Consider the following 72089-nt stretch of genomic DNA (forward strand, 5'->3'; position numbering starts at 1 on the left):
GAAGAAGAACGATATTCCAGCATATCACAATATAATTTTCTGGAATTTGTTATGTAATGTATAAAATACAGATAGGGCGATTGTTTATGTATAAAAACTTTAAAGAGCTAAATGTATAACTCATTTATCAGCGAATAGCTTTGAAGCTTTTGCATCTATTTACAATTAATTCTGGTAATAAAGTCTGCAAGGTAAGTAAGTAAACAAATAATAGTTTTGAGTTATAGCAATTCGAAATTTGAAAAAGCTTTTTTCACTGTCATATCATTACGTTATAGAACATGTCATTGGTATACCCTATACTTAACATAAATTCACAACTATGCATATTCGTGTGTCACATATTCGCTTTAACACTTGTAATCAATCACTATGTATGAGAGGAATATTCATCTCCTACCATCAACAATTTGATGTATATTTTTGTGGTTTCATGAAAGTTTTAGTAGGGAGCTTTTACTGTTTCATGCTATATTATTACTAAAATTTATTTTGCCTTAGGAAAGCGCGGCGAAACGGAATCCGAGTTAAAAATTGAAAAAGCATCGCCACTAAGAGCTTTGACGGCTGTCTGATAAAACGAAACGGCTGATGCTGAACCGACTCGTCTTACTTGAGGAAGGCTGTAGTTATTTTGGTAGCACTAAAGTCAGAACCCTCTGCACAAGAAATTATATCACTTAATTATAATGAAATAGTTTAATTTGGAATATGCTATATCTATAGAATAGAACTCTTCTATTAGAACGGCGGTAGTGACAGCATTAATATCGGAAGATTTTTCTTTTTTTTATAATACATTGAAAGTAATATTTTTAAAAACGTCGGCACTTGATGAATGAAAAAAATTGTTTCTTTTCATAGGAATTTTAAAAATACAATGTCTATTAAAAGTAATCTGAAAGAAATACAATTTCTTTAAGCCATCGTGCAGTGGTACGTAACTAAGCCATGATAGAAATACATTTTTAGATAGTGTTCATTTCTTTTTTATTTATTTTATTTATTTCGTAGGTACTTTATATTGTAATATTATTTTTTCTCTTGCATACTTCTAAAATTTATAAAGCAAATTATTAAGAACCAAAAAATGAATCGGCGATATGATATCACGTCAGCGATTTCTTCCAGACATCCATTAAACAGACTCGGTTAATAAGGAAAAATAAAGCGTAAATTCTTCAAATAATAAAAGAGATTGGAAATGAATGTATATGAAAATTGTCAATTTCTTAAAACATAAAGTATTTACGACTTTTAATACAGAAATCATAAAATCAATTCCACACTATTAAGCAGACACACATAATATGTATTTGTCATAGTAATTTACAATATACTTAAATTTTTCTTAATTGTTTCAGCGAATGTAGTAACTAATGTAATATAAAAACTTGCAAAATCAATCTATCAAGATTTCAAAGAGATTGAAAATGTCCAAACAAAATGAAGAAGATACTGTAATGCATTACCGTACTCGATCTGGACCATTAGGGACCTTCCCGATAATGATCCATTTGGCGACTGGACGTCAGGCTTATCTAAAATGAACTTCTCATTGATTTCTTTTTCTGACTTATTTTCTACAAAGCTTTATTACGCTGTAATTGATTTAATAACCTCTGAAAGAATCAAGGATAGGGTTTTTTTTTAATTTTTATTTTGTTACTCTTTTGCGAGTATTCTGTATTTGCTAAAACCCCTGTGTACAACTTAATTTATCAAATGAAATTCATTACTTGACATAATGTCACTGTAATGAACCGCGAACTCGGCATTTAACTTCTTTGTTTTTTATATAATCTTAACAAGTAACGCAGTATAATAAGGAAAATTTTTTATTATCCAATGGATCACGTTCTTCAGCAAAAAAGACAAGAAGGAGAAAAAGTATGTATGAATAATATAATAAATATAACACGAGCTCTTGTTGTCTATATTGTAAATATTATAACAAGCTAAAAAAAATAGCAATAAGGGAAAATCCTGTCTGTAAGTTTTCTGTAAATAAAGACAAAAGTTGGCACGCAGCCAATGTTATAAGCAATGGTCGCAAAATTACAAACGTTCTTGGTGTGTTTATTTTGAAATATCAGATACCGGCTTCCTCACTTAGGTGAAAATCACAAGACAAAATAATAGTTTCAAAATAATTTTACATCAACTTTTAATTCGCCTGGGTTAAATAAAAATTAGCCGAAAAATATTTTTAAGTATGTTTTACTTACAAAAAGAATTTCCTTGGTATTAAAACCATCTTTAATATCTTTTTTCAATCTAATACACCTTCTGTAAAATACAGATAGTATTTGAACAGGGTAAAATTCAAATGAAAAATTGAAAAAATAGTACTCCAAAAGCAGCACGTTACTAATATATAAAAAAAATTTAAAATCAAACGTAATTTCTGAAGGATTGCTTCAAGTGGTCGATGTGAACACGGCTTTCTAATATACTCGGATTTATCATTTATGACATTAACATGAGTGAAAATCAAATTTAATAGAATATGGAATCGTTTCGCCGCACAAATACCAGCTGAACCAATAAGATTCTAATTAAGTGACATAAACATATAACTTCACCATTAAAGTTTAATACGACGGAAATTGTTCCGTAAATTGCTTCAAGTTTGTCACGCCACTTAGACTTGATTTTACGTTGAAATTGTTAAAGTGCTTCGGTACTTTGAATTGCTAACAGGTTGAATCTGTATTTGGTTAACCAAAGAATACTTCGCATAGAATTTCTCGTTAATTAACTATCCGTGACACACGCAAATAAAAATTTGGTAAATAGTCATATGTGCACTTATTTGGTATAAAAACATTTAAATTAAAAGTAACAACATTTTGTAACGCGATGTAAATATTGTCACAAAATCACCAGAACCAACATCATTAGAAGCCGTTTCTCATACTAATAATACGAGATAATTTCATTATCATAATTATAACTTCAGCTGTAATAAGCCCGCTAGTAAATATAGGCCTTTCCATATATTTGGACTAGGTTCGGTTAGATACAGCATGCATCCAGGGTCTTCCGATGACCTCAACGTGATCGTCGATCAATCTTGTCGTGACGTCTACCCGTCCCCCGCTGCGCTTGCCAGTCTTCTGTTTTCACTTAAGGCCCCGGCGACCATCTGTACTGCACACTATATGGCTTGCGATGTCGTGAGAGATCATATTGTCTGCTTTTTGCCAACATTAATAAAGCAAGAAAGATACGACACACAGGTATTACATATTATCAAAGCAGCTATTAATTAAAAATAATTAAAAAAAAGTTATTATAATTTACAAAGAGTTTTTCTACATATTCAAACATGTTAAGACAAATACGCTTTCGTATAAAACAAGGTAGATTATACTAACATTCAATAGCAAAACATCGTAAATTTTATCGAATTTGTTTGCTGTTGACATTATGTGTTGTTTTGCAGGAATTTAATAGCCATCACTTTGCTGACTCGTGTGAATTAAATATAAGATATCACCATTCCCCACGAATGGTTAATATCAAGAGAAATTCAGTATATATTTGGCTTTTGTGATGAAATTAGAACATTGTAGCAAATTTGTTGTAGACAAATACGAAGTTTAAATAAAAAATAGATTATTGCCTTTGCTGGGTCATCTTTATATAATTAATAATAAAAGTTAGTCGCCAAGGGGGTTTCTATGCCAAGAATTACTTGATAAATTTGATTTTTTTCATAATTTCACAAGGTTCATAAAGAGAAAATAGAAAAATTTGGATTAAAGAGTATAAACGATAAATTGACTTTTGTTTTCCCACGCAAAACCAGCGTCGACTAGAACACCTGTCCCTACGTGCTAAACATTTAACGTCAATCAAAATCATCAAAAATGCATTATTTTCTAATAAAACAAAAGGTACCGAGTATCATAAAGAATTATAATAAAAATTTAATCAACTGTTATTTAATAATGTGATCACTATTGCGTAATAGTAAAAAAGAGTGTATTTCTCTTTCACCATTAAATTGCGAATGTCCCTTTTGACAGTACTAAGTCCATCGAGGAAGCTAGTTCCTAAATATATATATAAAAACCAAAACAATAGTATTACTGCGCTTATAGGAGAGATACAGACGACGAGTAGGGTAGAAGTATTGGCTGCTTCCTTCCGTAAGTTCATCATTAACGCTCGTGGGTTAGGTTAGCGTTCATCACCTTTTTTTTCACGGTGCAGCATGAGGAGCTCTCTGCACTTACTTTACTATGCTATAAAGGGGTTCGGTAGCATTACTAGAATAATCGTAAAAGAAATCCTAACGGTAAAATGTTCCACCGTATTTTAAATATACAAAATTCTGAATGTAATTACATCTCAGTAGTCCAATAATTCCACTAGCTCCATCCTTTGAACCAGAACGCACTAATGTTTGCATTCTACGCGCGGCGGCAGAAATAGGCGCTGATATTAGAATCGTTAAAGGGATTTCGTGCCTCGAAGCGATTTATTGATATTTCTTTTCTTTCTAACGATAGTTTGGAACGATAGTCGTACAACTCGTGAAATTGAAATACACTACTATAAATATCTAAACCTTTTTTTCTGCTATTATATGTAGCTTACGAACATCTATTGTTTTAATAAAAATTAACAAAATATAAGCGAGTTAATAAATGTGCAGCCTGACCTTTGTTTACTTCTCATGAACTTAAGCTATCAAAATGGTACGAAATTTTACAACAAAATGGGTTTCTCTTGTTATTCAAATTAGTAAAACTCTGAGTGTTGAATAAGATACTGGATTTCAAACAGTAAATATTTCTTCAACTTTTTAACTGTATTATTTACCACTTCGAGTTTAATTTTCCTATAAAATGTTAGAATTAAGTGATTACATAATATGTTGAAAAATATTTAGGATGTAATATTCTGACGTACTTCTTTGTGTTATTTGGTGTTCTTTCAAATCCTTAAGACCTTTATTGTTACCAATAAGGTAATGATGATATACAATAGTGAGAAAAAACCTTTTGAAAATGTGGATTACTTTTCGTTAAAATTAAATATCGTTTACCATCTGTCCTTGATAACTTTCTAATGATAAAAGTTATTGGCCTGTAGCATTCCAATTGAAAAAAAAAAATTATGAAACATATTTTAGAGTGATCAATTAATACAGGGTATAAATAGATATAAAAGTTTCAAAGCTTTTAGATGACAAGCGAGCAATACACTCATCCCTTTAAGGCTTTTCTACCCTTAACTATTCACCGTATATAATTCACATTGGCACACTCGTTTCATGTTTAAGTATTTTTAAAATTCTGAAAACTCGCAGCTTTTCATCCAGTAAAAAAAAACTTTCAAGCTTTTTAAAAGCGAAGTTAAGGTAAAGCGCATTCAATGATCATCCCCCTTAAATTTACAAAAATAATAAATGCCACTAAGGCGAATGGTGATCACTTCGCCTTTGTCGCATTTATGACTACGTCATTTATAGTTCATCAAAAATAGAGAAAGTCCATAAGAACTTCTAAATTAGCATTAACATGATAACAATATTTGTTTTTAAGTTTTATGCTATTTACTAATTATTATGTTAAAAACTAATATTTGCTAATTTCAGGAACATACTTCCAAAGCAACATTTAAAATTTGATTGTGTATAGTAAGGAGTCAGGTCGGTGAAGGTGAATACATTGCGAGAATGCCTTTATATTGCCTACCTACGCCAGTCGTTAGGCTTGGACATCGTACCTAGAAAGCAGTAGTATCCCAGCAGTAGAGGATTCCCAGGATACAATCTTAAACAATTCACATTTTGTGGATTAATTGTATAGGATTGCTACTGCTCGCAAGCAAGTTAGCAATCCTATATATATCCTAGAGGATGGGCAGCAGTATCAACTGCGTATAATAATACCACACTGCATTGGCCAACCCACCTACCAAGTGCGGAAATTAGGTTATATCCCCCCTCCACAGGTATTATTGAGGATGCCTTTGCAGTATGTGCCGGCCAAAAAGACGATGAACGGTGACCGTACCGTTTTTTTCAGAACGTTGGATATGGTGAGAATCCATGAAATGTTGAGAAGTTGCATATCTGCTTATTCATGTTATAAATAAAAAAATGATCACTTTTGAAACTTATATTTCGGCGTATATTAAATCTCGGCATGATTCCATGGTTGTCTCATTTAACGTTATTGCTCCCTCTGGAAGGTTTAATTAAGTAAATTTATTCGTATCTTTAAAATAAAGTGATGGCGGCTGTTTTAGTCTGGCCTCCTCCATTTGACAGCATATTAATTAACTTTAATGTTGCAACGTTTCACTTCATGGCTTAATTTATTGGGTACCTTGCTTAATAGAATGTTTCAAATTTGATAAAAATGAATTAAGACCACGAGCACTTTGCTCTAATCGTGGTTGACAGTTATTCGTAAAAAGAATATGAATCTAGAAATAAAAGAGGTTTTATTACTTGTAATCTTCAGTTCTAATAAATATAGTTTAGAATAATGATCTTTATTTACAAAAACTTTAAAAAAACTTCCTTAATATTACCTCAATTATGTGTCACTATGTCGATAGGAAAATCTAGGGAGAGGCCTATTTCTGGCAGTGGACGTCTTGGAGCTGAAATGATGCATGTTTTTCGCGTAACGCAGAAAAGATATATTCAATAATTAAGCAAGTAGAAAATTGCAAGAATTATTTTGTTACGGTGGCGTATAAATATTTATGTCTTTCGTAGCACAGGAGATTGAGGCTCTTTGATCTTGTTGACCGGGATTACCGGTGTTTGCTTAATATAATGAATATCCTCTTTTAGAAAAGACATAACCATTCGTTTTTTAACTGATTAAAAAAAGCGTCATATTTTAATACAGGTCAATAAAAATAAATTTAATACTTTTATCAAAAAGACGACGTGCCGAAAATTCACTTAATGGCAGTTAATATAACGTCACAGTTCACATATATTCATGATATTTCTTTTCATCAAATTATCTTTTACCGGAACTGATACATTTCTCTATGGCCCCCCGCTATTGGAGACCTCTCCTTCCACCCCTATTTGTGTGGGAACAGAATTTTTATTTTTCCTCTATTAATATTTTTTACATTCCATTTTTTATAACCATACTCTTCTTCCATGCATCTTATTATCTATCTTTCCGTTCTTTTACTCTACAATTCTATCTATCTTTTTCTCTTTTCTGCTATCCCACTCATCCATCCTCATCTCTGCAGTTTGGTCTTTTCTATAACAGTTTGTCACAGAATTTTGTTTATGCATTTTCTTTTAGGTATATTTATCACAGCGTTAATGCATTATACTTAAATTAATTAAATTTTAATTTATTCTTAATGTTATAATTTTTATTTTTATTTACATTATACATTACATACATTATTCGTTTGCCAGTTTACACTTTATTTCTATTAAATGCACTATTTAATTTAAACCTACAGAACCTGAGGAAGGACTCTGTTTCTTCTTTTTCAGCCAAAATGGAGGTGACAGTGGCCTCCTCAATCCTTTTTCCTATCCGGCATTCGGAGAAACTGGTACATTATACTGTACCGGAATATAAGTTACAAAATCCTAGGCAGCAAAGTATTTATTCTCGAGAACTTGTGACAATACTACTACATATCATTTTAAACAGGAAATAAAAAAGGAAACTTGCTAGTAGAAATAATCTCTGCGACAATACCCTTCGTGAGCTGTTTAAAAACATTAAAGTCTGGTCGCAATAAGTAAAAAACTAGAATTTTCTTTTCTTATATAACATGAATGTAATCTGCCATAATATAACAAAATAAGTATCATAAATAAATATTGGTCATCATTTATGTACAACTACAAAAAGGCTACATTTATCCCACAGATAACCGAAAGCCATAAATACTTTTTATGTATTGTCATTTCAAATGTAATCTATGAGATATAATGTAAATAAGATTTATTTCTTTCAATCAATCAACTAAGCTGGAGATTATAATCAATTCACCTGAGCTTATTTCGGCCCATAAAAGCGGCTGAATCATAAACAACGATTCGTACAGCGGTAGCGAAAAAGTAAAATTATTTTTGGACGCATGCAATAAATATCAACACTTTTGTTATGATAATCTTCAACTCGATTTTCGCGAAAAAAATATTTCGTATTTAACTTTAAATTTATTTCATTTTTAATTTCAGGTGTATAACATTCACTTCTTGATGAGGGCTTCTAAATAACATATGTACGAAGCGGCCTGCATCCAGCTTCTTCCTACGACCTTGAAGAGTTCGTCTGTCCACCTTGTCAATGGACATTCCACGCTGCACTTGGTGATCCGAGGTTTTCACTTCAGAAATATTAGCCCTCAGCGGCCAACCGTTCTTCTCTTTATCTCGCCTGTCCACAGCTACCTTAACTTAGATATGTTGGTTACTTTTCGTTTATTTACGGATCACCTCGTTTCTGATTTGTTCTTGTAGAGAAATCTCGATGATTCATGACTCATTGAGCGACAGTGAGCTTGCAAATAAGACCCGAAGTAAAAGATCACGTTTTACTACCGTAAGTTACAGACGAGATTTTCGTAGTTTTCTGGCCGCTGCTAAGTCTATTTAGATTCGACTAACTTAACTTAAAATATTTTTTCTGTTTGCTTTTTCATCGTGCATATTTACTATAATTTTAAAAAGTGTCTTGTAAATAAGCGAAGCATGGCAATGAAAATTTCAGATTACGAATAAACACATATATGGAACAGTATATCGATACTATTGACTCAGTCTTCAATATGATCCATTTAATCATAGGATTGATGGGCTATAATTTTGGATAACATAAATATTTTATTTTGGTAACAAATGCATGGGTTATGACCTCATGTTCTACTATCGAAGTAACGTAAGCATCTTAGTAACACCGTACTTACATTTCATGATATACAACGTTAGACAACCATAAACCTTCCACGCCTAATTCCACGATAACGCTCACGCCGACCCAATTTTTCTCAACAGCTCTGATAAGACGACAATGTACGGTCTTTTTTATTATTTATGGACAGGCAATTATGTTTCATATTGTGTTTCGGTTACTTTCGCTCCGACATTAATAATCTTAATAATCTAATTTTTAAAACTTTGTATGTTTTTATTCAGATTGCCTGGTTGTAAAAAGTTTTCATGTATTATTAAAGTACAGCAATTTGGTTCTCTCTATCATTCCACTTTATTTTAATATGACAATCATATTTAACACCACCTGGTGTGAAAATTAAAAGATAATATTCATATAGGAATCGGAAATTTTATGGAGTTTTTGTTCTTTTTAATTGACTGCACCTATGACCAGACTATGTATGACGTGTCACATTAAAAAAATACATTACAAATTAAAATTTCAAAAGTCTAGCTGAAATTAATTTTCCTTTTTGTCTACATATTAAGCAAACTTTATAATGGTTCAACTTTTAGTAGAGCGCCCATTATGAAGCATGCATATCGCACAGAGATGATATTACATAAGTAACGTAACCTCATTTGCTCTCCAAAAAGTCGAGTGTATTTTATTATCCTATGTATACTAACATTGGTAAAGTTCCCAGATGCAATTTTAAATGAAATATAACATAAAAAAGTTATCTTGGTCAACATTTTTATAACATTGGCGTACGATGCTCCAGATGGAAAAAAAAAACTTAAAATAAACTTACTAAAAAACAAAGGTTACCTAAGAAATATACTATTTACATAATACTAGTTAGATTTATAACTATAGTTCTTAATTATAGAATGTACGAATAAAATATATAACCATCAGAAAACTGGTAGCGTCGAATCACTTGATAGAGTATTAAAAAAAATTATAAGGGATTTTCTAATTAATTTTTTTACCGGTATAGTTCTTGGACATAGAATTTTAAACCATAGGTACTATATTTTTTACTTACACATTTTCACGGCATCCTTTATTGTATATATTAAATAACAAAAAAAGAAAAACTTGAAAGCAAAATAAATCTATTAATAACATTGAGATGTTTCTTTTCTTTCTTCTTTTCAGTCGATAGACGCCTATTATAAGGTATAGGCTTCCCTCAAAGATTGTCACGATGATCGGTCTTGTGCTGCCCACATTCAATTACTTCCCGCGACCACAACTATATCGTCGGTCCACCTAGTGGGCGGCTTACCCACGCCCCGTCTAACTGCTCGTGGTCGCCACGCGATAACTTTTATGACCTAACGATCATGTGTTGCACGAGTGATGTGCTCGATCTGAGTCTCTGTAGTCGTGCAATTTTTCGAGCTACGTTAGTGACTTTGGTTCTTTTGCGGATCTCCTCATTTCTGATTTGATCTCGCAGCTAATCTTCGTCCATAGGCCTCTCCATTGTTCTTTGGGTGACCTTGAGCCTTTTTATGAAACCCATCGTAAGCGACCACGTCTCAGATACGTGTGATAACTGGCAACACACATCGATCAAAGACATTCATCTTCAGATATTGCGATAAACGAATTTGAGAAGGACGAGGAATATTTTAAAATATATGAAATTAAAGTAACTTAACCTAAATTATTAAGGAAAAAAGGGAAAAATCATAGACAAAAAACACAAATAACAACTAAATGAAGAGAAATATATAAATTGAACAATATTAAACTTTGTCCAGTGAAGGATTAATATGAAGACATTTTTGAAGCACGTCGTTGCTAAGCTTTGGGTCGTTTAAGATAATCCAGCTAATGTAAACGCTACTCATATGCAACACGTCATGAATATAACATGAAGTGAGACACTTTCAAAATAATAACGGCTTCAAACATTCTCGGTACAAACTATATAACAATTGATGTTTATATTTTGGATTTAAATAAGACCTTCAAGTATGTTATTTACTTAGATAGTTTACACACAAATTAATTGATCCTAAAGCATCAGTGTGGATATATAACGGTATGACGCATAACACAGGTCTGTAATACAAAAAAGGTGAACGATATAACACCAGTGCTAGTCATCTTCTGTAAAGACGTTAGTACCTCCTTTCAGTCTAATATTTTCATAGTTCGTAGTGCTTTCAAATCAAAATGCTATTTTATTTATATATTAGTGAGTGGAGCAGTGGTAGCCCAAAAGTAGAGGACTGAGATTAATCATCGTAGGTCACTGGTTCGAATCCCGAGGTGCCACATACACATACATATTGTGTATTCATTATATAAAATTGCCATTGCTAACAAGTTTCCAGAGGATGGGCAGCTTCTCTGCCTACCAGATAGCAAACCAGCCTGCCAAGCTTTCCGATTATTTTTTTGAGAGATCTATGCGTTGCAGTGAACTACCTGCTGAAAACGAAAAAGAGAATAAAAAAGTTAAACATGGATGCTTTTAAATATATCGCAAATATTCACTATTGTTATAATAAATTCTACATTTTACACACAATGAGTTTTTGGACAAGTAAAAAGTTATAAAAAAATCACATTATATTTTGTCAACATAATTTCATTTCCATCATCATAAATTTAGCAATAGCACAGACGAATATAGCCCTCCGCCACAGACTTGCAATAGGTCCGGTAGGAATTGGATTACCGAGCTGATTGTGTAAATGACATGTTCCTGATTTCAAGTTCCACTCAGTAATAATAGTTGAATTTTAATAGAAGTTGATGTTGAGTATGAGTGAAGTAGAGGAGAAAAAGCGGCCAAGTTCCCTAACGTGTAAAACAGGTGACCTTAAAGTTCTGGAGTAGAGATTACAGACCTGCAAGCGCAGGGCAGTTTGTCAGTACTCAGGCTGAATACATGACCTTAGATGAACGATATCTAGATATATAGATAGATATAGTAGCGACATATGAAAACGCTTCACTTATGCCGATTGTACCACACACACAACCTTTACCCGTGCACCCTGATCTGCGACAGCAGCGACGCGTAGTGCGATGCGCCTGCGCAAACTATAGATACGCGGATACTGCTTGCTTGAAGCGCTTTTCTCATTTTTACTTTTCGTTTTTTCATAAATTTCCTTTTCCAAATTAAGTTGCAATTCTTATTACCTTTAGGTTCTCATAATTATTTAAATTCAGTTGTTTTGCTTCTATTAGTGCTAAAGTTGCAACAGTTTATTTGGGTGAAGATATACCAATCATCTTCTATAACGTTGTAAAGGTTGTTTGAAAACGCTGGATCCAGTTCCAACCGGTAATGTTATAAATCTATGGGGATGGCTTATGTCCAGCTGTGGACGTCCTGCGGCTGAAATGATGATAATGATATAAAACGGGGTGGTTGAACGGAAATTCGACGATGGGAAATTCGCGTAATTGTTGAATATTGAATATTGCAGTATAGATGTATTGGACATATTTAGTGAACATACGATTATTAAAGTTGAAGTTTTACGGCTGAAATGATAGTGATAAAAATGAATACAATTTATTGGCTTTCTATTGTTTAATAATTACGATTTGTTTTTTTTATCGAAAACAATATTAAATAGTTATACACGTTTCATTTCACGTTTAATATTGCCCAATGTTATAAAATCCAGTTCCGTTGTATGCAATGGTAGCTCCGAGGCGTTCGTTCTAGATAATAGTTTGTAGTTAAGAGTAACAGTATTACCGCAGTAAAATAAAAGACGTTTATGCGTATGGTTATGGTACAATAAACGTAAATATAGCGACCAAAGTGTTCTCCATGAACGGTTTGTATTTAGTTTTAGTTAAGCGTTTTTCAATATATTGATTGAAATTCTATTTCTAAACACAAAGTTATTCACTGTGAATCGTTTTTACGAAGAACAGAACATATATCGACTAACTTATATCGCATCATGCAATTCCATTATCGTCTTAGTCAATTCGATTAAATAAAATTATTGATATAAAAATAAATAATCACAGTACAAGCGCTTACTACTGCGATATGAAGAATCAGCATTAATTAATGATGTATCAAATGTTTTCATATTCCAAATTCAAAATAAAAACAATATGAAAGAATTACATATTTATACTTTAGAACGATATCTCGGTGCATAACACGGACAACAGAACGCTTCTTTCAAATTTCTATCACGCACCAAATTTCTTTAATTATACGGGTTTTTGATCTGCAACATTATTTCTCCAGGGATATCAAAAAATCGCTACTTTAAGACCAAAACATGCTCTAGAGCTTAAAGAAATAGCAACGATAATAAGATAAACGAAATATAAAGTTATTCGCAGCCTGTCAAAATGAAACTGTCATCGCCGGCGAAGAGGGTTAAAAACGTATAGGGTGAGATAACTTCCGACAATTCTAGATAGAAACGTTGCTAGTATTATTTCTTACGTCTTTTCAAAGTGATGACGCTTAACGAAGTAAAGTGTCAGCCACGGAATCACAACCAATCAAGTCAAGGATCGGCTCCTCCGAGCGCCCTTGGGTCAAAATACCTAACCCCCTCTTGCGGCACTTGTCGCATGGTGCGTTTGATACTGTAATTAGAGTAGCATGTTGCATAGTCAAAATCAATATTGTTATGACATATTGTCATGATATTCTGTATAGAACTATCTTAAATCAAACCAACGAACAGTAAAAGTTATAATTAATATTAACGAATTAGGATATCAAATATCGTCTGAAACATCGTTATATATTGCTATTTTATTTATTTTTATTCATGTCAATAATTATGCGAACGACTAATAAAAAAAATGCAACAAATTTCAAACAAAAATTCACGTAATCATCTGCAGTAGCCTCGTGGGTCAGTAGAACCTCACGACAGTCGATTTGGCTTATCTCCAACATACATTAATGTCCTTATAATATTTCTTTAAATTTGAAATTTTAGCGAGTAAGCCTGAATATTGCTAATGCGCCTTCTCAGCCGTAATAGTGCCAAGTTTTCTGTCTGCGCTTGTACGGGTAATATTTTAAAGCGCATAATTCACACTAGATATTTTGCTGGTGGCGGGCAACATTTCAGAGAGCTTGTTTCTAACGCTGTACTATCATGTACATCCATTCGTAAGTTCTTTATTGATTCTGATAAAAGCAATATTTCTCATCTTAGTTTTTCTAATCGGAGACCTTTAATTTGAAATTCCGAAAACCTTGTTCCAGATCACGCTGAGGACCCTTTAAGGATATCTTGCACCCTCTTCCTTAGAGCGTCCATCTAAACTATCTAAAGTTGACCGTTTCATTTGAATTTTTCCACCTCTTAGTCCAATTTCCATTTGGAATAAATAATAATACGACCTGAACCAAAGTCAGAAGCGCAAGACAGTGTAATAATTATAAAGAGGTTAGTCACTATGTAAGAGATCTAAGCTATTTCATTCAGCGCTGTCAAAGCTAGTGAAGCTAGTGATATACACAATATCAACGTCAGAATAGAGTTATTCTGTTACCAAAATTATGCTACGTAGAATTAAATTAAAAAGATTTATCTAGAATAATATGACGTGAAATAATCCCTAAATGATTAAACAACGACACTAGCTTTTAGCGAATTGAACTTATGTGTGTATGTATTTGGGATCAAAATGGCATCTATGTTAAATTATTAGGTCATGCACCACGTGAGATCTTTTAATTAAACCGGAGAAAACCGAACCGAAAATAATCCATAAATTTTGCAGGTTTTAGTACCCAAAAATCATATGCTTCATATATTGTAATATATAATCTGATCATTTAAACAGTAGGATATCCACTGTTTAAATGATCATATCAGACACTTCGAAATTGGACATAGACTACCCCTATAGATTCCCAACAGAGACCTGTTATTGGAAGCAGCTTACATCTAGTTTTTTTGACTATACATAGATAGATACAATTTTATTTTTTGTAACTTATTTCGAAAGAAAATGAAATAAATATGAAATTCTTATAACTATACAAGTTGAACCATTATAGGTGTCAGTCAGTGCCTATTCAAAAATCAATGGTCTCAGAAATATTAAATAACGTAATAATAACATATTAAAAAATCATTTTCGAAATACGAATTACTACATATTAAAATTATATTATTGTTTATTATACTGGTGGGGCAGTAGACTTTGTATTGTCAGAAGAAATCGGTTTCTCGCATTCTAATAGAAAAAAAAAAACATCACGTTATACGACTTGATTGAAAATAAGTGTAAAAGCCTTTTGTCCTTTAAAACTTTTACACTTAAAACCAATCATTATGTATTTGGTAGTATGAAAATAGGCGGTTTAATCGTAAGTAGCGATATTTTCTAGACTACCGTGACATCATACTTTTACACAAAGAAAAAGAAATGGAGAGGAAAAAAGTATACGTAAAAAATTAAACCTTATTTCCCTTAGTATATAACTTGAAAATTACTCTACCGATTTCCTGTTTAAAGTTTCCTAGACTTTGTGGAAAGTTTTTATGGAAAAAATACAATTTCCACTGCGACTTACATTTGCAATGTCGATAAGTAATCGCAAGGACCGTCGTTTAGTGTTTAAATCATTAATATTGAAAATTTGAAATTTGTCTCATTGCCAATGTCGCGTACTATCGTTTTAAAAAAGCATCAATATTATTGATATACGTACGATAAAATATATTTTTAGTCCCAAACTTTTTATAGTGGTACAGGTTCTATTAGACAATGTTTTACCTTGATCATTATCTATAATGTAATTACTGATTTATATGAATCTGAAGGCATATGTGACCAAGTTATTTTGTTCAGAATCTGTACAAAAAATCTTTCTCTGCATTTAAACACAGCGTCTTCCGCCCTACAGAGAAAAGCCGATCTGTTAGCGTGTTTTGGACCTGGTTTCACACCCAATAAAGTTTCTAATTGCATATTCATAAATATTCATATAATTTACAGAGCGGGCAACGTCTGTCGGGTCAGTAAGTTTAAAACAGTTTCTATTAACAAAAATATATTCTTAAATTTTTACGTGTTATTTGCAGGGACTGTACAACGATATATATTTGGGTTTCTACCAAGATATGACATAGAAATTACTAGATTATGGCAGACTATTATGGTATAAAGGCTATTTCGTTGGTTATTCGTACAATTCTATTGAAATAGTAAGTGATCTGTAAACGTCGTCCTATAGTGTTAACTCAACATCGGCGGTAAACAAATAGGGCACTTAATCTCTGGTTTAATGTATCGTTACGATCAGTAAAATAGGTTGGCTTGAACAAATGGCACGGAAAAGGGTTTTGGTAACCTCCTCGATGGTAACAAATAACAGGCAAATGGAGGCGCGTAATCGATCTATTATGTGCCTTTAATCTGATTTACGATTTGACGGCCCACTAAACGAGCTCAATTTCGCTGTAAAATATAAAACAAATTCCTCGCTATTCTTAAACATCTTAAAATAAAACTATGAAAATAAATTGTAATCGAAAAGATTATACAGCAACAAAATATGAGGAATTAGCATCAAAGACAGGTGGACTGAACAGACGGTTGTCTGATGATGTCTGATATCCGACAGGGAAAGACAGGCTGACCGAAGACAGCTACAGAGAGAACTAGAAGAAGATGGAGTTTTTCACTTAAAGAGGACTCCATATTCAAAGTAAGCATACTAACCAACCACTAATTGCAAATTGACTAATATGTGTAAAATATTATTATTTTACTTATTAAGATCGAAGAGAAGTTACTATTGCATTAGTTCCATTTTACATTTACATATACATTCACGTAATATGTACAATAAAGTGTTAATAAGTAAAGAAAACGCACATACAAACCACAACTTCAATGGTAGAATACAACCTATTCATTGAAATGAATTATTTTAAAGTTGTATGTATCATTTACTTTACGATAAAAACATGTGATTTTGTGTCGCACATACAATATTTAATGCAATATTATTATTAACCCTTAATTATTGTGGCTATGTGAAGAAATTAATTTTAAGCATGTCTGTAAAACTGTACCCTAAGAATAAAAGACGAAAAAGTGGAAGATAGTGCAGTGACATCATGTAACTCAAAACGGGAATTCCGCGAAATATTTCCGAAAAAACTTTTAAAAATTATTTTCAAAATTGATAATGGTGTTTAACAAACAATGTCTTCAACAATGTATTCATTATTTATACCTAGTAACAAGTAAAATCCTTGTATTCGTCTACCTCATAATAATATATTGTTTGCAATTTTATGTCGCGAAAATTAATGTTTTTTTTACGTAAAAAAAAAGATTCAAATTGAAAGACGCACACTGCAAGGCACAGGCCTATCCCTAAGATAGCTACAATGACTGTTCTTGAGCTGCCTTTATTCAGCGCCTTCCCTTGCCTACCCACACCGCGTGTACCAGCTTGCGGCCGCCACTCGTAAGCCTTATACATGTAAAGTAACTATTTTAGCTACATAACTCTAGCTAAATATGTACAAAACATTTCTTGCCTACTACGGCCTATCATAAAACATATTAAATCAAAATTTAAAAAAAGGTTTTCTTCATTTGTTTATCATTTAAACGCATTTCAATAAATAACTCTTGAAGCAATATAGAAGAATAATGTATATAAACAGTAATAAAGCCAATATTCGCAAGTTTTGCCAATACCAACCAACAAACAACTAACATAAACGCAACAATAGCCCACATTGTTCCGAATCTATATTCCAATCGCGGGCATTGAATCCATTCGTAACAAAACCAGATCGACCCTCATCTTTGTGCGAATTTAATTGCTAATCATGCGAAAACGATGGTATCCTGAGATTAAATTGCCGCATTGTTTGTTACTAACTGTACGGGTTGGAAATCGGGGATCATTCATAAATAGAATCAAAATAAAAACGTTAGCATTTTGTAAATAATTGTACTGAACCAAGATATTAAAATAAGTGAAATCATCTCATCTTTAAATATTATATTTTCTTCACTCTTTTGTTATAAGTGCAAACAACGGACTAATTAATCTAACTTTGCAGTTTTTATAGCAATTAAAAAATACTAAACGTTACATTAAAAAAACTTCCATAGCTTATTTTCTTGGTTTATGTTTATGCTGTCGATTTTTCAAAGCAAAGTATAAATGTAATTACTTTTATTAACGTACTGGGACAATAGAATCAGTTGCAGGTTGCCAGATTAATGCTGTTGTCGATTCGTACATGTGCATGTAGCAAACAGTTAAACAAGTTAAGTTCAAGTAAGAAAAGAAATCAATCTTCGATTCCAACTCAGCTGAGCAACATTTGAGAAATTACGAAAAATAACGACATCAGGCGTTGTCTCTTATTTGGACAACATTGCCAAGCTCACTCATGGGCTATGCTCGCATTTTCTCTACAAGATTAAATCAAAAATAAAAGATCCTGAGACGGACGAAGTGACAAGTTGAAGTGGAAAAGGGCAGATTTAGAAACTAAATTCTTTTTAGGCATAATTTTAACTATAAATACAATGTTTTTTTGGCCTTGGACATTATCTTTAACAGACTGATTTATAGCTAAGAACTTACGTCACCAACTTATTTTGTTTAGAATCTAAAGCTAAAATAAAATACAGTGCCTTTTATTATATCCTGTACGGCACCGAACGCAGGAAGTCTTTGCACATATTTTAGGGTAGGCAAGTAAAAGCATCGATTACTTTATGTACAGTTTATTATAAAAGAAAATAAAATTATAATTTTATCAATATTTTTATTCAATTATTCAATATTTTTCTGAAGCACGCGTGGGGTTTTGCGAACACAACACTGACTGCGTGAAGCTAGCACAGGGCGCGGTACAAGCCCCGTGTGGCTGCTAAGTGAACTTCATCTGGTACCGAACCGAATAATATGGTATTAAGCTGACCACCCTTAGCGTAACAATGAGGAGCACCCACAGGACAAATATCCGTCGGATCCTCAAGATACTGGAGTAGAAACCACGGGGTGGTATGCGCTATGTAAAACTTGGTGAACTGCAGTTTATTTTAGGTTAGGTTAGAAGATGCCGGACGCAGGCTGCTTTCAACCGGTCCTTTTATAAATTTTTTGGGATGGCCCTTGTACATCAGCGAACGATCTACAGCTGTAATGATAAAGGTTCACAGGAATTATTTAGGACATATTTTTCATTTTATTTTTATATAAAAAATTTCGAGTCGGTCCCTTTTCATGCATATGAGTAAGTAAATAAAAAATATACTAATTAATTCAATTGAAGGGTCTAAATTACAATTTTGACCCTACAAATAGCTCTTATCCCTTTCGCTTATGTCTTATCAATTAACCACTATCTCTGAAGGCTCGTTGCATATTAATTACTTCAAATTAGGATCACTCACATGAACTGTTAGATCATAAATTTGATGATATGGAGCTTATAATAATAACAGATCTTGTTTCATAATCAAATCATAGCATCTTCATTTCCTATATCAAATAATATAATTTAAGCTACAAGTTTGATAATAATTGAGAAATAACAAACATAATTGTCAAAAAAAAATTACTGGCAGTATTTTATAAAACAGAGTGAGTGATGTCAGTTTTTTCAAAAATCACTATCAAAATGTGTGTTTAAAACAAACTTCCAAAGTAATACAATGAAATTTTTTTTAATTGAATAAAAACATAACAAAGTCTTGAGAGTTCCAAACTTTTTGGTAGATCAAGCTGTGCCATCCTCGGCGGGTTAACCTTTATATCTATTGTTATTAAACAAATGTTAAAAAAATGTGAAAACCCTGAAATAACACAATTGTAACAATTGCCCAATTTTACAACTCAGTCGCCACGACTTATATATACTTTGGAACTACTAAGGATTAATAAAAACAGTTTTTGCTGTCTCTTTCTTGCTTTCTCATGAGTTCATATTAATTAGTCGTAGTTTCGTTTTAGTAATTTACGCCATTATGGATTACATAGTTCTGGAGTGGAGACCACCAAGCTCAGAAAAGGAGATCCATCCATGAACTGGCCAGAGAACTTTGCTAATGTTGTTAGGTGACTTTGGATACAGGCCATTTTTAAATGGTCATGTTGAAAATCTTCGGAAGACGCTTTTATCCAGATATGGATATCCTACAGCTAATGTAATGATGATGAATGTTTCAGTTATACGCTGTTCATTAGATTAGCAAATTTTATTGGGTCAATATACTGATTTTTAAAAATAGGTAATGCCCTGATTTTATTATATCTACACTTCGAAAATCGAACCAAACAAAATTTTATGTGCGATGCATCACAAAATGTCGCTATGATAAAAGGAGAAAAGAATGACTTAAATAAATCCAAATGTGAAAGAAGTCAGCAAATCGACTCTGCAAAAACAAATGAAATATGAAAACAAATGAAATATGGATGATAAAAAGCGGAGCGTATTTGTAACGCAAATTCGTTTAGAGTTTAAAAAACTAAAACGACTCAGTAAACAATTGGAAAAATGTCGATTTGATGGCAGCGACGGTTCTATTAAATCTTTTCCAATTGTTGTTTGGAATGAAACGTTATATATCTTGATGATGAATACAACACGGCAATCAATGGTCAACTTATACTATATAAACAAAAAAATATAGTGCGATTTTTGAATTATGGTTTCATCTGATGTGGACCCTTCTTTAAAAATTTTATTTTACTGTCAAATACTAATTATTTGTTCTATTTCTAGGTCGACACGAAGAGAAATTCGGATCCTAGTACGACTGGTGGTGGATAAAGTCTGCACTCTTTTTCATAATGTCTGACGAAGGCCTATACTGCAGGAATATTACAAGGCTGGCTGACATATTCATGTTCTTTATGAAAATATATAAACTTTTGTTCTTAAATTAGCCCTTAATGAAAATGATTAAAATTATATCAGACTTCTAGTCCGTGGATCGTTAGAAATCAATCTTATGTAGAAAGAATACTTATATACCTAAAGTTATTTCCTACTAGAAATAAAAAAAGATAGTCGTATCAATAAAGAAATATACATTAATATTATTAATTAATATTGGAGACCTATTTGACTTTTTTCATATAAATAAGCAAGTGTAATTCTGATGTTTTTTTTTCGCATCACCATTTTTTATACCAAAAGTGCTTTCCACAATAAGCCAAAATTTAAGGTTTATTAAATATTCACCCGAATCGGTCAGGAAAATTTTTTATCATTTCATGATACTAAATAACAATAAAACAGTATAACATTAAGTAATATTATACAGTTTTTAAAAAAATTGCTGAAAATTTGATTTCGCTTAAAAACAATAGTGGTATGTACCGAAGTCCGAAGTCGTGTACGTGACTCGCTTAATGCTGAGTTTGGCATAGTTTCGTTAGCACTCTGTCAGCTATTGGATCGTGTTATTTATTCTGAATTAAAAATCAGTCGCTTGAAAAGCTACGGAAAGGGTTATGCTCGGGATTTAGTTATGAGATCAAATGAGAATTGCGTAGATCCGTAGACTAATGAAAGTAACACAGTGCAGCGGTTAAGCAACTTAAAGTGACAGTGGGCTATTAATGATCATTCGCGAGGATCTTACTATTCTGGTTCGTTGAAAGACGCTGGATGTAGACCGCTTCTTACCGGTCATACTTGAAATCAATGCGGAGGTCTATATGCAATGGTGAACGTACTACATCTGAAATAATAAAGCTGATAATGCTGATAGTATATGTCTAATTAAATTAAAACACTTGACGAGCGTAAATAAAATAAACAGAAATTTTATATGTCAACACTTTAGTGTTGTTACTTTATATATAGATCAAATGCACATCCGTATTGTCAACAAGCTAAGTTTGCAACTTCTATAATAAGGCACTTTTTGCCTAGGCTATAAACTTTAAGGGTACTGTGCTTGCTGTAAACTTCCTTTTTATAAATTTAAAACGGCATGCATCAGAAGTGGCATTGAATAGCACATGGCGCGCAGAACTCATGGCTACTGGAGACTCAAGGATCTGTAAAAGCTACGGTCCACTAACAAGGCGAACAGACAGCTCATTAAAGTCGTTAGAAGACGTAGGATGTAGGTTGTATCCCTCCGATTCTATTGAAAATTTATGGAGAAGGCTTATGTCCAGTTGTGGAAGTTTTATGGCTAGAAATGATGATGATAATGATACTTTACGACAGTATAGTAATCATTTATTTGGGAATTATTTTCTAATTTTAATGATTATATATGCTATTATTTTGTTTTCTTTTTTTATGAACTATATATTAATTGTCACTATTTCAATTTGTCTATGCTTTTTGATATTAAAAGAACGGCGGGTATGTGAAAAGAGCTAAATGTTTCCTATTTAAAAAAAAAATTAAAACAGTTTGAGAATCTTTTGTCGTTTACCGAATTTTAAATTCAAATTTTAGGGTTCACTTAAAGTAGGTGATATTTAAGCTAACTACGCCTTGAAACCTATTTCAGCCCATACACACAACACGTCATGAATATAACATGAGAGAAGATTGTTTCTAAATATGAGGCATTGTCTTGGGACTACAATGCTCTACCCTGGTTTATACCGAAATTCATTTTTCCTACAAATAACGGTTTGACTCGGAGAAATCTATTCGTTTTTCTTTCGATTGTTATATTTTTGTGCTTACCTATTGTTCAAGGTATTTTGCGATCTATTCAAAGAAACTTTCATACGTTTTTTAACTTCTATAAGCTTTTATTCTCCTATATAAAATATACTTTATAAGGGTACGATTATTATGAAAAGAGAAAGTTACATAACAATCTTGGGTTTACATAATAACAGATAAAGTCGGAGTGCTATACACATAGATACATAATTTAATTGGTAAACAAATACGATGACATAATACAAATTTTATGCTATCAGTTGTAATGAAATCCGTAGAAAAACGAAAGTAACCAAGATAAGATAAAAAGACCTCCTCGTCATGTAGTAAGAAAATGGAGGATGCATGCCGCTTCCATCGGTCTTTTTTGATAATCTATAGTAGATGAAACGTATAGGATCTACAGCAGGTGAGGTACAAATTCTGAAATGACGATAATGGCATCGTTCGAAAATTAAAAATTAGTCTAATTTTTAGATGACTTCACACGAAAAATAACGTTTTTAACCTTCTCGGGAAATGCATTATAATGCATGCAAGGTTGCTACGCATATATTGAGTATTGAATAAAATTTATTCTAGCATGACACGATTAGATTAGAGACAGGGGACAACTGCTTCGATAGCACATATGCTAATTGTTAAGATATGACCAAAGGCGGACCTATCGGTCCTATGCAAACCAATATCACAGCTCAATGGAGCTTCATTTTCGGTACACATACAGGGGTATGTTATTTATCGTAAGAAAATAAGATACTCAAGTCTTCCACGATACCCTCAATTTATAACGCAACGAATATTATATTGTGATATGAAGTAACTATTTATTACTCGTGTAATGACAGTATTATTATTTTTACTGCATTTAATACGAAATAGTAGGCGGTGTTTTTTATTTAAAAGGTTTATGTTCTATAAACAGGACACGGTCCCTTCATTTATTTAAAAATGCATTTATTATCTCCTTTGGCATCTTCAAAAGACGAGTGTCACAGTGTTTTCATTTAACATACTTAACAACTCTAGAATTATTTAATACCCTTCTTAAATTACTACTAATTGCAATTATTTGGCTATAAAAAGGGAAGATTAAGAAGAGGTATAAGGTCGGGAAAAATCAAAAACAACTGGTGGTGAATGAAAAAGTGAAACGTCAGAGTAGTCCCTTTCATTGGGCGTACCAAATCCGCTTGTCGCTTGACATTAAATCTTTTTGCGACGCCCCACAATGTCAGAAAACAGGTAACGTAGCATAATGAAGATTACAATGATGCGAGGAGGAAAATAATGCACATAAATACAAATTATTGTCAAATATTTTTTATTTAAAACTGATATATTTATTTAAATCTATTTAAATAATCCTCGTGTAATAAACTCAATGTGATAAAAAAGCAATTAAGATTCAATAGAATGGGTTAGAACACGATGTAAATATTAGAGAATACGGACTAGGGAGTTTTATTATTAACGCGGCAAAAATTGAGCAAATAGTCCGTTTCTAGCTCGGTGGGTCAACGCTATATATGAGGCATATCGACCCACCAATAGCCTACGTAACGGCGCAAGGCTTTTTACCCCGTGTGACAAATAGACCTTTTAAGGCACTGAACAAGCCCCTATCTACGCGTTTGATGTAAAAGAGGTTGTATTATATTGATGTCGGGCTTTCAGATTTTTTCTTCGTTAAATTGATCCCTTTGTTAGAAAACACGCCTAATACTTAAATCTCATAACTTGTGAGTTATGGTGAGTATTTTTTTATTTATAACAATATATTGATGTTTAATCCAGTAACTTTGACCACATTTACAGGATGATTGATAAAGCGCTTTAATAGGGTGAAAACAACTCTTTTGTCAGCAAATAGCTTTAAAACTTTACACCTTTTTCCAATCATCCTGTATGTAAGTGATGTCTCTGTATGTAATTTTTCATTTTTAACATTTTTTTCTATTGGAACAATAACTTCTGGCAGTACAATATCTGAAAAAACTGATAGTGTACAAAAAATTATTTTAATATGTAGTAATCCGTATAATGTTAACCTTTTTTCTAACTAATTTATCATTACGTTATTTATTATTTCCATTACTATATATAATTTTTTACTAAGAAGTACCATATATTAATTAATAGAAAACGAGCTATTCATTCGTCGCTTTCAGGCTTTGATAACTAGACCGGATAACCCTTTATAAAAAACAACTATTGAGTGAGCTTTTGTCCATAGAACAGAATGGCTCAAGATTCAGAGGGTTCCCGGTTTTATGATGAACGGATCTGGTGGGAGTCTTTATAGGATCAGAAAGGTGGCAGGAAACTGAGAAAAGGACAGTGCAGTGCAGTGATCTTCTAGCTCTACCAAGGACTGTCCGTGTGTCCTTGATGGAGCTGGAAGAAGAGAAGAAGAAAATGGAAGTAATGTTTAAAATTACTTCCCTATTTCAATTTTAAATGCTTCTATGCATGGCTAACTAGCTTCTATAAGTAATCATGCCTTAGCAAGTTCTAGAAAGAACGTATTCACTTTTATTTCTAAGGCAACCGTCACATCTGATCGGACATACCATCTAACTTATCATCTAGTATTTGCATACCCAAGATACCTAATAATAATTGGTAGATATCAATGGAGTGAAAATTTGGCATCTCACATGTCATTATAATTAATCTCAATCGCACAAAATCTTTCTTTACTAGCTCAGAGAGTTTTAATATTTATCGTCACCATTGCTTCCTGGGACGTCTGTTGCTAAGTATACACTTTTTTCCATAGATTCCCAATAAGATCGTTTTAAATAAGCCTACACCCAGTCGACAACCTTGTCAAAGCCTCTAAAGGCCCCAGCCGCCATCTGTACTGCACGCTATGTGCACATTGCCACTTCCACTTACTTCGTCTATGGCGGTTATTTACCTTCGTCAATGGAAGTTCTCTTTCTTGACTAACAAGGCGAAGTCATACTTCAATCGCAGCATAGTTGGTCCCGTTTACAAATAATGTTTAACTGTTCACTCAAAACTCTAAAATGGAGTCTTTTGGTGATTTGGCTTTGTTTGTTGGTTGTTACTGGCTATTCGCCAGCGACTGAAGCCTTCTGACCTCTAACTAATTAATCTTTATTACTGCGTCTTACGCTAATAGGTCAACTTAATGATATTTAGAATAATTACACCAAAATTAAAAAGAAATAAATAAAAAGCTTGTGTTTTGAAAATAAGAAGTAATGTAATACAGAAATAGTGAAATTAATACCAAAAACCCGAATTTACTCGAATAACTTACAAATTTATTAATATTTTTGTATCAGCAATATAACCTTTCACCCTTTATTTTAAAATATAACTTATGAAATATATGCAAATACAAAATGAATTAGGTAATAAATTTACTAATCAAATGTTAAGGTCTTCGGAAGACGTTGGATGCAGGCGGCTTCCAACAGGTCCTATCTGATTTCTAAGGGAGACAATGACCAGTTGTGGACATCCCATCCATGACCCATGTCCCATCCTGAAAATGCGACGATCTGATTGATTAATCTGACATCCAAGACGCCCGTGAACTGCTATCCCTAGGAAGCTGTGGATTTTTCAGCATTCAGAAGAAATAATTTCTTATGAGATGATTTATAATTTTGGGTATTGCGTAAACAATAAATAGATTTTATAAAGCAAAATTAAGAAACACGTGAGGTATTTATATGATAATTGAAACACTCCATCTACAACATACATTTGTTTTGCCACATAAAATAAGAATAGTAACCTTTTTCATTGACTTTTTTTTAAATCAAAATGAAACAAAGAATTCATTGGAAAATTATTCCAATTTTCATCGTATTGGAAAAGAGTAAGGTTTGACAATTATAAATGATAAATGATATTGGACAGATGTCCATCGCTACCAATATGTCGTTTTTTTTAACAAAAATTTCAAAAACAATTTTTCTGATTTCATTCTTTGATCACGTTCCATATTTAGAGTTTTTGAGGCTGCAGTGGACATTTATACGTTGACTGTATTTGTTACATAGCTCAACAACGAACAAATGTATTGTTAAATCGTCCTTTAAAATGTAAACGAAATTTCGTTCGAAATAAGTTTATTCGATGGTTGTGTGTTACGGAAACTACTGTACCACGCCTTTGGTGGCGTTAAATCTTGCGGCGCTGATGCTCGTGCTAATTTTTCTTCCACCCCACCTCACCTCGTTTTCCTGAGGCGTGATACAACGGTGTCGGTAGTAATAAAATACTACTATTTGTCTGCAGCAGATGCAAATAGAAAGCTGAATGAATTAAAAGACCTGCTGCAAGAGATACAAAAATAAATTATCTATGTGCGCTTATAAGTTGTATACATAGAAAAGTATCCAATGATGCTTACATATGAAAACATTACGTAACTTCAAGTAAATTCACCAAGAAGTCTATTCTTCGACTTAATTATGCGATTCTGCACTCTTATGTGTAATTAATGCAAATTCCAAAGGGTCCGACGTTATAAAGGACTAAGCAGGTAAAATATTTATTCCGCAGGCTTTGCGCGACTCGAGTAAACTTTGAGTCGTTATATATTCTGTGTTAAGTTCATGGGATGTTAAGAGTGTTACCGCAAAAGTTTTCATAGTTAATTTTAACAGAGGCATATTTAGGTATGTAAATGTTGGTTTACAATAATTTTGTATCAAAGGCGTACGTACTTCAATGTGCGTACTTGCATCTAGCAAATGTTTACAACACCATCTAAATTAAATGCTACTTAAGAATTAAAGATCGACTACTTTTTTAAAAATATTGATTATTTATATGTTTTATAGAGTTGTATAGTTAATTTGTTAGCAAAACGCTTGCTATTTCTAATCACACTGAATAAAGCGAATATGTTGGTATATGCTGTATTATTTTTTAGATTTCTATGCGAATGACCGCATGCAGTAATTGATAGTAAACAATAATAAAGTTTAAAATGTTAGATAGTGAGTATATTTCATTGACAATGTAAATAGTTTATATAAGTCTAAAATACTACTAATTTTTACTTTTACTATTTATCTTTCGTTTATTTTACTTTTACTGTTTTTGTTGGAATTTTTAAAAAAAATATGCAGTAAGCTTTGTTTATTTAAACGTTATTTAATATTTAAGATATTGACTCGATAATTGTTAACAGTTTTTTTTTCTTAAATATGTTTGTAAAAACTCTTAAACGGCCTTGTTACATTTTTATTTCTTTATTGTTATTTAATCTTGCTGCGATTTTTTAAAAGACTATAAAATAAAACAAATGTAAATTCGAAAACATTTATCTTGCTATATAATCATTACATTAATTTTATTATTTCTGGAACTATCTAATTTTGGATGTGTAACATATTGAATGACAGCAAATTACATATCACTCCTTTTAAGTATTTACACCTACAATAAATCAGCTTGTATATGATCAAGCAAAAGTAGACATTATGGTTCCAGTTTCAGTCGATTGAGAAGTGAAGGTATTGCGGTTAAAATAATGATAACGAAACAGAAATGGTGATTTTTAACGAAAGATATTTATTTCGGTATTCAGTTGGAAACTTGAGTTGTTTAAACCTATAATATGGTAATAAAATTTATCAATAATATGGTAATAAAATTTATCAAGTGACAAATTTAAATATAAACAGAGTTTTAAGCAGATTTGTATAACTTTCTGCAGGCATCTTAGATGATAAAGTTGGGAGTAAAACACGATAACAGTAAGCGATTCCTCGCTTATTAAAACTTGAGCCGTTGTCGCCGATGGGCCATCGCTATGTATTAATTTACCTTTGTCACTGCGTCTTTGGAAATTTTATACCTCTCTCAAGAAAAATATTACATCCGCTGCAAGTTTTTAAATGTATAGTTACTGTTATTTATTAATAAAATGAAAAATGTAGTCAGGAATTGTATTAAATAAACATCAATCTTTTACAAGCAGTTTAAGAATATAGTAGAAACCAAAATCATTGTACAGAGCCCTAAATATGCGCATAACTGAAAGAGGGAGAGTATTGGCCTTTACATTTCGATAGTCTGTCATTAACGCCATTGGAGGTGATCGTATTTTTTTTCCTTGGCCCCTTACTGAATTTAAACACTGTTTTTCTTTTTCCATTAACATTGTAGTATGCCATATAATGTCAGAAACTTTTGAGGCATCTAAGACCTAGGTTAGATATTAAATATAACCCTATTAAATATTATATATTGATAGTATTTTTGTGAATGCACGGTGACAACTATTGAAGTTTCTAACATATTGTTACGAAATAATATAAACCACAAAGTCAAACTCAACGCAACTTTTGTTTCTACAGACACCGTGTGTTATTCAATAACAATTTCGTTTATTTTAGTCAAAAATGCGGCAATATCTTTATATAAAATAATAATGAAATCGTAGCGCTGGTCTCGAGTTTTAACCTAAGCAAACATTACATTCACTATTCAATTCTATTATTTTTTACATTTCAGTAACAGTGCAAAGGTACAATTGGTGGTCTTAGTATATCCGGGATTACTTGCTCTTACTACTTACTTGATTACTTGATTACCAGCTCAAAACTGGTCATCGTAGCGATCTTTCGAAGTGGTCTATTCTTTACACCGATTGTCTATTGTCTGTAAAAAAGATGTATAGACATGGAAATTAAAAAATATTATGTTACATAGTTTTTTTTTTCTCTTTATAAGAGTTTGAGTTAGAGAATTGACTCATAAAAGGCACTCTTTGAATTTTTAAAATGCATATATAATAATAAATTTGAAACAAAATGTGTAAAGTTTATAAAATAAATCAAAAAGCGGTACAAAAGTGTAGCCTTTATAATTTTTTCGCATGAAGAAATGGGACGGTAAATTCATAATCATGGCCCGACAAACATCTTAATACCACCCCGTTTTAATCAAGTCAGTGGTAGCAAGGGCGGGCGGAATTGTATCCCTCGTTAACCCCAATCTTACAGCACTATTCCAGTCAGGATCCACCCGACATTGTAGGTGGGCACAATGTGTGTACAGAGGGGCGATAAGGAGTATTTGCGTTTACTGTGTTCTTGTTTTTGGTGACGTGAAACTCGGATGTAATTGCTTATTATAACATTACTGTTAACCTTACATATGTTGTCTAGTTGTGTCAAAGATATTTGTTCCTCACACACACATGGGTGGTCCAGTAACAATATTCCCTCGGTATGTTTAGATCTATCGGGAATCTGCTTGTTTTTTATTACCTATTTTATATTTACATTTTAACACTATTTGCTTAGAAATGTAAGAATATATTACCATAAATAAACGTTACTTGTACAGCGGAAAATAAAAAGAGTACACTAATCCTACAGTTATGCGTTCTTAAAATTATAAAAACAATTATGTATTTTTGTACTGGTCTTTGTATTGACATATTAGAGTGCAGATCCGCCGATATAAAGTAAGTCTGTGTGTGTGTCTGTGCTTTTGCCTACTTTAAATATAATTTTATATTACACTTATGCTACATTTAAAGAAGCTTTTCTATAGATAACCTTATTTTAAGTCTCATAATAACAGCGTTTTAGTGAGTTGTGGTCAGTGTTCATTATCCATAATATATTAAAGCCGAGGCTTTAGTTCGTCGTTGGCGTCGATACGCAGCCCATTTTCTAACTAAAATATTCAAAATATACCAAGATTAATTTAATAATTAATAAAATAATAATTATTAAGCAAATAATAATATATTACATTTTTTTAATAATACGCTCATTATTTTTTTTCTTTTCGGGTCATTAGTTGAAACTAAAAGAAATGAGTACTTCTTCTGTTTCTTATATTTCACCAATATTTTACTTATTTGTAGTCACATGCTCTTGGTTTGCTCATGATGATGGAGAATGATACACAGACCTTTTTGCAGTCCCTTACTATCGTTCCATCTAAGGTACACTTCACATCCATTTCCATTCAAGGGCGCTTTCGTGAAAGTTTCCTTTGATCCGTTCAACAAATTCAAAAACTCTTTGAAAAAAAAATGTTTTTAATAATAGGATAGATTAAATCTTTTATTAAAGTCAATACGAATCCACCACATAAATTCAGCGGGACAAAATATTTTTAAAAGAATTTGAAATTAACTATTTAATTAACTTTAAAATTGCCAAAAAGTTTAAAAATAGCAAATTTTTTAAAATAATTTACAGTGTACTAACACACATATAAACATAAACGTTCTATTTTAATTTTCTTTAAACCTAGCAATAGAAGCTTTCTGAAGATTGTTTGGAATGCTGTTGTAAAAGTTTATATATTTCCCATAGAAAAATCTAGTAATTTAATACAATTCTGAGTCTTAGGTGCATTAAATTTATCCTGATAATTGTAAGGTTGGGTCGTTCATTTTATCTCTCCATAGTCGTCTATTTTACGCATTTTGAAAATATAAATTTTTAACTTTGGATGTTTATATCTTGGAAAATTATATTAACGTGGAGCTGAGTACAAGGAATATTTCCCTAAACATCAAATTCCAAAGGCAACATTGTAATTGTGTCTTTCTTTGACCGAAAAATTTACCGTAAAGAACACTAGAAACTATTACAATCTCACTGGTCAATCCTTTTGCTACTTTAATGGTACATCATATCTATCTTAATTGATACATATAGAATAATTTAGTAAGACATATTTGTCTGTGACACTATCGAACTAGCTACCTATTACGTCTTAATTGAATACAATTAGCGCAGTGTATTCTACAGGGGCCGTGGTGTTGTGTGCAGAGTGGGACGACGCATATGCTATCGGCAACGATAATTGATTTAACCACAAACTACTTGCACTCGCAGACTGCTACTTTATTAAGTGCTGTCGCGTGCATTGTGCATCGGTTTAATTAAACTTTTTTGAAATTCATATTCCTAGATCATTCTAACAATATAGCAAGTTTTTCATAACTACGTGAAGCAAAACATATTAATTTATTGTAACAAATCAGAAATTTGTAAAACCGAGGTAATTACAATAAATTGGGTTTAAATATAAATATCAATGGTTTATTTATAATTTATTTACTAAATATAGGTTTTATTCCGCAATTAAATTATTTCATTAGTCATTTTATTTATTAAATTATCTCAATAATAACAGCTACTTAACTTTGTTATTTATAATATCACTGTAGTTTATTATGAATGTGTTCTGAAAATTATAAATACGAGTATAGCTGATATGCGGTTTCCAAAAGAAAGAACCACATCTCACGCAGTTACTGAAATAATGATTATAATGCAAACCAAGTTTCGTATGTAGTTTGACAATTTTCTACTATTAATTAATTTCCCGATCATACGTTTAGCTGTTATATAATTTATATAATTTATTTCATAAGTTGAGATTAAAGGTAGAGTCTAGACAAAGATCATAATCTATGAAGACATTTAATTCTTTTTCGTTTATATGTTATTCAAAAATTCTTTTAAAAAGTTCCTATTGAAAGCTCTTTTCTCATTTGTGTATATTCTGCAATAATATGCAAGCTTAACATATTGTATTTTAGCTTTATAATTATCGTTTTCATTTCAGTAGAAGAAGGACAATTGATACATTTTACATTACACTCCAAAGTTTACTAAAAAGATCGATAGAACTCGGGCTGCATTCCGCATCCTTACACAATACTAACTTTTTCTGTCTCATGAAAATGCTCAATATTTTAATTTTTTATTATCTTTTCTGGTATCATATTATATTAGCTAGGTTTTTCACCTTGAAAATATAAAGTTGTTCATTTCTCTGTTTAATTAAAAAACAAGATTTTAATATTGCATAATGACATGATATATAATAATAAATAGGCAGTAGAGATTTTAAATATAAGGCTAGTTGGCCACTGATTTGAATGTAACTAACTATATACAAGCTGTTGTTCTGTGTAGCGCCATACAAAGGAAAAGCTTTTATACGTGTGTTATATACTATATGTAATATAATATAATACATATGTTATACGATATGTAAGACTTAATATCTGAATATATAAGCAAAAGTAGGCGGTGTGCGTAATGTAGATGATAAGAACAGTGGCTTACGGTCTATGACCACAGGATCAATCTCGAACAGTATTAAAATGATCAAATTAGACTGGGGGAGTATTGTGATTAAAACATAGAAGAATCAAATATTCATGTTCTTCCAATTCTCATTGAGCTAGAATCAAAATCTAAGAAGAATGTGGTTCCTAATTTTAAGTATTTACATATCTTTTTACCAGACAACTTTTAACAAGATGATATAATGATTCGTATATTACACACTCTTGTAATAGTATAATTATAAATAACTATGGAATACTTAAAATCACGTTTATTATTCATTTATATTAGACTTTTGTGTGTACCTTGACTTGATTTCTTATTAAGAATACTAGTACTTTAGTACGCTTTACGTAATTCAAGGTTAAGTAAATTGAACACAAACATGAAATTGTTAAGTTTTTGGTTACTGTAGTTTGTAAGGAGTAATTAAGTATACCATTTAACAACAATGACGTTCAGTTTATTGCGGTTTTGTTGATAAAGCTTATCCTTCTATTTGTTCTGTTAAGAGGAAGAGTTTCGGAATCCTGCGGTGTCACAAGTCCAAACTAAGTTATGCTACCCGCAGCGAACGTGACTCGAATTACTTAACGTACTTAATTAAGTTAAATTCTAGTTTCCGTTGAAACCAATTAATCTAATCAATGATATACGCTTGGCAAATGCTTTGCAGAATGTATGTAACGGGTGGGAACAACGACGGAAATACATTAAATTTGACATATGATCGTTTTCATATAGAAGTGAATAGCAAAGCAAGGGTCTCAAATCTTGCTATTTAAGAAATATACCATATTAATAGTTGTCTATATATTTTAATGATTTCCATATAAGAATTGACTTGGTGCGATATCTCTGGAACCACAGGGCTCCGAAACTTGAAACTGCGTAGGAATATATCTTTCGTCGAGTATAGATCAGCTAAGATAAAAAAAATTCCAGCCGTAAAGGCGCTGGACGGGTGTTGATTAAAACGCATACTTTTAAACTATAGTACTTTTAACCAAGCAAGACGGAGTACGTAGTGCTTTAAAAAAACACGATGCTATTTGACAAACAACATAAATTTTTGGTGATTACAACAAGACTTACAAATTCGTATTTCTTCAATGTTTTTATTTAAGTGGTCATCTTATGTGATTAATTTTATAATTTTGACAATGAAATGCTTTTACAATTCCATGCCGACTTATAAGTAAAATATGCTATATACTTCACCGACGAACATCACAAATATGCCATTTTATAATAAGTATATTGCGTAAGAGTTTACAAAGCGATAGTTTTGGATTAAGGCAAAAGTGATTCATTATTGTCAATAGCTTAGCGACGCTCCTTAAATAATGAACTTAGAAAGCCGTATTCACATTGACTCACACAAACACAAAGGTCGCCACTATGACCGATCCAGCGCTACGCATTTAGCGATGTCCCGACAACTTAATTCAGTTGTTGATTTTTAATTCAAATACTAGAAAACGTTAGTTTTACTCAAGTCATGACGTGACTAAAGTAAATAGGGATTCATTTTAATGCACATATACATTTTTATTCATATATATTTATGTAAATATTAATGACCTGCAAATTTTATTATGTAATGTAAAGAAAGTTGTAAAATAATGTTAATTGTTCTTCATAATTTCTGCATATCAATATAGTAAAAGCATTACAGTTTAAAGGTATCGAAACTTTGGATAGTATCGTACGACCGACCATTCGTCTAGTCATTACATCGTATAAAAATGTGGAATACGCTGACCTCAGACTGATATCGCGGTCCTTCGCATCCTATTTCACGGTCCACTCAGTTTAATTTCAAGATTGCTGCTTTTATTTATAGGAATGTAATATAATATCACAATATTATATTATTAATTTCATTGTATTGAAGTCCTATTCTGTTTATATTTTTAATAGAAGTAAAACTACGGTAAAAAGGTAACAAATAATAGTGTGTGTGTGTTTTTTTTTTAAATTAAACTGACTTTATCGAAATCCTTTTTATCTACGTTCCAATGTAAATGGAAAATAAATGAGTACACGATTCGGCGATGTTCGTTATTGAAATATAGGCAAAACAATTGCGAATATTCAAAATGGACACAAATTGTCCTAAACATGTATACGAATTTTTGACAAGAAATTTTCGTTTTAAAAAAGGAAAATGTTAATAAAATAATAACATACATGAGATACAAGGCTTAATTCTCCCTATTCCCTTTTACTCCATCCTGTTGCAGATATTATAAAATAGGACAAAAATATAGAACCCCTCAGTTATTAAAAAAAACTTACATAAAAAAAGATTTCATTAAAATAAACTACAGGACGGTATCACAAAGAATGTTGCAGGATACCATATTTCTGAAACTAAGTTATACAACTATTGTTCTTATTCAAGTTTTGTACAAGCCACGAATGCTTCAAAGAGATCACAAATCATATTTTTCAAAGTTCTTCTATGTTACGTCTAATCGTTTTGTAAGACCGTTTTTAAAAGCTACCACCGAGAATATGATTTTATTTATTTTATTCAAACGCTAATTAAAATCACATTATGATATCTAATTTTAATAATAAATCGACCGACCGTTCTTTTTGTGTGAACATCATTAACTAAATTAGAAGGTTTTGTTGGACGTCGTGTGGTAGTAGTTACGTGATCAGACTTCCAAAATATACGCAAGTCACTTCCACAATTGCCGACCCTTTCCTCAATTTGCATCTGATCTCAACAGGCCTCTTGTCTAAAAAGTTAGAAGGTAACAAAAAGTTTTGGCTTAATTACAAGTAATAAACTTAATAATTATACCCGTGATCTTCTTCCAAAACATTTATTAACATAATAAACGTTTATGTTCTCAAAATAAAAGTTGAAAAGGGATCTATTATAAACACAATAAAAGTCTGGTAATTCTTGCAAGCATTAAATGCTTATTTACTGTTTGTAAATAAGCATTCCTTATTAGGAGATGAAAAACAAGTTCATGACAACAATAATTTGTATATTTGTCTGCATACATAAATATTACACAACTTATAAAATATCTAAAACCAGAATAAAGCATAAAAATATCTTATCAACTTGAATGTATATCATACCACTATTATTTTTGAACAAAATATTTAAACAATGAGTTTTATTTGTATTGATCTGCTAGCAACATTAAATTTTAGTGTACCCACTAAGCGTCTCAGACATACACCATTACTTGCTGTTTCTTGTTTCAAAATAACTCCTTATTTCAGTAGTATTAGTAAGTAAAATAATTTTTATGTACCGGCCTTCAGTTATATATGATACATACTGCAAAATCTGAATTGCTAACTTCATACTATACGTACTATGAATCATTGTTCAAACATACATACTCAACACACACACTGTTAAACACACTATCCACTGCTTAGTTTTCTTTGATGTCTACTGTCGTATTTTTTAATTGATAAAAATGTCACCAGTTAGAAGGACCTAGGAATTAATATATATCAAGTTGATATGAAAGTGATGAGTCAAGAAGAAAAGTCGAAAATGAGTAATTGTTAATAAAACCGTCCTTAACTATTATTTCCAGATTTTGCGCTTTTATTTGTTTGGCACTGAAGTAAGAAATGGTCATGTCTTACAAAATTTTTAAGCATTGTTTATATTATGATGGCTCTAATGTACTAACAGATATATAGAAGGAAAATGTGAAAAAAATGAAAGATATGAGAAGGACGAAAGATAAGTATGGAAATAAAAACAAAAAAGTGAAAATTATTGTGATAATAAAGACCTTGTCCTGCCTTGATGGGGGTTGAACGAGAGGCCTCAAAAACGGGACCAAAAAATTTAATAACAAAGAAATAAATGTACGTGAAATTTTAGCATAAATTAAAATTGCTATTTCCATATTCTGTTTTGCACTGTTATCGGCGTAAGTCACTATAAATTGTGTTAGGTAAATATTTTATTTACTTCGTAATAGTATGTATAATGTCTTACGAGAATAAACTCTCTAAAATAAACTTCAAATACAAGTCTCATTTTCTATTATATAATACGTTTTTTAAATTCAAACATTACGGTTTATCTAGGCAATATCATTAATTTTATTTACGATACTTGTACCGTATTGCAGTTGAAACATTTTTTGTCGCTGTGCCAATTGTGGTATCGTTTAAACTAATAATTACTTTACTCCGAGATGATACATAAAATTATATGAAAAAAGAGGACAATCGGAAAAAATGTATTAATATAGTTATAATAACAATTTTTAATTTATTATAGTGTTATTTTGTTACCTATGTAAGTTGGCGTTCTACGAAAGAAATCATGACGAACAGTTTATCATGTTTAATTTCTCTTTTTACTCTCTTTAGCCGTTAGAGTGCCAATGCAAGGCAAAGGCTTCCGCAAAGATCGCCATGACGACCGGACTTCCCGCAACCTGAATTATGACGTCGCACTACCAATTGTAAAATCTACTCACGCGACGTCTACAACCTCGTGGTCGTAACTCAAGACCATTTCGGCTCCAACGGCCACCGATTTCACGAGCGTTTTGCATCGCATCCTTTAACTTCAGACGAGCTACTGTATCTTTTCGAGTTACGTCAGTTATCTTAGTTTTTCTTTGGACTTCTCGTGTCTGATTCGATTTCGCATTTGCCCTCATGATGCCCTCTGGATGACCTTGAACTTACTTATCCATCGCAAGCGTCAATGTCTTCGTTCCGTATGTCTTCATAGGCAGCACACGTTAGTCAAAAGCCACTGTCTTCAGAAATTGTGGTATTTTTTTGGATGAGAAGATGTTTCTGAGCTTCTCGAACGCTGATCATACGAGTTTCGCCGAACGGTGAGTGATCTCTTTCTCGAAGTTGGATTTACTAAGCTGTACAGTTTGTCTTAGGTATATCTAATCTTTTACAACTAGGAGAGTAGCATCTCCGACAAGTACTTAAGTACGCCATTGACATAAGCTATCAACTTCATCATCATCATCATGTCCATATTTAATTAAAGGCCACCTCGTCCGGGGGCTCTACTGAAATCTTCGAGCTTTGCACCTGATCCTCCATGGTCTCAGCCATTATAATTATATAATCAGCAAACTGATGATAATGATGACTTCATATTATTACGTATAGAACATGTAGTAATTATTTACCGAAATATTCAATGTAAACTAAGTGTTTATTCCTAGTTTGAACTTGATAGTAACATGAATGCACAATGATTCACATGAGACTGTACTACAAGTATTATAGTGAACTTCGCTAAGAGCTAGAGATGTTCGATTAAAGATTTTATCGATGATGAATATCGAGTTTTACAGTGAAACGACTAGTTTTTATTGTTAATGGCGTTTTATTTTCAAGAATATTGAGAAGATTTTTTTATTAATTGCTTAGTTTTGTTTTGTTTTTATTATTTAAGAAGAAGAAACTTTGTATAATTACCAATTTTTTTAAACTATATTACGATAAATGAATAAAGTGAGCTATAGTAGCACAACAATACACGGAGACTTGCCTGGTCGTGGGTTCAATTTTGGAATACAAACTTATATGATTCACACTTTTTGCATTAACAATATAGGACTGCCACGTTTCAATAACAAGTTTCCAGAGGATGGGCAGTAGCGTCTTCTGCGTACCACATTACCACATGGCGCCTGTCAAGCGAGGCGATAATGGATAAATCCCTTCATAGATGTCTTTTGGAGAGGCCCGTGCTATGCAAAGGGTTTCTATGGGCTAAAACGACAAAATAATAAAAGAAATAGATTTTTCTTCCATTCTAATGGTGGTTACAAAATGAAATATTAATAGATTTAACAATTTTAAATTTCTGTATGCTCTATACAGAAATTTTAATTAAGTTAGAAAAATGTTTTACTTAAAAGACAGCTGGCAGTATTAAATAAAATTGTTATTATAACCATCATCTACGTAAAAGAGTTTATTTGAAGCCTATTTGACCATTTCTACATCTATAGTTAGGTTATTTTTGAGGCCTCCTGTTTTGGAAACCTTTCGTTCACTTTTGCCAAGTGTGAGACAAGTCGGGTAAACTATTTATTCATTTTATACTTTTATTTCGCTTTCTCATTTCATTTTTCACAGTGTCTCTTATCATAATTTTCTTCTATCCTTCACTGTATAGTTAGGTTAGCACAAGCATGTATATAAACACACACATACATACAACAAGAAAAACACACATCCAGACAGTCAAGCACACACAAGCACACACAATATGTCGGAGTTCCAATTAATTATTTCTTGTGAGACAATACTCGCTCTTGGTAGGCTCACGTTGTAAACTTTTCACATTACACATTAAGAAGATGAAAACTTACACTACTCGGAACTACCGTCCCTTCCAACATAAGCCACGCCACCTCCTTTCGTCTCTATTATATTTAAATTCAAATTGTCTATTCAACATAGTAGAATTTATAACATGTTCAAATAATAAATACTTCAAATCTGAGAACAACAAGTATAAGAATCTTAGCATGATTATTATTATTATTTTTTAACTTAAAAGAAAATGTTTGATCAACAGCGAGATATCCCGATGTCAAATATATTATTTCCAAGGTATGATATTTCGTATTATAAGAATTTCTATTATTATGAATGTAATTTAGCAAGAAAAAGATTTTATTTGTATTTTATTTATAACAAAATTAAATTGTATAAATGAATATCGATATTTATATAAATAATGCGACTGCACCACCCTATTAAAAGCAGTCGGCTACATAATTTAACACGACAAACCGACAGTTTGCAGTGGGTTAAAATTTTTAAATAGTTTCGCTATTTTGTTTGCGTAACTTACCAGCAGCTTTTGCTGTTTTAAAAGCTATTTGCTTAGCCAATATATGTTACAAATATTTTCTTTTCTTTTAAAAAATTGTTATTTACACAACATTAAATATATTATTTTCGTTCTTCCATAAGCTCTCTAGAAGGGATAAGTGAATTATGAGGCAAAGTAAACATTTCTAAGTTTTATTTTAAATATTTTGGTTTGCATTCTTTAATACTTAAAATTTGCTTAAAATGCGATCGTCAGAGCTATCCACGGTATTTCTCTACGAGATTGAATCAGGAGTGATAAGATACGATGAGCCAAAATAAACGAAATATTTAGTAGAATTGCAAGTCGAAGTGGCGGAGGGCAGACCACATAGCACGCAGAACAGGCGGCAGTGGCAGGTGAAGCCTTAAGCTTCTGGAGTGGAAATAAAAAATTGTTCAGAAGTCATCAACGAAAGTGCTAGATGCGGTTTCAACCAGTCCTATTGGAAGTCTGTGGAAGGACGGGGAGAGGAGGATTACCAGTTGTTGGCTTACGACTAAAATTATTGTGATGATAAAAGATTAATTTAGTCTTTCAGTTATATTCAATAAAAATATTTATTAAATTTTAAAACTTAACCGAAAATCCGTTTTCAAACAAGCAGACACTAAGAAGCTCTTGTACGAAAATTAAATAAACAAACCCTTACCTTGAAAACACAGATTTTAATATTTTATAAATATATTAAATAACGTTATGTTTTAACCTTCATATTGTCTTTCGTGTGTTGAGAATATTAAATGTATTGAGTGTTACGTAATTCTCATTTATTTATGAATAGGAAATGTTGGTGAGAACTCACTATATCTTGTTAGAATGGAATATCACAAAGGAGCACTCAGCGGGTTAAGATTCAAAGCACTTCAAACGTAACAGAATGATTTTAGTTTCAATTAGAACGATTAATATTGCAATATGATTTACCACACTACAATATAACACCGCTCTTTCTACTTTATTTTTTGCTTATTTCATATAAATTCTTTTATTTTGCGTTGTTCTATAATAAACATTAAATAAATTTAAAAACAGGTGAAGGAAATATGTTTTTGTATTTACAAAAAAGAATTACAAAAACATTTGTTTGTTAGTTGAATCGTTTTTTTTTTCAGACGCAGAACGCCCGCTGGATATAGGACTCCGCCATATTTTCCAATGGCTCCGGTTAGAAGCGAACTTTATTCAGCAACTTCCGATATTGTACTGTTAATGCAAGTAGTAATAACAATAAACTTTATTTAATTCCATGCCATATTACAATATTATGATATTTAAACGATATTTATTAATTATAATTAAAATTTAATTTATTTTATTCTTATTCATTTACTATTCAATTAAATAATTAATATTTGATTCATCTATTAATTATTCAACGTTTCTCAGTTTTTAGCTCTATCCATCCAACTTATGATGCAAGTACATGATAATATTGATTTAGCAAACAATCAGGATTAATCTAGCAACCCTAAATTTTAATAGTTATGTTAACACCAAACGTATTAAAACTATTTATTGCACTGTATTCGCTCTGAGGCTCCAAAATTCATAGAAATTTTTATTATATCACAACCCATAACATAGAAATAAAAAGACACCCGTACTTAATGATGAATATGAACAAATTCTAGCAAAATATTTCATGAATTTGTAAATAAAATATCTTCACATAATTGTTTCCGTTCTTAATGGACATTTTAAACTTTCCATTACGTAACATTTGAGAGATTCTTCCCCACCTGTGACGTGTTTATGTAAACATGATTAACCAGCTTTTGACAAACATTTGACAACATACTTTGGAAATGGAAATAAACCCCTTGATTTATATTATTCCGTGGCGGTTTTATACAGGAGTTATTTTGCAATTAATTACATCGTAAAACGCCCGGTGCCTGTCTGTCTGAATTGAAGTAATTGTATTTTGTGCGAATTAAATTTAAAGGGTTTTAAATTCTATGAAGCCATAAAAGGCGTGGTTTATATCTTTCGCTAATTACGTAACAACAACATTAGCGTTATTTATTACAACCCGTTGAAAATATTAGTAGAGATATTTTCAAGTCGATGATTAATATGTTTCTTTCTTCCTATAGATGAATTTCAACAAACTATATTATTTAAAAGATGGTAAAAATGTTTAGCACTTTCTTACTTCCCAGCAATGAAATGGCACATTTAAAGAAATCAAGACAATACTTTCCAACAATATATGATATATACATATGACCTTTAGCGTGAGTAATTCAATATTTTCGGAGATCCAACCTTCGCTGAAAGCTAATACAGAAAACATAGAGTACATTTAGCTTTAATGAAACGTGGAAATCAATTACAAATGAAATCAACACGGGCCTGATGGATTGTTGTAATAATACGTTGTGTGTCAGTGAAAAGCTTTATAAAGGTTTTATGCCTACTTCAAATCACTCTATTATTATAAAGTGATCACTCTGAAACTATTGGAATATTACAAGGCGAATAACTTATGGCAGTACAAGGTGCAAGGACAGATCGCATTTTATTTTATTAATCTTTATATATAGTAATTCGAACTTCTGGAACGACTTTTCGTACTTTATTATCCAATACGTTATGTAATATTTTTTAATATCATTTCTTCTGGAACATTTCTGGATGAGATGTCACCTACATTGATTAACAGTGAATGACTTATACATTTACCTATGTAATTATTTTAAACCTATAACCAATTACCCAAAACGGTTATTGAAAAAATTAAATTGAAAAGTATAACCTAAAAGTGATTTAAAAATATAAAAATTCTATACGAATTTTACAAATAAAACTCTAAGGCGCAAATACACAGAAACCTAATATTGATCGCGACTGATATTGGCTTTTGATTTGCAAACAAACGCCGCCTCCTGTTTATAAACGAGGATCAAATGGGCTTCCTGTGTAGACGAGATTACAATAAAAAAAGAAATGGCTGGGTTTTTATTTTACATGTGGAAGGAAAATGGCAACTTTGTATTTACCTACGTTATCACAATCTGCATAACGTATTTGTTAAGACTGCAAAAAATAACAACATATTTAGCCTGATTTTGTCTTCGTGTAACAAAAAGAAGTACAAATATTCCGAATTTTAACGATGTCGGTAAATTTGGAAATTTCATTGGTTTAATTTAGAGTGAAACGAAAGTGTTAAAAATTCATAAGCCTTTAAACCAAGTTTCGTTACTTTATCCCCGGGTTTATGATCCGGTATAAAATTAATTTCGTTTTTTTATTTTACTATTTTATGTATTCCATCTCAGTCCCGGCGTAAACACGATTTTTATAAATAGTAGCAGCTTTTGATATTACAAAGTTAAATTAAATACTTTATTAGAAGCCGCTTGGAATTAAAACATAAAACAAATAAGATACTGCTAATGTTTATATTTTTTCCGATACGAATAAGAATTAATAAAAAAAATCGTGTACTAAGAGAAATTATTTCAAAGTAATTCTTCTCCAAAATAAACTTAATGACTTATTCAGAACTCACTTGAGTAAACAAGGAAAAAACGAGCTTCGTTTAATTATGTTTATCGATGAAAGTTCTTTTACTTTTGTGGTTTCTCGTAGAAAACATTTCGATATTACTTTATGAAAAACTTTTGAAACTAATATAAGAGCGCCATTCATAGCTAAATGTCAAGAAGCTCTATTGTATTTTAATTTCTAGATTTTCATTTTATAAGTTCTCATAAAGAAAGATGATCATTTTTATATTAATATATTTTATTCAAATGAAATACAAAAAGAATTTTTTTTGGAGTTTTTGTTTTGTTCCGACATAATAAAGTCATGATAAATATTGCACTTTCTTATTCTGATTTTCATCCGACAGACTCCATTTTAAAGCATAATGATATAAAAAATAAAAAAAAATGTTGCTTATGAGGGAGCTTGGTTCTTTTGCGGAACTCCTTTTTTTATTCTATCTCGCAGAAAAATTTGAACATACGAGTAGGTCTGTTCATTTCTCTTTGGGTAAACATGAGCCTTTTTATACGGTCTACCGTAAGCAACCACGTTCCAGATCTGTAAGCCATCGCCGGCAACATACCCTTGTTTTCAAAGATTGCAGTATTTTGGAAAAGAAGTTGTTTCGGAGCTTCCCCAATGCTGCACATCCGAGTTGGATTCGGCGAGTAGTTTATTTATCGAAGATGAAGTTACCGAACTGTATGGTTTATTCCATGTATATGTAATGAACTACTTCTAGCGTAGCACCTCCGACAACTATTTTAGTAGGCACTATATGGGCGTTAGTTATCAACTTTGCCTTGACCAAATTTATTTTAAGGCCTACTTGACCGGAACCTCCACTGAGGTCTATATCACTGGAGTATTTCATATAAATGATACATTGAGATACTGTATGATCAAAAGACAAGGTACTGTATGATCAAAAGTAAATCATGAAATAGGTGATACGAATTTGAGAGTAATATTAATGAAGTTAAGGCTGAAAATCGCAAAACAAACAGTATGACATAAAGCTTCATATCCTGCGACATTTAATTTTCTTCAAAATATTTATTTGGCTTCCTAAAACTGTTGTTCATTATTTAGAATGATGGAGGTACGCTTATAAAGAGAGCATAAAATTTCATACACCTTTTACCTTCACTTTTTTATGTTGTACTTTTATTACTGTCTAATAAAATAAAACCGCGTTCGCTGTAATAATAATCATATTTAATTGCGAATATTTAACAATAAAAATATATTGTTATATTTACAAGAAAAAGTTATGTTTTTGGAGCTCTCTCAGTATAATAAGAAAATAATATTTATTCAAATTGAAAGGGAAGAATTCGTGCCCGAAGAACATCAGAAATGGACGGCTTTCTGCTAGATGTTTATAGGTGATGTATTTGTAAAGAATACGACTGGGTTAATAGTTATGTAATAACTCACTCTTTGTTTTAAGCATTCACATAGAATTAAAAAAAAACTGCGCGAGAAAACTTTATTAATTTCTAATTGTCAATATTCAAATCAAGAAGAATCATATTTTCACTAAAAAAAAATTGTAAGTACGACGAGATAAGAGCTAAGAAAAAAGAGCATGAGCCCCACGACCTATAACGTTGATGGTGGACTGGCGGAACAGCTCGACCGATACTTCTTCCCGTCTTGCCAGGCGTATAAGTAAGGCGCGGTATGTTACGGTTTTTAAGTAGCAAGATTCAGACGATTCAATACAGGTACAGCTCTTTCGGATACAATCGAATAGGAATATTCGAAGCAATTCAAGAAACAGTCCAAGCCAAGGTAGACAGGTACCTAAATACTCCATCGGGCATCTGTCTAAATGAGCATCAGCATCCTAATTAGATGTAGTGAATTATATATCCCAAGCCCAGATTACTGAGTGAGCCTTCGAGCTAAGTTACAGTAAATAGGATTTGGCTTAACGTTTTAAGCGCTACACTACCTCGGTAATAGTATAAGTGATAACGGTCTATTAGTAACTTAGCCTGACTGGTAACTTTGCATCCTTTAAACCACAGCACCTAAATGTTTATGGCTTCGTTGTCTTTAACCATTGGAAAAATATGATATATTTTTATCATTTTGTTTCAGGTTTATTCATAAAATATTTTCTGTTTCATAAAATTAATCGATCACTCTTTTAATGCGTCTTACCATGATAAACAACCTACACCTGTTCTTTGTTTTTAATTATTCTATGCACTTCGGGTTTATTTAAATTGATAATAATCGACTTATTAAACTAAAGTCATTTCGATTTAGGAATGAAGTAGTCGTCTAAAACTGTATACTATGAAATTAAAATTTAATGAATGAAATCTTTTCAATAAATATGATTATGTCTATCTCTCTGTTCTCAGCAAAATTTTTACTGAACAAAATTTACTGCGCAAGGTGCTCGTGTGTGGAATGAGTTACGTGTTAATTAGGAGGGTCATAACTCTTTGGATGTTTCAAAGGCTTGTAAATTTACATTATTTGTCACTGTCTTACAATAGCTTTTTCTTTTATGTTATAATTTTAATCTGGGATAGTTTCAACTTCCTTATGTTATTATGTCTTATTGTAACTCTGTATATATGATTAAGTATATTTTCAACTTCTTTATTTCATTATGTCTTATTATTGTAACTCTGTATATGTGATTAAGTATATTTTTTAAACATATTTGTCGTCGTCTTTTCAGTCCAAAGACGCCCTTTGCAAGGCATATACCTCCTCCAAAGACATCTAAGGGGGGATATACCGCAATCGCCACGCTTGGCAAGCAGGTTCACAATCGTGGTGTGATATTATCGTACGCAAAACTTGTTAGCAGTGGTAATGCTATATAATTAATGTACAAAGAAATCATATCCTGAGAATCGAACTCACGACCTACGACTGAATGCCTCAGTCCTCTGTGTATTGTGTATGTCTTTTATAATTAATTTACAACATAATTAATTAATATTTATCAGAAGATATATTTTAATTTTTTATATTACATGTGTCTTTTTTTTTTAGTAGTCGTCAACATACTTTTAAATTATAAATCTTATTTAATATTTCCGAAAGTTTTCTGTTAGCAATCGCAGAAGGTTATTCATCACCATTTTCATTATTTCAACCGAAGGATAACAAAGTTGTCTGCCTACCAGTCTTATGTTTGTCAATTCGTGGTGTCTATTCAGGATCTTATGACACCAACGACCTTTATTATCTATCTCATATATGCAGTGAACGTGTACGATCTATAAGTGCAATGTCCTTTAATTCGATATCGGATCCACGTCGGCCTCGTGTAAAAGAAAATTAAAGTGATCTCTATTATCTAACGCATATCGAACAACTTAAAAATACTGAGGCTCGCGATAAATTTTTCGTTATGTCCAAGTTCTTACGTATTTTGTTTTTTTATTTGTACTCATTGAGGAAACTTAAAAACTAATAACACAACAAGAAGTCATCACAATTTTCTGCGTTTAGCACGATTTAGATTGTGTGGACTTACAAAAGTATCTAATCATATTATATCTATTACATCGAAGAAAGCCTAACAGGCGTTATATCATATATAGGATGTGTAACATTGTTTACAAAATATATAATTAATATATCTAAATATAACCGTAAAAAATATATAAATGTAACCAAAATTTCTTGAAGTAAGAGCGATAAAAGGTTGTGATATCACACTCAAATAAAAACTAAAGACTGTATAAACGAACTTAGCTTTAGAGGCTAATAAATAGCTTACAATAAGTTTCTACATGCCAATAGTTTCCATGTTTGATAAATTAATTTTATATTATACCATTATCTATGAAAATATAATTCAACAAAAGTGATTTTTTTAAATAAACATAATTGAATTTTATTGTATACTAATAATTTTTAAAAATTGTATAAACCGATTAACAATCTTTATAAAGTTTAATTTTTTTATTTTTCTTCATAGACTTCGACTTATTGTATCATAGCCATTATCATTTTAGCCATTGAATGTTCACTGGTGGACATAGGCCACTGTAATAAATTTCCAAAAGAAACGGCAGGAAGCGACCTGCATTCAATGTCTTCCGACATGCTTAATAACTTTGTATACCAAATTTTATATCTGCCGATTTAGATAATTAAAATACGCTCATTCTAAATTTACATGCGTACACGCATTGTGAATTTTTGTTACTTATAAATTATAACTAAGAAAACTTATTTAAATGATATCCAATAACAATATAAAATATTCTTCTAATGTTTTGTATTTAGTATAGAAATAATTATTACTTTTTGTTATTGCAGTTATATATTTTATTATTGGAAACAACTAACGATCATGATTTTTTTTTATGTAAATAAGGTATTCTGTAATTTTAAATTTTGTATTTTAGCTTTTAGGCAACATTATAATAGTGTTATTATCTGAAATAATCAATAAACTATTACAAAAAAAAATATTTTACTAGCGGTTAATTATACAAAATGCACATTATTTTATTTACTTCTTTCTTATTACATATTTTTGTTTTAATAGAAGAAGTTCATAAAAAAGGTTAATGTAAAATGTGAACGAAATTTTATGCTTTTCATAAGCCCTGATGTATTAACCCTTGAAGAGCAACGTAAAACAGTTTTACCGTGCTACCTTCGTAATGCAAATATATAATATTATATAAAAAATATAAAAAATATATAATATAAAAATGCTTTCTGAAACTTAATTTTTTAACTTTACTGTTTTTTATTAACGCTTTGTAGGAAGTAAGGCTTTTATTTTATTTAGGTTTTCATTTGTTGAAATTAATGACTTGGTTATGATTCAAGCAAAAACGTCTTTTGAATAATCGTTTATTTTTTTCGTAAATATTCAGATTATGAAAATCATTTAATACCAAAAAACCTAATTAAAAATATATAATCATTGCAAATTTACCGGTTCAAAAATGTACGATGCATATAAAAAAATAAAGACGGTGTACATTCTTCCAATATTTAAAAAGTAACAAATATTCAGAAGATTTAAAACAGAAACAATTTTCTTTAAAAATTTTGTTCTCTCATAGTCCGAAGTACATAGAACATCGAGAAAACGTAGTAAAGTAAAGGCTTAAGATAATATATTACAATAAATATAAATTGCGTGGCAGTTAAAATTAGATAATGTTCATGGCACGCGGGCTGAGCTAATCAAGTTGCAATGGGAAGACGGGTATCAATTCATTACCTTAACGCTGTCACCCAACATGCCAATTCATTGAATGTAGGGGCGGTCACCTACAATACGATCACACCCGGTACATTCAAATGCCGCACCGTTCTAAGAGCGGGATACGTAGTCGAGTTTCCTGATCATATGACGACTATAGGACTATAGGGTGGCTTGCCACGTACACTGCATACCATCATCATCGCCATTGGATAACCAACCGGTCTCGTCGAAATATTATATCACAGGGGACGTCAACCCCCGATCATCGGTGCTGGTTTTCTTCCGCCACTTCTTCCATCACTTATACTTTTCAAAGTGGTAGTTGTGAATTATCTAGGCTATTGCAACTGGCCAAGCCGTGGTTCGACCCTATCGGCCGCACTTGTGACGGAATGCTAAGCGGATAATATATAAGTAATAAGTGATAAGTGGCGGACGAAGCCGAGGTCCCGTCGTAGGGACCCCTGAGCTTACTCCACGAAGCGTTCAATGATGCGATCGATGCGAGGCTCCCCAGGGAGCCCTCGACCTTCGCTACTTTAAAAGATGTCTCAGAAGAGAACCTACCAGTGAGATTTCGGTAAAAAAAAAACGTGGCAAGCCGGACTAACGGCAATTTACGGTAGAACAATCGTTACCCGACATCGGTGAGCTTTATGACAAAAACCTTTCTGATTATTAATTTTCATTAAAAAAACTTATGATTTACCCATCTACTGATTTTTTTTTTCAGATTTTTTATTTATCTATTTGAAACAATACAATATCTTTACAGACAACGTAAACTTAATACAACATTGTCGCTATTTACTAAGGTAACTATTCTAGAAAACAATTATATTAAAATTATAGAATAAAACAAAAGTTTTCAGAGGCTTTTAAATTAGGTACAGGTTTTGTTATGAGGAACCATTACATATAAATTTAATTTGGCGTGAATACTTGAGCGTCAACTATCAAGATTTGTGTTACGGTATGTATGTGTGTGTGTCTTTCAATGTTTGTGGATGTTTGTAAGCGAAATTAGAAATGTATCCCAAAGCGTATTTGTGAATGAAATGATTAAATTACTGCATGCATGTCGATTTAAATTCAATAAAGAGAGAGAGACAGTAAAATTTATGTTCTCCTGGTAGTTTAAACTGTGAAGCATATTACTGATTTTTTAAGTTACAGTTTAGTTTCAGAAATGTTAACGATACTATTTTTATTATAAGCGTTAAAAGGAAATGTTGTTTGAACCGATGCATTAAATTTATAATATTATAGTATACGGTAAAAATCCTTTTGAAGATAGTTTTTAGTGAAAGCGTTAATCTGCCGCCGGAAAAGCATTTTATCCAAAACAATTCATAGCAATTTAACCAAAAATCGCCTCCCAGACTCTCCGACATTAATCATCCGCGGAAGGGATTCCAAGATAAATTCTCCCCGATATTGGAAAAATTTATAAAAAGGGTCAGACAACAGCTTGTGTTGTAATCTAAACGGCCGGAGATTCAAGTGAATTGTTGTTAAGTCAAAAATTACTTCGTGAAAGAAAATTAAATTTTATTACTGATATAAATATTTTCACAAACAAACTTTGACTCAAATTATTTTATTCATAAACAAACAGCGTTTACATTGGTGAACTTTGCGAAAGGAGCTGGTACACATAACGAGAGCGTGTGTCGAGTGTAGCGTAAAGGCGTGTGAAATGCTATCCCTATCACCGGCCTCCCGCAGTCTAAATTACCATTTATGATATCATAGACAAAAAACGTGACTACGTATGACATATTTGTAGTAAACAATTATAATAGCAGTAGTCAATAGTTTAAAACACCTAATAACAAATCCTACATTTTCGAGATATTCTTAATTCTTAAATAAAATTTTGCAATCAAAATACATTCAGAGATCGCAAACATTTATAATCTGCAAATAAAATGAATTCAAATTAAGAAGCGAACATTGACAGATACGTCATCATTCATATTTATCTAGCCAATAATATAATTTGCGGTAGACACAGAATATAATTATTTTGCATGAAATAGATATTAATCGTACTGTGGTCATAGTCGATTGCTCTATTTATCATGCGACCGTAGTTATCACAGATCACGAATTTAGAGCGACGAAATTTATTGACAAGTAATATTTAAACTCGTATAATTAATAATGTTTATGCAAATTGAAGCTAAAATTTCCTTAAAAATTATGATAGTATTAAAAAAAGTATAATATATACAGTATCAAAGAAAGTTACGATCACCTAGTATTTGTATATTTATTTCAATAACTTCGCTACAACGTATTCAAATGAAAACATTATAACACTTAAATGCTTCTGTTTTAGGTCGAAAATTTGGCGCTTAATTAGCCATGAACGAGTGAGGCTTATCTGACAGTTATATGAGAATCGATACTGGTAATAGAATAGTAAGTTTGTAATGGTTAATGTGTTACAATTTTTCTGTTTGAAAGAGACAAAGATTGGAAAGAGAGGAGTAATAAATAAATAAAATAAACATCCGTATATTAGAAGGATACAACGTCTATTTTTTTTATTTGCGAATACATCTGATAAACGTGGTCTGCGAATTGGCATGAATACAATTTATTGTTAGTGTATATAATATTTTGCATAATAATCTTATATATTTTTTTATGGTTACATAGGATGTTTATTTGCTTATTATTTTAACGTTATCTGTACTAAGCAACCACTGGTTCGGAAGGCTGATCTGATAAAAAGAACTGGCCAGAAACTCAACAATTGCTCTATTAAAAGAAATCTTACAACATTTCACATGAAATTATAATATTAACCATGTAAATGTGTCAACATACAAAGCTCCACGCATTTCAATCAACTAAAAACTCTTGAACGCTGTATTAAGATTTATTTCGTTACTCTTTTAATTTAAGATTTAAAACTACTAGAAAAGTAGGATCTTAGATATCTTGTCGAATTTTATTATATAGGCGTACACTCTGACTCTTTATTTCTAATTTTATTAATTATCACGTGTCTCACTATTTTTATATTAGATTATAAATAAATGCGCATAAATAATATGTCATTAAAAATATTAACTGAAGATAACTACAGAAGAAACTGCTTAAACGCATTAAGTAATAAATTTAATAACAAAATTCCTGATATAAATAATTTTCTTTCTAATATAGGATTCTCGTTACCTAGTAACGGGCACAGTTGGCGGCCATTTTAGCCGTCTATATTACACTGAGGTTATTTATTTGACCGTCTTACGTTACTTCCACGTGGGTTAATGTTCATGAATTATGGAATAAAGGTATTCCAGGCTTAACCTTTGAGGAAAGAAAACTAGCTTTTCCCATTTCTGCTGGCGGATTTTAAATGTCCTATACTCTGACAGGATTATATTGGTAGAGTCAGGTATTCACTGGAGCTGTTACAACAATTGTTTTAATTTCAGTAAAAAAACTCTACAGATATTTAAAATAAGGTAAACTAAAAAACAGCGTCGTCTGCCTATCATAATATCAATCCGTATTCCAACCTTGGGAATTATGGTTTATCTTCCATAGATATCTTTCGAGAAGGCCTATGTCTTGTAAGGTTCCCAAATTCATCTAGTTAATTAATTGATATGCGAGGCTAAACATAAAAAAATAATTTATGACAAAAATATTTCATTGTAATGTGCGGGAAATTAATTTCATTAATTATATTTAAGAGAAGAAATTTAAATTAAAGAAATAGGATCCCAACTTAAAAAAATGCTTTTTTTTGAAGTTCATTATTATTTAACAGTATCTAACAAATGCAGGTTTTATATCAGGCCACATAGAGTGAAGAATAGGTCGTCGGAGTAGGTTTGGTGTGGACGTCCACCCATAAAAGTAGATCGGAAGATGCAGCTCCAATCCAATTGGTCTTTACAGAAATCTTTGGAAAAGTTATGTAGAAAGGGCTTATTACCAGCAATTTAAATAAGGAACGGAATATCTGACTTCATATACCAGACGTAGTATTCATGCGTTAGTTATAAATCCAATGTCTAATTACTAAGCTATTGTTGTATATTACTATTACTATACTACTATTGTACTTATACATAGAGAATTACACGAACATTAGACACTAAGCTGAAATGTTTAGTGAACTAAAACTTTTGGGTCTCTTGTGATGAGTTGAAACTATCGCCATCGATCAATCAAAGACCTCGACTTTGTACTTGAAGTAGATAATCCTTGGGATAAATTTCTTTTCTGTAATACATGAAAGGTAATTTATCATTTACTATATAATTTTACATGGACATATACAAAATAGAGCACTAATTCTTATTAAAACAACAATCTTAGCAACGGAATGAACAAAAAAAAAGATATTCACAGTCATGGCTCTTATAGTTTTGAAGTAAATATGTAAAAATAAAAATTGACGTTTTATTGAAACAGAAACGTAATTATATTACTTTCTATAACAAGACAAAATGCAATCCAATGAAAATGTTATCAAAAATAGTGAATTAATATGTATTATTTCTCTACTACATAAAGATATTAACATGTAAGCATTATGTTCATTTATTCATGTATTAATGACGTCTTCATTTGACGTGAAGCTTGTGATCGCAGGTCGTGGGTACAATCCCCGGGATACAATCTTTTGTAATTCACATTTTGTGCATTAATTGTATAGGATTTCCACTATTTACAGACAAGTTTCCAGAGGATGGGTAGCAGCGTCCTCTGCGTACCATAATACCAAATTGCAATGGATAAGCCAGGACTGGCGATATCTTTAAGGGAGGCAGTACCCTTTCAATAGGCATATATGGGCAGAAATGACGAAATACAGTTACTAAACTTAGTAGATAAATTTCTGGATAGGACAAATGGGCGCAAAAAGTCATTCGACTAAAGAGCATTGGTCAATGACATAGTAAAGTCAATTTTTAAAATGGCAGTAAAATGCAAAATTTAAGTTCACGGACCCTTTCGCTCCTTGAACTCAGCTCCGATGAAGCTGTAAAAGTCCTTAGGCTAACAGCATCAATATCAACAGAGAATAAGTAATATGCAGAAACGATGTTTACGTTCGCTTCTTTAAACTCTTTTGAAGATAAATGCAAATTTAAATTTAATACTACTACAATCAAAGACAAAGAACATATTAAACAGCCACAATCGAAAACAAATTGTGGTGAACATAAAATAATGCAATACAATTTCCTAAATAACCAAACGATGAAGTAATAAAACCAGTTAAATAGTTTGGGGTTCAACTAGTGAACTCTAGATTTAATTTTGCAACAATTATACCGAGAGTTTAACAACCCGCAATGGGTAAATAGAGGTATTGAAAGTTTCTTAATTCATTTATTATCTTATAAAAACTTAAACTAAGGCAAATAATATGAGACAATGAATGTGGGAAAATCATTTAAGTTTTCACAAATATTACAGAGGACGATACAAAATTATGCTGCCAATATTATAAATATACAATTCCGCTATCTCCATATTCATAAAAAATAAATCAACGGCAAATTATCAATCACCAAAAGAAAACTAAAATAATCCTGACATACAAAATATAATTAAATGAATATTATACTCAAAACAGTATTTAATCTATCTATAAAACATATCTTAGTAATTCTCTTTTTCGTCGGTCTTTAGAGAAAAACTATTCTTTGCAGAGAGTCTATCGGCTATTATGTTAATTATATCATTGTTTGGGATCGCGCTTTCCTTCGTCAATTTTCTTTTTTCCGATTTTAGATATCAGGGAGTAAGTGGTACATGTAGAATAAAAAAATCGCCTTAATATGAAATGCAGTAAATTTTATTTTAAAGATTTACAATATCAAAGAAAATTATTTAATCGTATAGCGAATGGAAATCGAATGAATTTTCACAAAATCCACATTGAAGTAAGTCGACGATCAATTTTAATTGAATAGTTTTCATCGGTCTTTGCAGTGATAGTTGCTGATTAAAAAACCTTTTTGTAAGCTAATTTTTAGCTGAGGAATATAAGTATCAAAGTCACCCATTAACTTAGTCATATTTATTTACTTAATTTAATTTTTACTTTGAATCAATAAGTATCCACTTTTGTATGTTAAAAGAATGACGGAAGAGTACATTTTGATAGAAATGAGTGTTAATAATCCATTTTACTTTAGCCATATAATTATCCACTTAATTTAAATGCCATGTAAGTTTGTATGTGTATGTATATGTTTACATTGTACACAGTTTCCCACACATCTGTAAAAAAAAACATAATTACAGGGATTCCAAGCGCGCCCTCGTCTGATAAGAACCTAACGTCAGTTGGACTTTTATTTACTTTCACTTTCACAAACGTCTTTAAAACAACGTACGTTACTACGTTAGTCAGTAAAGCAAATTATTCTCTAAGATTGTTAAGTGATAATACAGTTACTCATTAAAAATTCTTTATATATTCTTTAAATTTAATGTTATTTTCTTAGATGAACTTTTTAAATATATCAAGTGATAATTTTGAGACATTATAAGGTAGTATATTGTATAAAGACTATGATGAAGAAAATCTGTATCAGGTGTTTCATTTTTATCATCATCATTTCAGCTGTAAGACGTTCATTGCTAGACGTTGCCCTCTACCAGATATTTCCAATGATCCCGGTTGGAAGCGGCTTACATCCAGCGATTTCGAATACCCTTAATAAGATCATCTTTTAACCTTTTGAGTGGATATCTTGCGTTTCGCTTACCGAAGCGTTTTCTCTGCTACTGAACGTCAAGGTCACAGAGGTATAACGCGCAGAATCACATATCGATTTCGTAGACAAATCTTGACTATAGCCCTCTCCGTGACTTGTTGAGCGACTGTAATTCTGCCAATGAGGCTCAGAGTGAGAGTCGACCGTTGCTTACCAAATTTCTATTAAATTTACGGAGCTTCGAAAAAGATAAAGGTAAGCTTAGATAACACTTATCTTCTAACCTAATCAGAAAGTCAAGTTAACAGTGACCAGTTGGAGGGATGATTTGATTGATGATGGGGCGTGGGTTAGTTATTGATTAGTATAGTGATTGATGATTCGGTGCACATTGGTGTTCTTAACGGAATTGCAAACAGTGTGATTGACTTTCAGAACATAGGTAAACATTGTGTACACGTTATTATGTTTCTAAAGAAAATATCAAAATATTTTTTGAGAACAATGAAAATCAAGCCAGAGATGATGTATTACGTTCCGAGGCTTGATGGCCCACTGTCCATTTACTTAATTGAGAGGAACAGCGGAGCACGTGGTAATGGATGTTTGATCTAACGGTCATTAGGCACTGTGCACCGGACTGTGATGTGCTACAAACACACGATGCAATCGCGTATAGACCTATATCAAGATTACATAGCTTTGGTTAAAGTTTAATGTAATTAATGTAATTATGTTACATTGTCGAGAGGCGATACTGGAAGTTTTATAATACCACAAAGAATCATCTACTAATTAAAAATCTCTTACTGTCAAAATAGTCCCCCTGTTAATCTAAGCTTACGATAAGTTTATGTATTAATTTATTACTACACTTTAAATAATGTATTCGCTTCCAGATTATTTTAGTGTTAGTAAATTATAATTTTCTTTTAACAGTTCTTCTCAAGCCTAATGCATATAATATCCAAACGGGTGGTAAAGTCATTTTTTCCCATCTCATAATTTCTAGTATAAAAAAAACAAAACAAAAAAAAGGGTTGAAGTGTGCATGTCGTGATTTCCTAATTAACTAAGCCAACTTAGATCAGCTTGGCAAGACTGATTTACCACGAGACACTAGGACCCCGAGGACACAAGCGCAAGCGATGTATTTGCTCGAGTTTGCGCAGAAACTTCGATAGCGTGATTTAGGAACATATTTTTCGAACTACCCTTGTTTTTTATTCACAAGAACATTGTCTGATGTTTATAGTTACGGGCAACATGAGTAGGTCATGCATCATGTTTTTTGTCCTCAGTAAGCGCGATTCTTGAGGTATCCCCAGAGAAGAAAATCCAATGACCTGAAACGTAGGTTCCGGGGAATCCCTTAAAAAATTTTACAATAAAAAATTCCTGTACTACGAATAAAGACTCACTGAATGAATGGGATATTATACCATCTTAATAAAACCTGGTCTTACTGTTGTAGGCTTTCGTAACACTAATGTGTAACGAATGCTGTTTAGAAACACGCAAGACTTTCTACCCCACCCTGTTTTTTAAATATTTTGTTATTTAAAAATGTGACTGTTAAAAATAGGACTAATATCACTATTTAAAGTATTTTACATTTAACAATTAATTTAGATATCAAATTTATGCAGCGGTGCACAAGCCGGCTTTACGGTTCGTGGCAATTTCTGCCAGGCAACCTTTGAATGGAGATGATGGCATTAGCGGAAAGGACAGCTTAGGGAGTACTACCCTTTCCATTTTTTTGACCTGGATTATACTATTTTCCAAGTGGTATTTGCAGATTCCGTGGGTTTGTGCGGCGGGTTTCTTTTTCATCCTTTTTAACATAGCGAAGTTCATGAGCTTTCTGAGAAACCTCTGCTGACGCCATCTCATACTAAAATTTCATCAGGTTGAAAGGCGTTCTAGTCTTTAGATCGATTAGGTAGACGCTCCTTGGAGTCACTAGACTCATTGGCTCTAACGAGGGTACTTCGTGGGAATCATCTTGGGTTGTCACTCGTCTATAACACCTGTTTAGTATTTATCTCAATTAAATTATGGAAAACTTACATTTAAAACAGTTTAATTGTTTGTACATGTGGACTACGGAACCTACCATATTGTATGTATATTGATCGAATTGAGAATCTACATAGACGCTTTTTTCAGTTCAAACACTCAATTCGTCATCAATCTGCAAAGTTAATTTTAAAAGATTCCATCTCTTACATGTTGTATTCTAAAAATAATTACTGGCTTTGTGGATTGACCCGGACTTTTGGAGAGGTATAATCCTTAGTAGTAGTTCAGTGAACTTGCGCAGGCCCAGATTGTTACCTGTTCCTAGCGTAAGCCCAATATATCGGCTAAATAGTTTCCTTACACGAGCGTGCAGACTTTTCAAAGAACTCCTACACGAATTCGACTTAGACTTGTTTGATATCACTGGTCATCACCGAGTGAACTTGACTTGCTGTTTGGCACTGGTCAGCCTAACATCTCCTGAGGATGCCCCGTGGAGGGGTGAAACGTGTAGAGTAGATTAATGGTGGTACTTGTGTTTCGCATTGTTTGCCGCACGCGCATTTATCAGAGGACTAGCGGGCGGTGTACTTCATTGCACAACTACTGCTGCATAGCGGAAGTAGCTATATATTAGACCCTTTCTTGGTAATAAAATCAATTATTATTAAATAAAAAAATATTTGAAATAGTACTCAAATTAGGATCTAAAGTCTTACAACCTATTAATTTAATATCGAAAGTGTGCTTCATAACAGATTTTCTAATAAAAACAGATCAGAAGTCGTGTTCGAGAAGTTTCTTGACACCTTCTGGCTCTTGAAACAGACGCAAGACTTTATAACTATTGAAGTGTCGCTCTCTCAAAATGCTCGTTAAATTTAAACTTTGAACAACAAACTTTGGAGTTAGTTAAATTAAAGGGCTTGCAACATTTCCTATCAGAACTTATTTGACGTCTTCGGTAAAAGTTAAGATTTTTTAAAGAACTTTTCTTTGCATTTGAAAAAAATCATAGCGTCATATTAATTAATCACGTCGATGAATTTTATTGCACAATGAGTTCAAGTGAGCAAACAAGACATATCAAGCACTAACGAGGTCATTAATACATATTCTCTTTCTGTGTTGTTAGCGTTTAGCCTTATAGCTTCATCGATCTAGGGACTTATAAAATAGACGAGTTAATAACATCCACGATGCTGAAAATACAATTTAAAAAACTTAATTGGCTTCCAATTATTACGAGTAAGCCAAATTGTGTCGTAACTAAATGTAATACAAAATAAGTTAAGAACAGATTGACAAATTCAAGTGGCACTGTACAGGCAGTGAACAGAATGTCCTCTGAAGTTTTAAGATTCTGCAGAGGAGACTGCAGAGCGGCTCAGATGAGTAACGTAGAACATTCACCCGGTAGATGGACAGACAACCTTGTGAAATACGAAGTATATAAAGCGCATTATATTGATCCTTTTAAAAATTAATGGAGGAAGCCTATGACTAGCTATAGACTCCTACGACTGTAAGTGTTAAAGCATGACATACAAAAGTCGTTGTGGCATTCGTTCATTTTTTGTAGCACTAAAGAAAGGGTTGATGAATTACTTCAAGTTTATAAGAAAAAAAAAATAATCTCAGGCCAGTAAAGCGGCATATAAACGAGCTTCCTGCCGCTGTAATAGCCGTGATGATTTGTTATAAAAAAAAATTCTCGACTCTCAAAGAAACGTAATCACAATAATAGTAACTTTTTACACCAAGAAAAATTGATTACATGTTTACATTAGGGGATGCGCAGCGCGAACATTTTGTTAATAACGGTTTTATTTGCAAATTTCATCACAATTTACATTGCGTCAGAACTCTGTACTCGGCTTGAGCCTGAACTTTGTTAATTTTGCGGAAAGTTTCTCACTCAGGGGTGCTATTACGTAAGACCTCGCTAAAAGTCGACATCTACTCAGTCGCTTCAACTTCTCGAGTTGTTACCAATCTATCAAAATTGTTTGCTATCTATTTTGTCTGTTATGATTTATATTAAAACTCAGAAGTAATAAACATTAAAATTTAGTGTTCCGGTTATAAAGGCTCTACATAAGAAGTTTATAAACAATAGTTGATATTAATGAAGACAAAATCTTTTTACTTTTTTATATAATCAGCGCATAATAAATATTACAACGTGTTTTTATATTTCTATATTATATAAACAAGCATATTCCTCATCAAATTTGTAAATAAAAAACCTTAAAATATTTCTCCGTCGAACGAACACATAGTGCAAGAATTAATGAATATTTTGTGTCATGCTATTTTATCGCGAACGAACTACTTACGAAATATTAACTTGAAAATAAAATGAAGCATAAAAGTTGCTTAACTTAAGAAGGTTTTAGATACTGGCAAGATTATAATGATTATATTTATTTACTTTATTGAAAATAAACAGTAACAAAAGGCAGTAAGAAAGTACAAACTAAGAAACTTAGAAATATAAAATTAGTTACAATTGTTACCTTATAACTATCTCACTAAGAACATTTAATGATTTATAGTCAAACAATGACAAAACAAATAAAAACATTACTAAACAGGAATCAAAGATCCAGCGCATTCTGCATATCACATCGCAATAATTACGAGTCACAGCAAGCCGTCACGTTCCAATGAGGCTTAAATTGTATTGTGTGTACTCAATAATTTCGAACGAAATTGTCTTTTAAAAGATACGAGAGAGCACGAGAATATATCAATATTACTAACAAATGAATTGTGGAGGTCACACATCCTGCATAAGGGTGCACGTTTACCGATATTTGTCTTAGCCGTCGATAAAAAAAGCGTTCTTGCTGCAGGAATTCGAAAGTTTACCTCGGACAACAGAAAAACAAATATAGAAATAACAATTAAAATTTTCTTATCATTTAAAAATGTTTATCCAAAATTATAAACCATTTATTAATTTCAAACTTACTTAAATTTCATTTCATTCATAATAATATAGACATAAAGTTGATTTTAGCACAATCGAATACATGAAGTGTAGTAGGCGTTCGCTTGTTAGTGTGTAATATACCCTACCGTTAACATGTCAGTATTACAAAGGCCCTAGAAGTATAAATCCAGCACGTAACATCACGGATATACAAGACTAAATATTTAACTGTTACGAACAATGCTAGCCTATTGGATAATTCCTGTTTTTTATGACTCTACATGTCTTTATGTAACGCATATACTACAAGGGTAACGCTTACTTTGGTCATTATCGTTTCTTTAGCCGTAAGGACCGGTGCTGCTACACAGAGGCCCCCTTAATAGATTTCCAATTGAACCTTACTCAACAAGGTCTTCTTTCCATCTTATGGGTGAACGTCCTACCATCCGTTTGCTAGTTCGTGGTCTCCACTTTGAATCCTCCACTCCTCCACTCCACGAGCTTTAAGACCGTAGCGGCCATCTGTTCTACGCGCTAATTGGCTGCCAATCTACTGGACTATGTACGTAACTTTCGTTCTTCCAAGAATCTCTTCATCTATGATTCGATCTTAAAGAGTAATCCCAAAGTAACCAAACCAGAGTAACCAAAGCAATACGTATTAGTGTAATTTATATATGTATATGTATGTATATTGTCATTTGCCTACCAGTTATCTCTGCACCACATGACTAGTAAAGTTGAATGTCAGAGGAAAAATTTAGGTAAATATCAGCAAGTTTTCTTTCTATGATCATCATCATTTCAGTCACAGGGCACCACCAGCCCACTGCTGGACATAGACCTCTCCCACAGATTTTATGAACTAGATGGAAGCGGTCATATTCAGAGCCTTTCGTAGACTTAAACAAGGTCGACTGTCCACCTTGTGGGTGAAGATCAAAGATTATGCTAAAAACACAATATTTATCACAAATTCGAAGCAGTGTAATTTTTAAAAAAATAATGAAGTACAAATCGCTTTATAATAAGTCGATCCAAAAGTCGCATTTATCCTACATTACAATTGCCGGCGTTAAAGTTTCTTCACGGATCGCTAAGCGATTTAGTTTCTGTGACTAAAGTTTTCATTTTCAATAAATTAAAAGTAATTACTTTTAAAAAAAGCATTAATTTCTTAGATAAACATTTTAATTTTTCGTAGTATTGTACTCGAAAAGTGTCTAAGACTTGTATGTATAAAATAACTTCTAGTTTCAATTAAAAAAAAAAAGATCAATGAAATTTTGCATGACTCTTTTGAAATAATTTTATTATTAAAGAATGTTTTTCATCGATACGGGGTAATTAAAAATATTGATAAAGCTTTAAAAATTTTAATAATTATGAAATAATTTATTATTTGCTAACTAATAAGCTATATGGATATAAAAATAAAGTGATCATTCTTAAACAGTGATTATTTTATGTGCATATAGCAAAAAAAAATATTTTAATGTAAAATGTTTTACATGAATTAATTATTATCTTACTATTTACAATTGTACTTATTTTTTCTAGTGAAATGCTTCTGGCCTGTAACTTCTAGCAGTAAAAAGTTCGCAAGAACAAATAAAATTTAATAATGTATGCCAATATATAATAATTCTAGCGTAATTAAATTAATTCATTTAAAATCACAGTTACCTTATTATATCCATGATAACATATGTTGACCATAAACACTTCTTGTTAAATTAGCATTTTCGAGCATGTATACACTATTTAGAGATATTGTGAGTTAATTCAGTTGTATCAAATTTATTTGATACAACTGAATCACAATCCAATCCCGATGGAGCTCCGCTTCCATCGATGCTGTTTACAGCATCGATGGAAGCGGAGCTCCATCGGGATTGTGTACGTGTATTACTTGTTTCACATTCATTACCAGTACTCGTGCGAGCTTATCACTGTGTCACGTATCACCGATTGCTAACGCAATTGGTGCGGCAGCTTTTCTCTTCAGCTCTACGCGGTTTTTATTCGGGAACTTTTTACTAAGCAAAACTAAAAATACGCGAGTTTCAGCTATGCGGAAAATTAAACACTGTAATTTTCATTTGAAAGTGTTAAAAGCAGATTTCACCTAAAAATGATTAATAATAATACGGTTTAAAGTACTATTAAAATCGAGCGTAATAAAATCGCTCTTCACGTTGATTCGAATTTGTACGTTTCATTATTCTACAGTTCATTTACGTAGAACATAGTGAAGAACCTTTGTCTTCCTGCCTTACAATGGACAACGATTTTATTGTTTACGAGCCATAAACAGGTCAATAAGACCAGTCCACGACTCATTTTCGAAAAGGAACAAGCTTGTATATTGCACGGCTAAGCTGCCACCCAAGACAATGGTCGATTGTCGCTTAGTTTGGATTTTCGTGCGTCATAGGTGCTCACCATATGCTTAGATGAAAATAATTACCCTTGCATATATTGAGAGTAGAGATTGAGATCGTGTGTCGCAGATTCGATTGTCTGGACACAATTTTATATATTTCAAACAAGTTTCCATAGAATTGGCTCCAGCGTTCTCTGCGTACCACAGTACCTTACAGCGATCGCCAACTTGCAGACCAATTGTGGCAATTATTGTTAATCCGCCATTAATATCTCAGGGGGAAGCCTACGCCTAGGCTCTCGTCCTTTCAGCCCATAGACGTCAACTGGCGCCTATGGGTTTAAATGACGATTACATAATATAGAAGGTGGTTGGTTCGTTTCCCACAAGCGTACACTTTAAGTTATATAATACCTTACTTGGTAACATATAAAGAAGTAAAACGTATTAACATCGACATAAACAGGGACCAAAACTACATAAGATGTGTTAGGACTATATCTCTTTATCTGAGAATTTTCTTTGAACGTTTATAGATTTATTTTATATCAAGTTTTTAAAACTTTAATGCCCAAAATAACTTTCTAGGAGAAATTATTAAAACCACAAAGTATTTCACAGTTATTCTTTAAAATTATTTAATCTAATTTTTATTTAAGCTTTGTTTTAATTTTAGTTGTACATAAATCTTTATAAAAATTAGGTTCAATTTGAAACTGATAAAATCAAATATAATTTAACAGAAATAATTAAAAAATATACACATATATTCCGATAACGCCTTAAATTTTGTTTTTCGTTATTATGTTATATTTTTACGGGTTCATAGCCTTTGCCCTAATTATAATGATTAATAATATTGACCCAAGGCAAAGCCATTAAGCTACGAAAACAAAGATTGCCTAATGTTGTTTTGGCAGGAACTGCTAAATGTGAACAAACTGTATTGAATTTCGGTGAGTAATTGTATCCTGTCCTAGAGGAAGGTTAATATTAATTGCTTTATAAGAGAGTAACGATCTAAGCTTCCTTTGACCCCGAAGTCGCTTTATTGGGAAGCGGTTGCCCAAACAAAAGAGCCACACCGCAGAGCATTGTTGCTAGATCATTTTATTGTTTTCGAGTGAAATCGAACAATTGATATAAAACAGTAAATTTTATTGTTTCATTTAAATCGAATTCTTGTATTTTTAGCAATAAAATTGAGAAAAATAATATTCTGAATTATTCCATTAGTCTATCGCATTCAAGTCTATGGTAATTTCAAACGATGTTATATTTGTCTGAATACCTTTTCGGGTGACGATCCATAGTTCTTTATTCTATATTAATATAGTATCTACTTCTATAAACAAAGTATACAAAGACGTATCTATTTCTCTCTATGAGATACACAAACCGGTTCTTTACGTAAAAGATATAAAAATATTGTTTCTATTATCTATTCTCTTTAACTTGGTGTATTGTTACATACAAAAAATTTGAAATTGTTAGCAACGTTTCAATAATAAAATAAAATACAAGTTAAAATACTGCAAATGGTTTGCTTGCACACGAGACAACGAACAATGAATTGGGATAGTGTACACTGCACCATTATCTTCTAGACAGAAAAGTAACACAATATAAGTGAATGAACTCACTCCGAAAAGGACCGAGAAAGGAGGTGACTCGTCTATTATATATAATATTATATGGAATAGATACGATAAGTATTTATTTATCTGTTTAATATTCTTTATTGTAAGCGTTAGGATACATTTAAATAGTTTTACAATAATACACAAAGAAGTACAAAGGGCGGTTTTGTCACATAAAGCAATCTCTTACAGACAGCCATCGTATGAAAAGGGTAGAAGTACTAATAATGGGTTGTTGACGTGTACAAAATAAACATATTTACAAACTTGCACAAACATAAACTTGCATAACATAGTCGTACATACTTAAACGTACATAAATAGGTATGTAACATATATATATTTATATATATATATATATATAAATATATATATATAAATATATATATATATATATATATATATATATATATATATATATATATATAATAAGGTATAATACACGTACATACTTAAACGTACATAAATAGGTATGTAACATATATATATTTATATATATATATATATATATAAATATATATATATATATATATATATATATATATATATATAATAAGGTATAATACATATTATAAATGTAATACCAGGTACTCTGAAGCCCAAAGATTAAATACAGTGATCGATCCAACGTTAAATGGTATAACATCCTGTTAATCAAAGTAAATGTTACGGCGACACACTCAAGATCGCTGGATGCAGGAAGCGCTAGACCGGACATCGCTGCGAACTTGGAGAGAGGCCCGAGTGATGAAGATGATGATGATGGCGAAAGGATATGATTTTTTATTTTCTAACCCTAAGTAATCTGAAAAACAAGAGAGTAAAAGAATATCAAAATCTACTGTAATGCTTCGATATTATTATAGTTTGAAAAAAAATAAACCTGTGAAAACCGAACATAAAAAATAACGCTCTCATAAAATTTTATTCGCTCTGATGAGAACCACGTGTTACAGTTATTGTTATATCCGCCTAACGTATGATTTCGATGTCGACACGAATCAAAATTTGGTTAGTGCAAGTTTTTCGTTTATAGATTATAAATATTGAATGTAGTAACATTATTGAAATTCCAAATCATGTATAGCGTTTTCTTGATCGCCAACTTAAGTTATAAGGTTATGCAGTTTATTATCTCTCATAATCCGATTCGAAAAGTATCTAAAACTGTCTAAAATACAAATATATTCGCGATATTTTGGTCACTTAGCCAACCTCCTTGTTGCAATAGATATTTAAATGAAACTTAATTTAAATCACGATATAATAAACACCGAGTCAGCAATATTGTTTATGAAGGTTGACGTAAAATATCTGTATTATAGTCTAATGTAATCTAACACCATTAACGTTCTAAACAAAATATTTAATTTACAACGTACTTTTATAAGATCTATACAAAAAAGATCATAAAATTTTAACGTAAATAAACCAAAATAATTTACATTTAGTGTATTATAATGTTTTCACGTGAATGGCGTATAAGACTTTCAAATAAATAATATCAAATATCATAAAAATAAACAGCAACAACCTTAATATTCGACCACACAGTTATTGTTATAACATGTGCTTCATATGTAAAACTAAAGAAAGTATAAGAAATATTTAGAATATAAATATCCAGATTGCCGGGTTTTTCAAGACACCATAAATACATAGCCCATCGAAGACAAATATAGTTTAAAGTTTCCACCGCTGGATATATCCGCCTCATAGATTTCCACTAGGACCTCCGATAATTAACATTTTCGTCTGTCTTTCCTATGGGCAGACGTTCCATACCTTACGCTGTGTTTTCAAATATTACACATTTTATTTTATTTTATTTTTATTTTTCCGAAAGAGATTTTGTAATCTGAGAATCTCAGAAATAATTACAAGTTAAAATTTAATAGCTAGCAAAACCACGTGTAACTCAAATCTAAAGGGACACAGCAAGCATTATGTGAAACAAATACATAGAAAAGAATAAATTAAAACTTTTGAAAATCAAATTTATGTTGAGGATGTCCCTAAGAATATAGATAACTAATATTTTCGCTGTATTCAAGGGTGAGTATGTATTCAAAGTTTCACTGCTATAAAAATTTGTGAAATAAGGCAAAGTTATATAATTAATCACAGCCAAAGGTCCAAGTAGTCGAGAACTTTCCATGACAAAACCTATCAGACCTTGGGCTCATTTATTATAATGAATGATCCTCTGCCCCTTCTGTTATTGCAATTTTGGAACATCTGTGTACGTAATATGACAAAAGACCTTTACGTTTTATTATGAAACAAAAATTTAATTATTTTAAATAAAACACAAATACAAACTGAATACTCTTAAATTATGAATCTTAATGATATTATGAAAAAGAGTTATATTTAGAATGTAAATATATACACAAACAGAGTATTAGATTACAGATTTAAAAGTTTTAAGGATGTGAATATATAGGTCATTTGCTGTCAATTATTGTACAGTACACCCTATTTACAATAAATAGTTGCAGAAACTATAAATAGTGTAATAAAATTGCATTGATTTTTTACGATTTAATATTAACTTTGTCAAAGTGTGATTCTGATTAAAATAAATTCAAGAACAACGCTCTTTACATTAAAACCTTTATGTCATTTAAAATTAAAAAGTCGTGTTTATTAGTAAATAAAAGAGTTTTAACATAGAGAGTGAAATATTGTCTATGTAACTTATAATCAAATTTTCACGCGAAACATTTTTTTTCTCTTTGGTCGGACATATATCATTATTTATATAAGTAGGCAAATAATTAAATTGATACCTAAATTCGGTATAACTTCCGCATTTACAGAAATATCAAATTATAAATTTCTCACATCATAAAAGACTCTAGTAAAATGAGATCGAATGTATTCAATTACACTTTATCCCTCCGTATAATCCCAAAGGGAAAAAATAAATTTCTATGTTAAATTAGAAAATAACGAATTTAAATTTTGGCGCGATATATCGTGGTACTTGCTCAATTTCCCTTAATGTGTTCGTGTTTTATGTTAACTTATATGTTCCATTTTTAAAATTTACATGTTAAATGAAAACGTGAACTCGATGTTTTTTTTCCAGTTATTATTAAATTTTTCCGGGTAAAGGCGCAAGTTTGAAAATATTAAATGAGTCAGTAATGTATTAACTAACGCATTATAAGGGCACCAGAATAAAGTTACGTAATGTAAAATAAAATAAAATAATTTGCTTTCGTCTATCAGCCCATAGACGCCGAATGTAAAACATAGGCTTCCTCCAAAGATATCTTTAATGGAGGATATACCATAATAGTCAAACTTGGCAAACGGTTTTCGATTGCAGTATAATATTATGGTACGCAGATGACGCTGCTACCCATCCTTTGAAAACCTGTTTTTATAGGCAGTGTGAAATCCAGTAGATTTAATGCACCAATCAAAAATTATACATAAGATTATATCCCGGGATTTGAACTCGCGACATACGATCGTAAGTTTCAGTCCTCTACCGCTGGGCTACCGCTACTAGTGTAGTATTATAAAGTTGAAATCAAAACTCACAATGCTTAATGTATATATAATGTATAATGCCTCCTTCACTGTTTATGACGTATATACATATTATTATTTAACTTAAAATCATCTACAATAGCCACGTGTGTACATAATGAGAAGAATGCTAGAAGAGGTTAATTTGGCAGAAAGTAGAATCAGATTGATTTCCCTTATAATGAGATACTTCAACTTAAAGTTAGAGGGGTCCGAGAATCGCTAACAAAGTTTTTTGTGGCCATTTTCAAAATATCCTTAATGAAGTAGAGGAATAATTTTTCTCTTTAAATTATTTTCTCACATTATTCACATTGCTGCCGCTTATTGGTGTTATGAATAACATATTATAAGCCTTGGTGTCCTGGTATTTGTTTAGTCGTAGTAAAACTATATTCCGTCTCCCCGACAGAAATTAAGCTAAGCCAAGATAGCCCAACTGGCTTAGGTATTACGTAAGAGCATATTACGTCTGTGAAGCAAAGAATATACAATTTATGTTTGATTCTCTCTACTTCCACTGCGAAGTTGACTATACAATGAGGTTGGCTAGCATGACGAAGTTAAACACATTCTTAGTGATAGGCTGACAGGCCGGTATTTTCCCAGCGACCATATGCACTTTGTGTGGTTACTCAAGGCCACTGCAACTTGATTGGCAAGTTGCAGTGACTCCTCCTCCTCCAAGCTATGTTGTACCTCCGCATTCCAGATTCGATCACGTAGAAAAGTAACTAACATATACTACAGATATATTTTTGCCACACGTATTTTTTCTCTCTATCCATCAAATATGCATGTAGTTTAAGACGAAAGCTGGACCCCAAAACATATATGTGTATTTTCGTAATATACACGAGCCACGTCAAACGATTACTCTCAAAATTTTTAAACTAAAAATTAACTCAAACAAAGTTAAATATATCACACAGAGAAAACACTCCTGTCCAACGGTTATTTTTCCCTCGCAACTTTGAGGTACTTTTGTTTGATGAAAGCAAACAATATTCCGCTCTGAATAAACATATGAGTACAATTTTTTATACTATGAGTTGTTTATTGTTAACAACGTCGAGTGCAATGAATTTCCACGAGTTCATGCAACACAGGAAACAATAGTTTTAATGCAAAGTGGTAGTACTGGCATGAATTATTTCATAAAAATTGTATGCGAGATACGAAGCAATAAAAAGAAAATTAAAATATTTAATGTGCACTCGGTGCTGGGGCATTTTTCTTTAGTATAACATTTTTCAGATGTCGTTATCTGGAAAATTATTGATAAAATGGACCTTCGTGGTGCATACGGTATTACATATTACGTAGACAAGACAAAATACAAAGGAGCTTCTTATATAATTTTATGCAGCAGGTATTCCAACACTCTCTTTGTGTAGACCCTTGCTTGTACTCTTATTTAAATTTTGGAAAAAACAACGAAGGATTTTTTGATAAAGATTATTGATTGTTTTTTTTTAATAAAAATAAATAGTAAACCAAAATGCTTTTAAATAAATTACGATGAAATCCATTGTCCTGTTTGTTATTGTTAAAGCATTAATGTCTCTGCGCTTTCGTATAACATGACACATTCAATGTTGTCCGGGAAACAGTTTTACGCAACAAAACAGACTGTAATAATAAATTAACTCCTTTCACTGTTTTAATTTATTAAAGAGTAAAATAAAAAATAATTTTGCTTTGTAACTAACAAACACTTGCAATTTTTGTTCAATTTTAGTTTTAATTTTAATCATCATAATAATTTTCAGATATTATGCGGGAATTTATTATAAAAGCTATCAATAGCAGCTATTAATAGCGTTATAATTAATTAATAACGAGTATATTGAGGTAATGCTATAAACCCGCTTATGGAATCGTTAATTATGAACTTTCATTATACACACACAAAGAGAGATCTTAGAGGAGCAGTATCATGTGATTCGCTTTGTTATGTTACTATCTCGGTGTTTACGGGTGATGGACTTGTGGCAGACGTCAAATAAGATTAACCGTGATTGCTCTATTTCATTGTAGACAAGTTATTTGTAGTACCGGTATTTAATTGGGTATTATAGGCACGGTAATTATAACAGCCGGAAATTTTTTTAACATCAATATAAAATCTTTTTAAAACCATCTTAAATTATTTTTTTCCGTCATCAACGAAGGAGCATATACGGTGACCATTTGTATATGTCAAGAGAATAATACCAGAAGAGGTTAATTTGAAAGAAACGACAAAATTAAGCTCGACTGCAATAGCATCTAACATAAAGTTACGAGACTACGAAACACGTACTGATGTTGAAGAGCCCACAACATACTCAGATGGAATTTTTTAACAGAATAATTTATTACCGAATATTATTATCACTAAAAAATCCTTCGCCTTATAATAGGATTTCAAAGTTTTGTTTAACGGAGTTCTTAATATTATTACGTGTTTGATAAGCATTTTACTGTGATACGGAATAACTGTCCACAAAAGAGTTACTAATTGTATGAAGTATAGAGAAAGTATTACATTTGTTTTAAGTGAAAAGTTGAGGTCGTAACTAGAAGTCGGACCTACAAGTCCACGCTCGTCCAATTCAAAATTATGACTAGGCTTTTTATGTCACTAATCTGTTTTAAGCTATCTTGACTTCATCGTCCGCAGGCAACCATAACCTGGACAAGCTGCTAGCTTGTACAGAAATTACACGTAAAAATTAACATGGACGATCACCTACAACCAGCAAGTCTAAGTAAGTCAAGTCAACAACTGAACTTCCTATTACTACAACTGTGGCGTAAGCAGAGGATAGGATGAGATGAAACTTAAAAGAGGTTATTCTTAACCGCTTTTAGGTTTCATCTCATGAGTAACCGATTTTAATTTAACAGGTTGTCAAATATCTCCCTTCCGCTTTTTTGCTCTTTATTCCATGCTTTATAAAAAGTGTTACAGTGATCGGAATTAGTTCAAATATGCGCCGTTTTGTTCGATAATCTGTTTCCATCTAGACGGCAACTTCATAATACCTCCCTCGTAGAAGCCCCCCTCCTTATTTGCGAAGAACTCGGACAGCCACTTTTCACAAACCTCTTTTGAGTTCAATTTTACACCACCAAGGGCGTTCGCCATGGACAGAAACAGGTGGTAATCACTTGGCGCTATGTCCGGGCTATATGGTGGATGTGATAAAACCTCCCATCCGAGCTCCCGTAGCTTCTGACGAGTCATCAACGAAGTGTGTGGTCTGGCGTTGTCCTGGTGGAACACTACACCCTTCCTGTTGGCCAATTCTGGACGCTTCTGGTCGATCGCCTGCTTCAAGCAGTCCAGTTGTTCGCAGTAGATGGTAAAATTAAGCGTCTGGCCATATGGGAGTAGCTCATAGTGGATGATTTCCTTCCAATCCCACCAAACACACAGCAAAACCTTCCTGGCCGTCAATCCCGGCTTGGCCACTGTTTGGGACGATTCACCGGCCTTCGACCACGACCTTTTCGCTTGATATTGTCGTATGTGATCCATTTTTCGTCGCCAGTCACCATCCACTTCAAGAATGGGTCGAGTTCGTTCCGTTTCAGCAGCATATCGCAGGCGTTGATTCGGTCCAGAAGGTTTTTTTTGCGTCAAATCATGCGGCACCCAAACATCAAGCTTTTTTTGTATCCAGCCTTCTGCAGATGGTTTAAAATGGTTTGGTGACTAACTCCCATCTCCTGGGCGATGTCACGAGATGCCACATGCCGGTCTAACTCGATGTAGTCCATGATTTGATCGGTATTTGTCGTCACAGGTCTTCCGCCGGCTGGCTTATCCATGGTGTCGTTTTCGCCGGCTCTGAATCGTCGAAACCATTCCTCCGCGGTTCGAAGTGATAGAGTACCATCCCCCAAAACACCATTAATCTCACGGAACGTTTCTCTAGCGGATTTGCCTTTAACGAAGGAAAACTTTAAAATAGCGCGAATTTCGGCGTTAGTGAACTCCATGTTTACACGTCTATAACTGTTGAACGCAATATCCAAACTAATCATGCATAGCGTCGTTTTGTAGGTTATGTCAAGACCTTTCAAATTATGTATAGTATTGCCAGATACGAGCTCTGTAGCGCTTTGTACATAGCCGCGAAATTCAAAAGACAAAAAGGCGGAAGGGAGATATTTGACAAACTATTATAACCAGTCTACAGTTTAGCAGTTATTCTGACACATGAATAGGTTGTCCGGTTGCAGAATTCGAATTTCAATTTTTTTTCCATAATTATAAAAGCAAAAAAGGGCAATGCCAGCTTTGTTGTTTGCGGGGGTTTTTAATCACGATGTCGTATTAAACGAAGAACAACGCACATTTGCAAATGCACGTTGTTCTATTAAACGAAATTGAAGAGGCACGAGTTTTGTACTCGGGACAATATTTGACGGTTACGTAACGCTCTAGGTGAAGATCTGATTCTTGAATGGGTTTGGAGGTTTTGAGTAATAGGTTGAATAAAATACAAAAGTGGGACCTAGCTGAACATCAAGGACTAATGAAAGCATTGAATTTGTCGCGAACAGCTTGAACAACAATCCGCGTCAATCAGTGCGCAAAAGAGCGGCCGTTCTAAA

Source organism: Battus philenor, unplaced genomic scaffold (assembly GCF_028537555.1).
Source record: "Battus philenor isolate CCGP_79_NKW_IND1 unplaced genomic scaffold, ilBatPhil1.0.hap1 SCAF_23, whole genome shotgun sequence".
Taxonomy (NCBI): Eukaryota; Metazoa; Arthropoda; class Insecta; order Lepidoptera; family Papilionidae; genus Battus; species Battus philenor.